At 41.2% G+C, this 60438-nt stretch overlaps 4 protein-coding genes and 1 long non-coding RNA gene across 17 annotated transcripts; 3 read left to right on the top strand and 2 right to left on the bottom strand.

Moving 5' to 3' along the window:
• Nucleotides 1–1209: 1209 nt before the first annotated feature.
• LOC140592271 (uncharacterized) lies at nt 1210–6720 on the top strand. Of its 2 annotated transcripts, none has more exons than XR_011992598.1 (3): nt 1210–1421; nt 4042–5432; nt 5969–6720. It is a non-coding gene; the product is annotated as an uncharacterized lncRNA (long non-coding RNA). The 2 variants fall into 2 exon arrangements; XR_011992599.1 differs by having other exon boundaries at nt 1210–1617.
• Nucleotides 6721–7671: 951 nt separating this feature from the next.
• Nucleotides 7672–16500, top strand: rad21l1 (RAD21 cohesin complex component like 1). 6 transcript variants are annotated; one of them, XM_072715282.1, is made up of 15 exons: nt 7672–8364; nt 8668–8723; nt 9017–9214; nt 9371–9500; nt 10005–10104; nt 10672–10778; nt 10968–11075; nt 11305–11412; nt 12031–12147; nt 12389–12618; nt 13334–13421; nt 13814–13962; nt 14074–14163; nt 14281–14370; nt 16126–16500. In XM_072715282.1, exons 3-15 carry the CDS (start codon nt 9071–9073, stop codon nt 16306–16308), a joined length of 1644 nt encoding a protein of 547 aa, XP_072571383.1. In that variant the 5' UTR covers nt 7672–8364; nt 8668–8723; nt 9017–9070; the 3' UTR covers nt 16309–16500. The 6 variants fall into 6 exon arrangements, with proteins under 6 accessions (XP_072571383.1, XP_072571382.1, XP_072571386.1 ...); XM_072715285.1 differs by lacking the exon at nt 7672–8364 and adding an exon at nt 15248–15302 and having other exon boundaries at nt 8378–8723; nt 16126–16272; XM_072715281.1 differs by lacking the exon at nt 8668–8723.
• A 795-nt stretch (nt 16501–17295) lies between these two features.
• On the top strand, nt 17296–25456 carry LOC111839887 (syntaphilin-like). Of its 6 annotated transcripts, none has more exons than XM_023804205.2 (5): nt 17296–17451; nt 20200–20298; nt 20614–20736; nt 21402–21554; nt 23214–25456. In XM_023804205.2, the coding sequence occupies exons 2-5, from the start codon at nt 20225–20227 to the stop codon at nt 24217–24219; spliced, it is 1356 nt and encodes a 451-aa protein (XP_023659973.2). In that variant the 5' UTR covers nt 17296–17451; nt 20200–20224; the 3' UTR covers nt 24220–25456. The 6 variants fall into 6 exon arrangements, with proteins under 6 accessions (XP_023659973.2, XP_023659970.2, XP_023659972.2 ...); XM_023804202.2 differs by having other exon boundaries at nt 17300–17507; XM_023804204.2 differs by having other exon boundaries at nt 17305–17451; nt 20185–20298.
• A 6355-nt stretch (nt 25457–31811) lies between these two features.
• On the bottom strand, nt 31812–35695 carry LOC111839873 (peptidyl-prolyl cis-trans isomerase FKBP1A-like). 2 transcript variants are annotated; one of them, XR_002837205.2, is made up of 5 exons: nt 35541–35695; nt 35401–35448; nt 33546–33658; nt 32839–33023; nt 31812–32738 (listed from the first exon to the last, which is right to left on the bottom strand). XR_002837205.2 is itself a non-coding variant. In XM_023804168.2 (5 exons), exons 1-4 carry the CDS (start codon nt 35575–35577, stop codon nt 32895–32897), a joined length of 327 nt encoding a protein of 108 aa, XP_023659936.1. In that variant the 5' UTR covers nt 35578–35694; the 3' UTR covers nt 31812–32738; nt 32851–32894. The 2 variants fall into 2 exon arrangements, 1 of the variants encoding a protein (XP_023659936.1); XM_023804168.2 differs by having other exon boundaries at nt 32851–33023; nt 35541–35694.
• A 9706-nt stretch (nt 35696–45401) lies between these two features.
• On the bottom strand, nt 45402–57714 carry LOC111839893 (NSFL1 cofactor p47-like). Its single transcript, XM_023804221.2, has 9 exons — nt 57553–57714; nt 56801–56892; nt 54951–55022; nt 50593–50758; nt 50203–50298; nt 50018–50127; nt 49552–49689; nt 49075–49242; nt 45402–46239 (listed from the first exon to the last, which is right to left on the bottom strand). Exons 1-9 carry the CDS (start codon nt 57652–57654, stop codon nt 46077–46079), a joined length of 1107 nt encoding a protein of 368 aa, XP_023659989.1. The 5' UTR covers nt 57655–57714; the 3' UTR covers nt 45402–46076.
• Between the last annotated feature and the right edge of the window lie 2724 nt (nt 57715–60438).

Raw genomic sequence — 60438 nt, 5'->3', positions numbered from 1 at the left:
TGACATGCTGAAGCATTAAGAGTTACCTTCACTGGAACTAAGGGACTTAGCCCAACCCTTGAAAAGAACCCCATATTATTATCCCTCCTCCACCAAACTTTACATTTGGCACAATGCAGTCAGGCAGGTAAAGTTTTCCTGGCATTCACCAAACCCAGACTAGTCCATCAGACTGTCACACAGAGAAGCGTGATTTGTCACTCCACAGGACACGTTTCCACTGCTCCTCTGGCCAGTGTCGGCGTGCTTTATACCATCTGACACTTGGCATTGCGTTTAGTGTTGCAAGGTTTGCATGCAGTTGCTCAGCCATGGATGCCCATTCCATGAAGCTCTTGGCACACAGTATCTGTTCTGGGGTAAATGCCAGAGGAAGTTTGGAACTCTGCAGTTAATGAGTCAACAAAGCATTGGCAACTTTTACACACTATGCACCTCAGCACTCAGTGACCCTGCTCTTATTTTATGTGGTCTGCCACTTCATAGTTGCGTTTCTACTTTCCAATAATACTACTTACTGTTGACCATGGAATACCCAGCAGGGAAGAAATTGCACAAACTGACTTATTGGAAAGGTAGCATTCCATGATTATACTACGCTTGAATTCACTGAGGTCTTCAAAACAACCAATTCTTTCAGAAATGTTTCTAAACTTGACTGCAGGGCTAGGTGCTTGACTTTATACACCTGTTACAATGGGTCTGAATGAAACACCTTAATTCAATGATTGAGAGGTGTGTCTCAACACCTTTGACCATATAGTTTTGATTTTAAAGGCTGAAGTTAACATTATAAATACTAAGAAATACTGAAATAAATGTATGATCTTTATAGGTTTTGAGGCTGTTACTGTATTTGTACAACACATATTTTATTTCAAATGTTCTGATCAACCATTTGGGATAGTTGTGTATCATTTTTCAAATAAAGGTTTAGCAGTAAAAGCAGTAAAACAGGTTTCAAAATTATTGGCACCCCTAGATAGTTTCAAATAAAGCCATACGTGTCTGTTGCAAATTTCTGTTCTTTATAGTTGGTCTCTAGTAACTGTATTGCTGCCTTTCCCCATTTCCTGTGTCTTTGGGTATCAAATATGAGATTCAAAGCATGCAAAACCCATTTGTCATCCAATGGGTCCTGGAGAGCTACTGTCCAGTAGTGTTGTAGTACTCGAGATCGGTCTCGTTCTCGAGACCGGTCTCGAGACCGGTTTTTGAAGATCTCGGTCTCGTCTCAGACTCGGCCGCATTTGTACTCGGTCTCGTCATGGACTCGGACAAAGAGGACTCGGGATTTTATTTCGAGACCAGCCGAGACCACGGATTGGATAACTTCTTACTTCAAGTGCAACCAATGATGTTAGTGCCGACAGCGGTTACCCGACCCGCCCCCTTCACACACTCACTGGCCAGGTATACAGGTGAGGTCGTGGATATTTGCAAGATGTCAGCAAAATCATTTGTAATAAAATTTGGATACCAATCCCACAAAGAATTCATATCAACGGGGAAAAGAAAACACACCGCAGTGTGTAAATTCTGCAGTATGACAATAACAGAGACGACAGGGACAACGTCAAACTTTTACCGCCACTTAGAAAGGAAGCACAAAGAAAGGTAAAATAGGTTTATGTTGTGCTAGCTAGTGTTATTAGTCTTTCTTTGTGAAATCTCTTTACAATATATCATATCAAAATATACAGTATATATATATGACTCCTTGTTTTGACGCTAGTTTCATTTGGTGTTGCCAGCTATTTCACTAGCACCTAAATTAGGCGCGCAAACTAGCTAAATTGGCTAATATGTAGTTTAGCTAATTCAATGTTAATTTGCGATAGGTTGAAGGTCATTAATCACCTTACAATAAGTCAGTGATAACAGTATGTGGAAAACAATATCATACCATATCCATCATCTTTGTGTAACTATTTTAAAAATATTTCATTTACGCCCTTGCTGTCTACTATGTAGTGTCGATCCACACATTTGTGTGAGAAAAAATTATAGAACATACCATATTAATATATATGTTCCTAAGCCTAGAAAGCCAATTATTTGATTAGCTACATATATAGATTATAAAATGGAATGGAAACAAATCAGAATGTGGATAAAAATAGATTTGACATATATTCCACATTAATTTTTAGTTTAGGACATATCTATAATGTACGGAAGCGTAATGCCTTCACTTGAGAAAAAATAATTCTGCTGAATTAACGAGATACAGTTTTCATGTAAAAAAACGCTCCTTTTTTTAAATTGGTCTTCGTTAGTCGACGTCACACTCGCTATAGCCGCAGTGTATTGTGGGTCGAATCGCCATTTTGGATGTATACAACGCAAGAGTGAGCATTTGCGTTCAGCATTATTTTTTGTAAGATGGGACACTATCTGAAAGGCTGTCACACTAATTCACATGGTAGAAATGGCAAAAAGGTGGACTACAACATGAGATTTTTTCGGTTTCCCACTTGGAAAAGAGGATATGGACACCAGTTAGAGGAGGTAACAAAGAGGCGTTGGGTGGCCTGGGTCGCAGCAATGAGACGGAAGGAGATCACTTTCAACACGATATCTCCCTTCATGCGTGTTTGCTCTCGGTATTTTCACAAAGGCAACTAAGATGTTTTTTTTTGAGTAATATTATTGAATATGCATTTTTTTTGTCTTCTAAAGTTGGTATTTTCACATTGGTTAATCTACACAAGCAAGCTAGCCTCACTACGGAGGGCAGCAGAAATAGATTAATATGCTTGTGTTAAAGTGGTGTTACAGAGTGAATGCTTTTTAAAGATAAGTAAACAGGAAAACTGTAATGACACGTGTATCAGTGCATGTATATGTATATTCGCGTGCATGGATTATAAGCTGCAATGCTGGATAAGGTTGTCACTGTGTGCTGTGCCCTGTAAAACCAATGCTCAACTATGGTTTATGTACAGAAACATTTGCAAGTACGGTTTCTAACGTTTTACATGATGTCTGGAAGGATCTGTATAAACTCGTTGTATACCGAGCCTGTGTCCTGCTTGCCGCTTATATTTTATTTTAAACATTACCAATAAAGTTATGTCCAATGACATTACTGTGGTGTTCTTGACTCTTTTTCCATTCTTAATCACCTAAATGGCTGGTGTGTTTTGGTAATGAAAATTTTGGTAATGAAAATCAGTAACTTATTACTGATAAAGTTCCATAAAACGTTACATTTTTGTAGAGAAAAAAAACACTGAAAATGAAACATTAAGTTAACCAAATGTGTTTACATTCGCGACACACTCAAAATGGCGAATGGGGGCGTGTCAGACGGTGCAGACACAGATACAGTTTTCATTACATGGTCTGATTGTCTCTTGAGTCACCACATGACCAGCCTGAATGCATTTCAGATGCATCATCTTGTATCCGTGAAGCATGCCATACTGGTCCAACTGACCCTGGAGAAACACTGCAATGTTCTGCAGATCAGAATGAACTTTCCCTCTGAACAACCGCAAAACCTGCGCAAAGTCGACAAACTAATAACAATGCCATCTATGTTACTTAAAGCTGCCAGTATTTCCCAGTGTTTCTAACCCAGACCAAAATAAAACTAGATTAATCTAAGCTGTGATATTGTTGCAGTGAAATTGAGCTCCAAAGTAGGCGAAATTCGAGTTCTAGTGAGTTCGAGAACCGAGGTACCACTGCATATATATATTACATGAAAACAGTATCTCAATTCAGAAAAACATCGTATTTTTTTTTACATGAAAACCGTATCTCGTTAATTCAGAAAAACAGAGTTTTTATTTTACATGAAAACTTTATCTCAGAAATTCCGAGATAATTATGTCATTAATTCAGAAAAACAGCAGAATTATTTTTTCTCAAGTGAACGCATTACGCTTCCGTAATAGTGTAATATGTAAGATTTTCTAATACAGTCTCGGTACCTTTGCTTCTCTTTAACTTGCAACATTAATTTTAAATACTTTTTTTATATAAATAAAATTAATTTCATCAGATATCTGTGTTATCCTTCCTCAATTTTAGGTTCTTGGAGTACAAGGCTGGCCAAAAGAAAGATGACACACAGCCAACTATAGCTTCCTTTACCCAGAAAGGGCAGGTCTACAGCGAACATTCTCAGAGACAACAAGCCATCAGTGAAGCTATTGTCCAAGATTTAGTAATTGGGTGTTGTCTGCCTCTGTCAATTGTGGAAAATTTACATTTTAAACACTTTCTTGAGATTTTAGACAGTAAGTACACACCAATCTCCAGAAGAACAATTTCTGAGAAACAGATCCCAGCATTAGTGAGGAAGGTCAAGGAGAAAGTTTTAGAGAAGCTGGCGACACAGACATATGTCTCACTAACGACTGATATCTGGTCTGATCGCAGACTACGCTCTTTCCTTGGAGTGACTGCCCATATGTGCTGCAAATCAAAGGCTGCCTATGCACTTGAATCCTACTTGCTGGACTGCAGGCATTTTACAGGTAGACATACTGGTGAGAAAATTGCTTCTGCCTTTGAGGAGATCACAGAGGAATATGGAATCCGTCACAAGATAAACTATATCATTACAGACAATGCTTCAAATATGAAATGTGCTTTTAAAGTTCACATGCCACAACAGCAGTCTGATGACAGTGCGAGTGAGGAAGAGAGTCTAGATGATGAGAACTTGTGGGAGGACATGAATTCAGTGGAAGACAAAGAATTAACTTGGTCATCAGGTGAACGTCTTTCCTGCTTTGCTCATTCTCTACAGTTAGTTGTAAATGATGGCTTGAAGGAGGTTAAGGTCATCTCACGCGCCATTGCCAAAACATCACGGTTTACAACTCTGTTACATAGCAGTTCACAATTAAGAGACAAGTTTGAGGCTGCATTTGGCACTACTAAGACTATTCCAGCAGCAAGCAACACCCGCTGGAACAGCACTTTCAAACAAGTACAGGCACTCACAGCTCTGGATCACAGAGCCCTAAATGAAATGTGCAGCAAGGACTATGAGAATGTAGTCTTTAGTGCTCGTGAGTGGAACCAGCTAAAAGAACTGACTTCAATTCTTGCACCATTCTCAGAGGCAACAGACCTTACAGAAGCAGAGAAATCAGTTACCATAAGCATGGTGGTTCCGACTGTCCTGGACTTAAATACACACCTCCTTAAGATGGAGGGGACCCAAATGCAGTGCCGACCATTAGTCAAGGCCCTCCATCAGTCCCTGGTGAAAAGATTTTCTGGAATCTTCACAAAAACAAACATGACCAAAGATAGTGGAAAAGAGGAACCGTTTAACCACAATGTGTACTTTTTGGCTACCATTCTGGATCCACAGTTTGGATTAAGTTGGGTAGATCTGGATGTTACCAGTGGGGGAAATGCAGCATCTGTGAAGAAGTTCAGAGATGATCTGAAGAAGACACTGATAGGTATCTTTAAATTCTTTTAAAAGATCATTTGTGAACTACCAATCTTCTTTTTTTAAAAAAAAAATAGTGTATGTTAATAACAGGGTAAATGTTTAATTCATAGGATTTTTTATATCACCTGTTTATTTTGCCACAAATATGTTATGCTCTTGGTATAATGTACCTGCGACTGTTTTAATATTTAACTTGCAAATGTACGTATTATAGACAAACAGTTGTTTTACAATAACACCTCAGCCCTAAATAACATAATAGATCATAGAACATCATCTTATTAAAGCTTCCATGTACATAACCTATATTTCTTCCTACAGGGTTTCCGCGCGGTAGTAAAAGGTAGTAAATTCAACTGCATAAACCCTGTCCTAAAACTGTACTGGACCAAATATTCAGTAACATCAGTGTTCATTATTCTTCCAATTTGCCTTATAAAGGTCCTAAAATAATAAATAACAAAAATAAAGTAATTTTCTGGCACATTCAAGCAATCTATCCATTTCATTCTAACTCAGTTTCTGCATTTGTGTATTTTTCAGACACTTTGATCTCAGAGGTGGAGAACATGATGGAGAGTGAGGGAAATGCAACTAATTCAGGGTCTATTGTGAATCCTCATGGTGATTCACCACCAGTTAAATGGCCTCGTCTTCTGTCTCGCTACAAGGCCTACAAGATGTGCAGCTCAGATCATGATACAAGTATTATGACAGAGATCAACAAATACTTTGATGCCGTCCATGACTGGGATGCTGGCGATGCACTTGACTTCTGGGCCAAAAACCATGTTAGATTTCCACAGCTTCACAATTTGGCAATGAAGGTGCTGTCAGTCCCTGCCTCCTCAGCACCAGTGGAGAGGGTTTTTAGTAGAGGGGGCATTATAATGAGACCCCATCGCGCACGTTTAGGTCCAAGAATGTTACAATCCCTCATGTTTCTGAAATGCAACCACACTCTACTGTGATTTTTCATTTATGTGGTGTTTCAGGCCATGTTGTGTGGTGTTTAGCAGTTACCCCCTCATCTTTGGGGTCAGTTTGGTCTTAAAGAGTGTTCTGCCACAGTGGTTTGTTGAGGATTAATAAATGATGTTATAATTTTAGGTAACTGCTTCCAGTGAAGCAATTTTGTAATTTTATGAATGAAACTCCTGCATTTGTTGCTTTAAAAACAAAATTGTATGGTCTTTAGAAGTTTTTTTCACTTTCACATTCTTTGTTCTGTTTTCTGATTATTGAAATGTAAGAGAATAGTCGAGAGAAGTAATGTATAAACATATTTAATGTTGCATAGTGTATGTTGTTTGCTTCGTTCAGCTCTTTTTGAGGGGTGCTTAGGCTTTGCATGTTCCACTTATTTGTCATGTGGTGTAAAACATGCATTGGTCCGGTCTCGACTCGGTCTCGCCCAGCCCTGGTCTCGGTCTCGACTCGGTCTCGCCCAGCCCTGGTCTCGGTCTCGACTCGGTCTCGGCCAGCCCTGGTCTCGGTCTCGACTCGGTCTCGGCCCTTCAGAGTCTTGGTCTTGTCTCGGTCTCGACACCCTCTGGTCTTGGTCAGGTCTTGGTCTCGGATAAGGTGGTCTTGACTACAACACTACTGTCCAGTAGGTTTTCTATCATACCCGGCTTCTGATGAGCCTCACCTGTTCTCAGGTAAATACCAGGAATAGCTGTGGCTCATCAGAAGCCAAGTGGGACAGAAAGCCTACTGGATAGTAGCTCTCCAGGACCGGAGTTGGAGACCCCTGCTCTACATTCAGCCCTGCAATGAGGTCCTCCAACTTACAAGGAAAGTTTGGGGATTGGTGGTAGGATTGGCGCTCCAACCATCGTCCAAATAATAGTCTAACCAGATAGTCCAAATGAAATTGCCGATGCTGAAACAGCACAATCCTACATGACCTGACTCATCTGAGTCATAGACTCTTCTCCAAACTGAGGTCTGGCTGAAGATATCGGGACTGCAACCAACCAGTTTATAAATAGTTTCTAACCCTCTGAAAATTGGTCAACCTCATAAATGCACAGTACACTTATCAAATCACAGTATATTGTCAGACTAATACTTTTCACAGTACAATTTACTCAGCTATACTACCTTTTCAGCCTACCTTTTAAGGCAAATAATCTTTGGTCCCGTTTAAAACAGGTGTTGTGCCGAATTCTGCACCACTGCCGTAAAATGCACCCCCTGTCGGGAGCGCGCACCGCTCTTTACTTCGATTTGTAGGGGGGAAAGACGTAGTTCCTTCAATGCAAACGTGCAACAGAAATATTAAATTGCGTTTGCATATTTAGTAGACGTTTATCACTGTTTCACTTCACGAAGGCTTCATTTAACCCATATAAAACTGATAAACTGTGACATGTAGCTAGACGACGAGCCCTTAAGGAGAACATAGGTCATTTATTTGTCTCGTCAATAGTTTTCTAGACTATAGTTTCTGATTTAAGAACACGCACCGCAGTGCTCCGTAGTAGGTTAGGAGGAATTTGTCTTGTCCTTCATGCTTACATTTCCTCACCTCGATGCTTTCTGTCTCACTGATAGGACAAGCGATTATGCGATTCAGAATAGCTCCGTTAACGCATTCAAAAGTCAATGAGCTGTTATACGCTGCAAACGCTTGTTGCTGACCACCGCGGCAAAGTCAAGTCCGCCCGCCTGCCAGACACTCGTCGGCGCGAGTGTACGCAAGGGCATAACTTCGGATTTGGCATTTGAAGTCTTCACTCATTTAAGGGGGTCCATGGAGTTGTATTGGCTAGTTTAGATTATTGGTGGGTTACACCCATGAGTGTACGGCAGATATGAGAAATAACAGTCTGCTCGAGACGCAGCACAGCTCTGTCAGCGGGACATGGTGTCTCGAGGATGAGCGGGCGATTCCTAGCTGCTCTCGCGCCTTCACTTTTTTTCTCCTCAGAGGGGTACGTGAGTGTGCTTCTAATATATATGTATATAATTATTGAGCAGTTATACATAAATATATAGATAAAGGTGTCAAAAGCGCTGAATGCTGTATTAGTACATGATTTCGACTAGCTAATTATACAGGCTTGGGAGCGAAAGCATAAATTGATGAATTCACGTATAACGATAATCAGGTCATCTCGGAGACTGGTAAAGTTATCGTTTTAAACCAGCGACCTGGCAGCTAGAAAACTACACTTCTGATTGCTGCTTATCAGGAGATTATCTGTCAGGCTGTCAGTGACTAATCCCTATTACAGAAAACACGAACAAAAAGGCTGAGACGGAATAGTGACAAATGAGAAAGCAGTAGCAAGTAAGGTTAACTACTTACAATAAGACACGCCTCCTTGACTTGATAGTAAAGATCGAACCGAAATGTGGTTAAACATGTTACTGGTTAAATTAATACCTGCCTTTTTCTTAACCCACAAATTCATCATTTCTGAACAAATGTAACGTTACTGGCAGCATGTTGAATAATGATTAAGGGAAAAGTTCGTTTCTATTCTGAGATCCTTTTCGGTTGGTACCTGGATTGTGGTGCCATCTGCCGTTGCTGTATGTTGCAGCCGCTGCTCAATCTTCTCCGTCTCTTCCTGCTTGCAGGAGTGGAGAAGTAGAGCAGGTTAGGCAGAGGCCTCTTCCAGAAGTACTTGGGAAATGTTTTACACGCAGCTTTTCACTTTGAAACGTGGGCCTCTGGCCAGGATTTGGCTGGCAGCACACTGGGAGAAGAAGATCACGAAAATGCACGTCTTTGAGTGCAACCTGGAGGCGACCGTCAAAGACATCATTTCCCCTGAGGTTGCTGTTGGCAATAAATAACCAATTAACTAGAGAAAAGATATGTTATAACACCATAACATTCTTTATTTCTTTATTTGTGTAATTGGTAATAACAGTTGGGTATTAGCTATAATTTCTTTAATCTTTTTGTGATATTTTGCATTATTTTGACAGGTTATAATTGGCCTCAGGATATCTAGTCACCTACTTCTGGGTGTGGTACGGATATACTTTCGGAAGGCAAAGTACCTCCTATCTGACTGCACAGATGCTGTCGTGAAAATCAAAGTGGCCTTTCGTCCAGGTTTTATATCTTATCTGGTGGAAGTGAACTTAATAAATGCATTACTTGTAGCAAAATATAAAACTTTTTGATATAACAATGTGGTTAAAAATGTCTAATTACATTTGGTTGTTAGATGTTTTCTCTGGGATTGTTCAAATCATGTTTCAAACGGCTATATATTTCAATTAAGCAGTTTTGGTTAATTACTGTGTTTAAAGATATGGCCTTTTCCTTTATGTGAGGTGTACATGAAAACATCTCTTCCAAACTGGAAATGGCACATGTAGGTTGGAAAGTACTTTCAAAACCTATGGAGTCCATGTATTATAAAGGCGCAGCTACTGTGCTTGAAATATATTTCTTTTCTGAGCTTACATTTTGGAGGGGGGTATTTTTTTTATTTGTGTACTTTATATTGACACATTGAAATATAATCAAAGCTGAAGAGCTCGCAGCCATTAGAAACCCCTCAGAATCATTGAATGTCATTTTACATGGATGATGTTTCCATCCACATCACAGGGCAGACAGATTTACCCAGTGAGAGTCTGGAAGCTTCATTTAAAGCCATAACCTTGCCAGAGGATTTCACCGATTTTGAGTTACAGCTGCCCAATATCAGGTGCTCACTCTTCACATATTCTGCATACTTCACACACCTTATGATCTTGTTTAATACATTCCATACATTTCACCTTAATACTTTAAGACACTCCTGTGGGAATCAGCTAAATTATTAGTTATTGTTCAGTTGCTCTGTAGATCTGTCCATCTTCCAAGCTTTTATCCAGTACAGGGTTCTCTGGGGAGTTTGGAGTCATAGTCCAAGAGGCATCGGGCATGAGGATGCATAGAATGCCTATCTATTAAAAGGCACATTCATTCACACAAACTATGGGTGAATTCAGAAACATCAGTTCACCTACCTGGATCCATTTGGGATGGAAGAAAGCCAGTATATCCAGAGTAAAGCTGGCCAACACTGAGAATGTTTCTATCTAAAATGGCTTGATTTTTAATTTTAAGTTTCAACCAGTATCTATGTCACGTGGTCTCCTGGGCCTTTCTGGTACATATTATTTCAGCTGTAACTGGATTCTAAGCTTGAATAACATGGAGGGATCGCTTGTGGTGTTTGCTTTTGTCCTCTTAGAAAGCGAGAGCAGCTTATTTGTCCCACTTCTATCAGTGATATAGACTTTGCAGATCATTTCACACTCAACCAGTGCAAGACAGAGGACATTACCCTGAAAGAGGACTATGGAAGTAGCTTCCATGTACTGCAGTCTGATTTTGGTAAGAAACAGGATTGTTAAGTAAGAGCTATTTAATTTGGTATGCTTTTTACTTTTAGTTTTAATAATAGTGTTTTCCCATGATTTCAAATGTTTGAATTAGATGATATTGATGGATCTTTTATTGCTTGACCCACCTATTCTTTCTCACTTAGAATCTGTGTTTGTTTTGTACTTAACTGCTGGGCAGGGGATGAGGTTAATTTTCATGAAGGCAGCATACTTGATGGAAGTTTCCACAGCTTGGCTCCCAGATGCGATGGCTTTGGGGATGAGGACACTGACTTCACCCTTCTGGGTAGCTGTCATTCTAATGAGAAATGTTTTCTGTACATTTATCGTCTGTATGTGAAGGAAAGCTTCCCTACAGTCCTAAATTCCTAATTACCTAAGCGATCACTCTTTAGTGGTAGTGGTCTCTTGTGTTTTTTTTTTAATTTGGGGGTCCCTAGTTTAAGGAAGGTTGAAAACTGTGATTTTGTTTTAGAAAGATCCTGACCTGTTTTGGGTTGTTGTTATTCCTGTAGATTTGATGGAGAATTCAAATGAGGATGACATGCCCATGGACGTTTTCCCAGTTGGCTTGAACAATGAAGTTCCAGCAGCTCCACCTCCGACTGCTGAGCCGAAAGAAGGTTAAATTTATACACAGACAAAAAAAAAATGTATATATTTTTGCGAGGGAATTTCAAGCGAGTTGTACAGATAAGGTGCATTGTTAAAGGATACAGCTGAATGGGAGATGTGACAGCATCCCGGAAGCTGTTTTTCCTTTTACATTCTTCTCAACTCCTGGCCTTTGCTGCCCTGTGCGCTTCTTGCATAACACACACACACTGTCCTGCACTCACTGCACAAAGCCTGCTTTAAAAAGCTCCTAAGATTCTCCTTTTAGCCTTGGGTGGCCTCTGCTGAAGGTAAAACTCGCACACGTTACCTTTTATTAGTTGGCAGGTACAAGAACCCAGCTGGCTCTGGAATAAGTGAGCCAGAGGAAAACAGGAAAAGACATCCAATGTCTGTGGACTATTCTTTATTTAGAATAGAGCCCATTTAAACCTGTGAAATGTAAAACAAGACATTTATGCTAAAGACTTTATTATGGGACTGTGTCTTTTAGCACAATGGTTTTAATGCTGAAACATACAGTCTAATGCAATTTACAATAAAGCAATTAAGAAAGAGAAATATTCATGTCACTCTAGCTTCAATTCCACTGTGTCTTACGGAAACGGTTGTTTGTGAAATGTTAGCAGCAGAGCACCAGGAGACAGGATCTGAGGCTGCCGAAGAACATGCTGCTGTCAGTGAGACCATTCTGCTGGAGAACGAGGAGGAGGCGTTTGCACTTGAGCCAGTGTCGGTCCTCTGTGAGTGTGTCTCCGCAGGCAGAAAAGTCAGGATATCATCCCAGGTTTCCTGCTCACTCCCTTTATTATTAATGAAAGCTATTATTCGGTCAAAAAAAAAGGCTAAGTATAGCAGCGAGTCCATCTGTGGTGGCTTGTGGTTAAACTGACATACAGCCTAGCACCTGTCTTTGAGCTGGCTGGCTTGTGCCCCTGGCTTTAGCGATCGCACCATTTAATATCTGGCCTGCTCTGCCTATAGCCTCAACAGAGAGGAAAACGGGGAAAGCCAAAAGACGGCTGCTGGTGGATTCTGTGAAGGAGCTCTCCAACGAGGCGATTCGCAGCCAGATCGGAGACTGTTCCGACCTCCTGCTGCCATTGAGCATAGCTCCACCCACACGTCAGCTCATGGAGTGGAAGATGACTGGAGGGGTGCACAGACTGTTCCGCCATCTCTGTGTGCCTGTTATACACCCACAGCTCCAACAGGTAACAGTCAGCTGCCATCAAGATGTTTACTTAAGACGATAACCCGGAAATGAATTACTTTATCTATTCACACCTGTGACCAGAACCTTTCTCCAATCAACAGAAAATAAATACTCCTTTATACATTTGCAAAGGATTTTGTTCACCTGTTTACCCTAAATAAATACATGCTCTATGTGTTATGCACATTTTTACACACAGTAGCCACTTTATTAGGTACCTCTTATGCACCCAAACAACCAATTCTTCCAAATAGCAAATCATATGGCTGCAATGAATACATACGCCACACAGGACAATTGATATGATTACCCATCTGATGTGATGGTTTTAGCATCTCAGAAATAGCTACCCTTCTGGGATTTTCATGTACTGCAGTGTTTACAGTTTAAATAAAACTGTGCGGTAAACAAAAAAACATCCAGTCAGCAGCAGGTAAGTGGGTGAATAAATCTTGTTAATGAGAGCGGTCAGAGGATAATGGTCAGCTAACAGGAAGACCACAGGTGCAAAAACAACAGCTCAGTAAAACAGTGGTGCACAAAAAGGCATCTTGAGTGCATCTGCCAGCCCTTGAAGTGGTTCTGTACTGTTTAGGCATGCCTAATAAAGTGTCCACCGAGTGTACATATTAAATGAGTTATTTTTGTTTAATAAAAAGTAGTCTGTAGTGGTGCAGTGTGTCTTGGTAGAGCAGCCTTGCCTGTTTTGACAGCTATTTCCCAGAAATATGATGTCAACAAAATGGTGGAAAAACCAGAGAGACAGGGAGCAAGACTGGGAGGAGATGAGGGACCAGTCAGGTGAGGCATATTTATTGTTTTTTTTCTTACGATCCATTCAATGATAATACTATAAAATAGACAGCGTACCATAAAACTGCATTCCTATGCATTTGCATTAAAATGCATTGTGTACTATATAAATTAACTGATTTATATCTGTGGTGTCCAACCTTTTTTTTGCACTGAGAGCGACTTTTCCAAAAAAAATAACCAGGGAAGCTGCTGAGTCACTATGGTATATTTTGCCAACCGGGGAGGAGTCCCCTTTGATAGTTAGGTTAATTTTTGGCCAATCTGGGGGGTTGGAAGTCATGATGGACTGGAAATGTGTCGCCGATCAACCTGTCTTACTGACTTGAATGATTACTTGATTCATAATCCCCCTTTCCTCATCCTTGTGTTTTCCTCAGGAGTTAATGAAAGCATGCTGGCTGCTGAAAACACCGGCCTCCTATCAGGGATTTTGGATCTGGACTCCACCAAACACAGCCTTGGTTATCTGCCTCTGATCGCCTCTGAAGAGCACAACTCATCTCCATCACACTGCAACAGCATGGATGTAATTGGAAAAAATAACATCATCACTGTATTTTTCTATTTGTCTTTCAACTCGCATATCCACACATTACTTTCTCTTGTCTTTTTACTTGATTTTGTCTTTCTGTCACAGGAAGAAAGTAGGACAGTATTCACATTCCCAGAAATGCTACCTGAGGACTCCCTACTACTTCCAAATATGCCAGACTCAATTCATACCCAGGTACTGTGCCACATTCCTGTCTGCATCACTCAAGGATTCAACTACTGACACACACAAGAGCTGCGTGAATGTTTCTTTACACATAAGCCCTGAATGTTTTTGTTTTCCTTTGTTTAGGATTGGCCAGAGCAGTCCACAGTGAACAGTCAAGATTTTGAGGAGAAGTTGATGAACCACAGGACACATCGTCTACTACACTTCCTCAGAGTAAGGGTGTGAAACATTATAATCTAGCACTCGTGTAGTTCTTCGGCACATTCCTTTGGTTAGATGAGGGAGCCTTTTAGGGTTTTGGAATCCAGTTGTTTGACCTTCTCAGAAAAGTGAATGATTAGTGATGACTCTAGAAAGGGGTCCCTGCCGTATTTAAAGGATGGAAGTACATATTCACTTTAGCAGTAGTTATAATATAGACTGTATAATATACAGTATATAGACTATATAATATATAATATATATAATGTAGACTGTGTAGACATGAAGTAAATTAGTCAGAAGTATCCTTTGTTCTGCAGGATATGCCATGAGACTTTGTTAGAAAAACTGATCTCTACATAAAACAATCATGATTTACTTTTAACAATACTAGTCTATTGTAGTTTGAAGCAGTCTGTATATCTGCCAGTTTTACTAAACTACATATTCTGCTGTGAGTTCAGGAACTTTGGAGGAAAAACACAAATAATGAAGTTAATTACCGAGAATTACTAGCTACAGAGAAAAAAGTTCACACTACTCCATTAACTTGTTTTAAAATAGAGGGTTCAGATCTGCATTTAAATTTAGATATTTGATTTAAGTATTACAATTGTGGCAAGCTGATAAGTCACACCTGTCACAATCCTTGCCTTCTTGACACTAAATAAGCTAAGTAAAGCTTGCAGTTCTAAAAGGCATGGTGCATCAGCAGGATTTATGTTGCTTCTGGAGGTACTTCTCAACAAAAGTGCAAGCAGTACACAGTTGACTTTTGGTCAAGAAATTATTATATTTAAGAAGAATGGTCTATTGTAGTTAAACTATTTTCAAAAATAGATCCCATGCCATCTGTTTTCTCTGACAATTTTCTTCTTGTTTCAAGAAGAACTTCAGTGAGATGCAGCCCTGTTATATGCTTAATAGCTGCAAGGCATCTCAAGGTACCTTTGTACCAATACATACCAATATATATTCTGTTGTTATCAGCCAGTGTTTAAATAAAAAGGAAGAAGGACAACTGGTTCTTAGCCTTTCAGAAAATAACCCAGAAATCTTGTGGGATAGAGATGTAAACAGAAATTGTGAGTTGGAAATTTAAAGGTAAGGGGTAAGTTAGATTAGACAGTAGAAAGGCCAATATAATGTCTGTCCAACTGCTTCCTCCCAATGACTCTATGCCTTAAAGATAAGATATAGCTTTATTATTCCCCAAGGGGGCGTTTTTCTTGCTCAGCAGCATGACAAAAATAACTACCAGCAAAATAGTTCCCTCCAGAGAAATAATACATGAATTTAAAAAGTGTATAGAATATTGCAGGTGGTAGAAGTGAGGCATAACAAATATGGTTTTTCAGTTGGCTGCTTGATAGATTTGAACATTATGTATTTCATATGACTTTGCCACAGTACTGACATTACATGTGCACCTACTGTTACTTAACCTTATATCTAATGTATGCTAGTTCATTTACCAAGCTAATGCACTTAATGTAATTAGCATAAATAAAACTTCCAGCTTTATAAACGAGCAGAAATAGTAAGATGCTGTGTCGGTTATGCAAATAGTCTGTTGCACTTATATATGGGGGGAAAACTGGGAAAACATGCATTAAAACTGTTAACAATTACATTGCAAATAAAGTTTGTGGATCATTTGCACGAGTAACATAAATCTCACTGATACGCTATTCAGATCCAAGTCAGATCAGTCCAGTCATGTCCTCCTGGGTCTCGTGTGCAAAGGTGTCCTTTTGTCGTCGTCAGCAGAATCAGCAGAGTAGTGGCAGTACTGTGTTCGGCCTGCATGAGCTGTGCAAGGGGTATAACCGCACAATGGCTGCCACCACCTTCTTCTGCCTGCTGGTGCTGAAGAAGCGGGGAATGCTGGAGCTGCACCAGGATACCCCCTATGCTGATGTCGTTGGCACACTCAGGCCTGCAGAGTAGAAGGCCAGACGCATCGTTCTGATTGCACTTAAACTGTACTTCCACTCTGTGTATGTGTTCTTTTTTGTCACAGTATGCACTGTTGTATTGTTCTAAGAACTTTTTTAAACACATATGACTTCAGGTTTTTTTAATCACCAAAGGCTAGAAAGTTCCTCTACAGATGTTTTATTAAAATAAAATGAATCCTGAGATTTGACTGAAATTGCACTTCTTCTGCAAAAATATCATGTTGATAGTTACTGTTGAGCACGTAGAGATAATTCTTATATATGCTCTTATGCAGTGTCAGGGCATGGTTGACTCCTGGTGACATAGTTTACCTCCAGCCCTGTAATTTTCAGGCTTTGGACTTCCAATCATCATGTTAATTGTTGTGATAACTGAGTCCATCCACCTTAGTGATGGTTGTTATCTTCCTCTTCATGGTCATTTCCCACATGTGATGTGCCAGTCTGAAACTGAACTGAGAATTTAATACAATATTGACATTTTCTATACTCTGGACAAAAGAGTACAGCTTATTAAACAAAAAAATCACATTATTCCCATATTATTGCAAGTATACAACAAAACCAAAACAAAAGAAAACATTTTTACACTGAGAGCAAAACTGGAACCATAGTACTTTGTCAGGAACTTTTTCTTACAAATTTGAATATGTTACAAATTGATCTATAATTTGTATTCTGTCAGCACTAATGAGAATTAAGTACTTATTCTGTCAGCTATACAGTAATGATGACAAAGATGCAAGATCTGGATTGGGAAAATTTGGTGTGATGATGTAGCTAGAATTATAGTTTATAATCTATAACGTTAAATATAATAAACCTGCTGTTACATGACTTACAGTCAGAATTACAGATTACAAATTAGTTGCAAAATTAACATCATTGATGTGCTGTGTATTTGACGCATAGCATCTTTACAATTCCTTAGACAAAACGGAATAGATGTCACTGTCTCTTTAAGAAACGTAATGTTAGGGACGCATCTGTTTAGTGACACTGTGCAGTCACATGTAGGTTTCGAGCTGCATTTCTGTGTCTGAAGCCACCTGTGACGGCGCTTACACAGCTGTCTTCATTGGGCAGAGTCTGCCATATGAGTGGTGTATTCGTTGAACCGTGGAGAAAACAGGTAAAGGTTACTAGGATTTTGTCGGCGCTTTGTGGGTGGCTCATTGGGAAATCGGTGTATGTATACATAAATATCTTCACCTAGCAACTACATACAACACGCGAAGAACTGGGTGGGTAATACAACTCACTGGTACATGCTGTAGCATCGTGGGGTATAGTGCAATGTATTGACAGATTAAATAAATTAGGGTGCCGAGAATGGGCTGCATACAACCGTTTATGGGGAGTGTCTTTTAGTTTGGTACGCTGGAACATATTAGGGAAAATTCCCATCAGGTTTTATTGTTTTGTTGCTGTTTTTGCATATATGTATGCTATATGGTATCTTCTTTGTTTTGAAGCGAAAACCGCAAAAAGCACCAGCACACATATAGGTTTTAACGCCCGATGTTTCGTGCTGTTCTTGAGAAGTACCTTCCTATACTCCATCATATTTGTCTGATCTGAAGATACGTTATTTTCACGCGTCTGGGAAACCGGAACTGATTGAATTATTTGTGGTATTGGTTGCTGGTCCAGGATTAGGGTTGAGTACCCCCGCGTTAAATGAATCGAATAAGCCGAATTGGATCTTAACGAATCTGGCTGGCGAATTGCGTTGGTTTTTTTCCGTTATGGCCTGTGCTTTCTTGTGTTCCACTTGCATTATAAACTGGCGTTGAGCCTATTTTCAGGCTTAATCTCCTTCTCACATCACAGCAACGCAAATACATCCCATATGATGTAAGTATACCTATTCCAGGTGCTTCAACAGTATTTTGCGGAGATATAGCGATTTCTCCTTTGTCCTCATTTTCAGCCTGTTGTTCCCTGCCACAGTTGTGTCTCCACTAAAGCTTGTTGAAGAATCAGACAAGCATTAGATTGCACACTGCTGTTGCTATGAATTATAAAGAAGGCAGTATTTTCTTGGTGTAGTGACTGAAGAAGGAAGGCTTCACTGTAGGTGAGGTTACTGATTACTTTGGTCAGTCCCATTATTCCACTCACCCCATGTGTATCTAAGCCTGTCGTCTCCTGTCACTGGTTGCTCATGTCAGGATAACAAGACTACTATAAGCTGCTTGGATATTTTTACACTTTTCCTTTTACAGTAGTTGGCCATTTTTCACTCCTTAGTCACATGTTTAGGAAGACTTTATGATATTACCTGGGCTGTGTGGCTGTCAACAGCCTTTGTTCAGAAGACCTGGGTCAGTAACAAAACCTTCAATCCAATTCACTCCTCATTTCACTTCAGTGGGTTTCTCCTATGTCTGGAAATCACCAAAGCGGCTCATTTCTGCCAAGGAGGATGTGGATTTGTGGATGTGGAATCAAAAAACCATTTGCTGCCCTTAGATACAGCATAGGGGCAATCAATACAGATTAACAGATGAATGGGAAGCTAAGTACAAAAAAGGATTGAATACCTTTTCCATTCTCATCCATTACTGTGGAGACCTACTCCAAAGTGCTATGTCACATGATGTCAGTCATTTTAAATCTGGATCAGTAGCTTAAATGAGGCATGATTGAAAGCAGATTGATTGGATCTTAGCAGAAGTCCCATGGGCTAATTTGACTTCCAGCACTCCTCCCCCACCCTTTGCCCTTTAAGGCTTTGATGGAGGGAGCAGGAAGACTACCTGGCATGATCCATCCCACTGGGCATAGCTTGGCTATCAAATAGAGAGGCAGCTGCTCTACCCTCCAGGTTTCCCAGCGTGGCAACATGAAAATTAGCGAAACTCCAGGGTCATGTCTAGGAGAAAAGAGGAAGGCTGCAGATCTTTCCTTGGATTTTGAGAAAACACACTGATGCATCTCTCAAATGCACTTGGAGAGACCTAGCTTTGGCCCGTGAGCTTCTCTTCTTTCGTTGGCATTTGGTTGAGGGAAGCTCTTGCTACTCACACATTGCCATAATGGGGTTATTAAATGGTGTATGAATCAGCTTATTAACACTCAATTAAACATCCCTAACAACATTGGAACAAGTACGTGGTAGTAGGATAGGCTGGATAATTCCACTCCTTTTCTGATTAGTGTTCTGTGTGATGACAGAATTGTCTTTAATTTATTCCATAGCTTTCCAGCAGCCTTCTGAAAATCTTTGGCGCTGTGTCAGACAGTGGTCTGTTTTCGTATGGCATTCATCTTGATTTTTTTAGATATTTCTCACCTATGATTCACTGAACTCTAGGGGGAAAGCTCCAGGAACAAATCCAATAGTTCCTTCACGATTCCCACTTTTATATAACATCCCTTGTGTACCCATTTTAATAAATATTCAGTTTACTTTAGTTTATGTAGCCCCCTTCAAGATGGTACGTTGGTGCAATGCCTTGCACTGTTGCCGCACAGCTCTGGAGAGCAGGGTCCCCACCCCGAGTTTGCATGTTCTCCCTGTGTTGTCTTGGGGTTTCCTCTGGGTTCCCCGGTTTCCCCCCACAGTCCTAAATCATGCTAAGGTGAATAGGAGTTACCAAATCGCCCACAGGTATGAATGGAGTGTGTGCCCTGCGATGGGCTGGCACCCCATTACGGGATATTTTCTGCCTTGCACCTGTAGCTTCCAGGATAGACTCTGGACTCTTGAAAACCTCCAAAGGACAAGCGAGTATGGCCAATGGATGGATAATGCCTTTCACAACACTGTTGCCCCAAGACACTTGACAAGAGTGTGTGGCAATACATTTGTACAAAACATTATGTCCTTAGGTTCTGATTCCTCTTCTTGTCTTATAAGTTTTGACTGTTTCAGGTTGGTAGAGTTGGCCTTCTCTCCCATGGAAGGCTATATGATTTCAATGCGCCCAAATCGTGGGTCGCTGTCTCCTCAGCCACCGGAGCACCACTACCGGTTAGCGTCTCTCTGTTTCAGCCGCGTGCACCCTGCTCACACCTTCCATTGTCCTCACACCTCTTCACACCAACATCCACCATCCTCATCTTTAGTCTTCCATGTCTGTTCTTCTGAGTCATTGCCATCACCTACACCTTCCAGCTTGCCTATGTTCCTTAGGCACTGTGTAATACCCTACTTCAGACTTTTACTTTTGTAGATATGACTGTTTAATTTTGTTGGGGGGTGGGATAGAGGGGGAAGTTATCTTCAGTTTTGTGGGTGCCGCTTGTCTTGCCACGTGTCATGAGTCTGTTGATGTCTTTGCACTAGACGGTCAACTGGAACAGTCAACACAAGAGACACCTATGCAAACTCCACACTCAGCAGTAGCAGCAATTCCTGCAAGGGCAGTGATGCCAGCCCTACATCTGGCCCATACCCAAGCACACCCAGGTAAGGTATATGTAATTATGAGGCCATAACATAGCACTGAGCATTCTAAAAAGAGCCTTAGATACAGGTCACACACACATAGATAAAGGTAGCAAAAATCCCACACTCATGATGGAAATGTCACACTCTCTGATTCTTGTGAATTGCAGTAGCATGCAGATATTAGAGGAAGAAAAAAACTCTACTGGCTGGTATAAGAAGACGACTAGCTTAGCTTATACATATAGGTTATCAGTATAGAGGACATTGTCAGCATTCTCACCCAGTAGCTACACATCCCTGTTAAAATGCCAGGTTTTTATGATGCAAAAAAAAAAACAAGACCACGATAAATCTGACTAGTTTTCATCTTGTCTTTTCATCAATTTTGAAGGGACTTCCAGTAACGTCACTGTTGTACTCTGTGTTCTCGACTCTTCTTGCTGACTGTCTTCACTGTGTTCCATGGTATATCTAATGCTGTAGAATTTTTTTGGAACCTTCCCCTGACTGATAACTTTAAACAGTGAGATCCCCTTATTAACGTTTTGAATGATTTATCAATGCTCTCATTTTTTACATTAGAAAAACCTGGCATTTTAACAGAGGTGTGTATACCTTTTATAGCCACTGAATTTACATAGCGAATGTTTTACCCTAACCCTCACTCCCTATCTAACTCCAAGGCGTCACGTGAAGTACAACTCATCCTGTAGTGACAACCACGGCATCCACCCACCCGCCCCAGAGCAGTACCTCACTCCCCTGCAGCAAAAGGAAGTCTGCATCCGACACCTGCGGGCGCGGCTCCGGGAGAACGTGGAAAAGCTCCAGGACAGGTGACACTTAACAGGACTTGTCCAGTTATGTGTGCTTTAAGCATTAAACTATGGCGGACAATGCAAACCATGTAACTTTCATATGTGTTTTTGTACATATTTATTTTTAATTGCACTGTGTCTATTCACCGCCAGGAACTGTCAACCAGACAGCTGAGCTATTGAGCGTGAAGTGCAGACACAAACATTGAAATATTAAAATTAAAGAAATCTGAAAAACCAAGGGGTGTTGCTTTTGTTGAAAGATATTACAGCCGGAAAACTGAATATAAAGCTCCCCGCGGTGTGAGTTATGGTTTAAACCCGAACTCACTCACGGGTATACCTCTCTGGGATATGCAGGTCTGTACCGAAATATTCCAGATTGCGGATTAGAGTTTAAACCTTAACTCCAAAACGGCAGTAAAGTTGGCTTTATATGCAGTTTTCTGACTGTAATATTTTCCTTTGTTTATAATATAGTCCAGTGTTTGTGCGTGCACTTCACGTTCAATAGCCCAACTGTGTTGCTTAAAGTCACTGCCAGTGAATGGACACAGTGTAATTATTAATAAATCTGTATTAAAACACAATATTAAAGTTACATGGTGTCCCCCATATTTTAATGCTTAAAGCTCATCTATCCATGCTTTCACGTTGCAGCAAATAGCAAGTGGGCAAGTGCAGTGGGATCACAAAAGTATTTCAAAAAATATTTCCCCACCCTGACCTTTAAGGGGTTCCATAGATGGCAGACAACACAATTACAATAAATGGTCGAATGCACTTACAGGTTGCAGTGACACTTTAAAATTCGAATGGGCTAATTTATAGTTTGTACATGAATCTTTCACATCATGCTCGAAAAAATGTTCCAATATCGGCTGAAAACTGCCAGCCCTATAAGCCGCAGTCTCAAGATCACCCTGTAAGCTGATAGACATTGTTCCCAGTTAAGTAGTTAATTTAGACTGAATGCTATTTCTTTTGATACTTTTAAATACATTTCAAAATTACAGTATGTGCCCCTGGATGATTGCATCTCATCCAGGCGTGTTCCCCTAACTCTTGCTTCCTGGGATCAGCTCCAAGCTCACTGTGATAAGCGGTCTTGAAGAAAGGATGGATGGATTAATTTATTTACCATTTTCATAGTATTCAGCTAAGGCAGAGCCTCCCACTCATCCAGAGCATAATTATGTTTCCATGGTTATATTGCCATGGTTACAGTCCTGTTTAACAATAATTCAGATTTCATAACTTTCAATTCATAATATTAATTATGGCAACTGGCTTAAAGAAAACGAAAATGCACTAAAGCAATTTTGTAGGAAAAGTGGAATTCTTTGTAACATGCCAAACCTGAAAACCCTGAATTATTTAAACAGAGATTTGGCTGTAAATTATGCATGCCATCATCTGCTGCTCACAGCTTAGTCTAACCAAGGCTACTGCAGCACCGTGAATTACCATTAAATTAACGAGTGATGATGATTAGCTAACCACATGAGTAAACAAATTACTGATAATGACTCTGTATATTGGATTCATCTGAATCTTGCCCAACAGCTGGATGTTCTATTCGGAAATTTCCTGGTGTTTCCCGGCATCTGGAATCATAACCTTTCAGTCTCGTCTGGCCCCTAAACCACTGCGCCCCCTATTGTCTCTCCCTAATAGAGATGCCGAAGTGGAGGAGCTCCGGGTACAGTTGTGGCGGATGCAGGAGGACTGGGTGGAGGAGGAGTGCCACCGCGTGGAGGTGCAGCTGGCGCTGAAGGAGGCGCGCAGGGAGATCCAACAGCTGCAGCGGGTTGTGGAGGCGGTGCGCTCCCAGCTGGGCGTGCCGGCGGGTGCAGACGAGGGTGTGGCCATGGGGGAGGGCACGGGAACAGCCGTGCATCGCGGCTTCCGAGACATCAGCGCCCAGAACCGCAAGCTGGAGTCACTGCTGCTCGGCATGGAGCTGAGCCAAGAGGCACGTTCCCACGCCAGCTCACCGGCCCGCTCACTCACCCGCAGCTCCACCTACACCAAGCTGAGCTGCGAGGCACTGCCAGACCGAGATGGCCTGTCGGGCGAGGAGACCCTGGATAGCGGCTTCGTGGGCGAGGGCAGCCGGGCGGACTTGGAAACCCTCCTGGCTGAGGCAGACCCCGAATCGCCTCTGCAGCCGCTGCCTCCGATCCCGCTGTGTGAGCAGGCCGTGCAGACGGATACCATGCTGCAGACCCCCAGCCCCGTCAGCGAGGGTGACCACATGGCTGACATCGCCGGCTCGCCGGCACCCGCCGCCATCTCCTGCACCATGCAGCTTCCATCCCCTGAGAGCGCCATCAAGCTGCAGCTGGAAACACAGCAGCGCGAAAGTGAGCCACGTCCGCAGGAGGTCACGACTGTGAAGGTAGTGGAGGATGAAGAGGAGGAGGATGAGGAGGAAGCCATGGGGGCGGCAAGACGTCCCCCGAATAGCTACTGGGGCCGGCACTTCTTGGTGGACCTGTTGGCGGTGGGCATTCCCATAGTGCCAGCTGTGGCTTGGCTGTGCCGCGGCCCCCGCAGAGTGGGACATCCCGTCTGCAACATTGGCTCGCTGCTGCGGGGCTGCTGCGCCCTGGCCATGCACTCACTGCGCCGGGTGGGGGGGGCTGGGGGCGGAGCTCGGGGCAGGGTAACACAGATTTAAAGGGAAAGCAGCCCCCGTACAGTTTTCTGTGCAAATTTGTGCCTCATAAGAGTAAGACATTAAATGAAAGAATCTGTTTGGTATATGTTTGGTATAACCTATATGTGAGGTATATTTTTAGGGTTTATTTGAGTTTATCTGAAGCTGCCCCATGAACTCTTGACCCATTAAACATTAAATGTTTTCTCATCTCACCATGACTGGTAGTTTTTAACCATCCCTCATTTCCAGTTGAACAGTAATTATGTAATTAGCACACTGGTAACCCATGTCCCTAGACTCTGAATAGTCTATCCTGTAGACAAAAGGCACAGTGCAGTCTGCAGCTGCATTTGCATAATTGGGTGGGATGATAACGGACTCATTGCATCTCTGTCGCCCAGCAGCGCATCACTGCATGGTTCAACAACACCTTTTAGCACAAGCGCCACGGCGTGTCACGAATTGCCATTTGTGGTGTTTAAGGGCATTGTCTAATAAAAGAAAGTGTTGCTTTTCAGTGCCTATTAATGACAGATATTTTGTGAGTAAAAGAAACACACCTAATGAGGCGGATGACAATAGTAGTAAGCCAGTTATTATTTCTGTCTGTTTATTTTTGCTTTTGTCTAGCACTTTGGTTCGATAGCGCAGGACTAATGTGTTTCTGTGGCTGGTCGCGGACTTTTGTTATTGGCCCTGATGTATAAATATCCTGAATAATATTGGCCAAAACATTTTTTTTCCATCTGTATATAAAACCAAACTGCAACAGAGTTGAAAAGACCAAATATTGTATAATACGCAGGAATGTAAAAATGTTAATGTTATTCTTTGATTGCACTATATCATAGTTCTGCTTAAGGTGAAGTTGTAACATCGCAAAACCTCCAAAGAGCAACTATTTTTATCCCCTGTGTTCCGTGAAAACTAGCTATATAAAATATTGAATGTAATGCAAATACGGAAATACAATGACGCGTAATAAATGGGTGTAAATACCAGCAAGCTGAAATCCTGCACATCCCACCCTCCTGTGAGTGACGGCGTTCGTTTGAATACGTGCCGAGGTTAGGCCTCCTCTGCTGCTTCACGCAGATACTCCATGCTGACGTGTGTTGTGTTGGCACAGGTTGTCGTGTTTGTACTGTGCGCTTTGTCATCCAAAAACTGTTTCTGCATGGCAAAAAGATGGCAGCAAGGATGTAAATATCTGAATGAATGAATAAATAAAGCATTTCAAATGCTGTTTCTCTTCCTTGTGTGTCTGATTATTATACTTTTCTATTTCACAGAAACTTTCATCCAAAGCAGTGTAATATGGTTTGCACTGCTTACCTTGGTAAAATCTAAGTTTGGGCTGAAATTTTCATTCATCTTCCCATGAATATGACCTGTATCCTGCATAGCTATGCCTTTGTGTATGCTGTCATGTCATCCTCACAATAGCTAACTGTTAAATCCTTGTCAAGGCATGTAAGTGAGGTAAAGACAAACTGTCTGTTTTGGAAAACATCACATTGGTACACGAAGGACAATAAGACTGCTTACAGACTGTGGCACATATCAAAATGCATTATACAGACCATGTTGTTAAAGAGAGGAGAGGCGTTGAACATTAAAACCTATGGGTAGCAACGTAGAAGGCCACTACGGGTAGGTTTATTGTCCAAAGATAGATCTGTGAAATCTAATATACAAATACTCTACTAATAATGTCCTTCTCCTAATGATGCATCTATCATTCAGAGATACAAGGGCCAGCTGGCCTTAACCCACTTTGCATCACGACCCTCAAAATATCTGTGCATATATACATATATTAGGCATCAACCCAAAATTGCTGACTGTAATACGCATAATTGTTTAAAAATAATTTTAGTGACATCCTACTGTGAATATTAAGTCACGATTTTTAATATTTTTCCCACATATGACTGAGAAGATAAAATCCTTCTACTTCGATACGTTAAATGATAGATACGTGTTTTTGTGATTTTAATCATTTTGTGAGGTGTGGAGGCAGGGGCACTGCTAGAAATATTGGGCCTCCAGGTCATGGGGGGGGGGGCCTGGAGCTGGTGCCTCAGTGTCTGGTGCCACACTGTCTCACACCTCCAGCACTGGGAGGTCCCACCCCTGCTCTGTGTGTGAAATTTGCATGTTCTTCCTGTGCTGCAGCAGTTTCTTCCTGCAGACCAAAGACATGCAGTTAGGCTAGCGGGGGTCTCTAACATGTGACTTTTTTCCCTTCCCCTTTTATCTCTTCTCAATTCCTGGTCCCTCACCTTCCTATTTGATGTTTGAGGGTATGGTAATGGTAGGGGTGGGTGGGGGGAGCGACAGATTTAAGGATTTGGAGAACTGAATAGATTTGGGCATGGTTAGCAGTTAGCATCTGGAGCTAATGCTGTTACATTGTACTTCTTCGTCTACTATATGAATGTGCCAGTGTAAAACCCCAATGAAGAGATTTTTTTTAAAAAAGAATAGATATGGCACAGTGCAGCTGCCCTCAAAAATATAACCGGCCCCTAATGGCCATCCAAATCAAAATTTTCTGATGATGCCATGAAAACCTTGCTTTTCAATAAAGGGCAAAAAAGGAGAATGATAATTCACACAAAAAATGCTAATGGATCATACATACTGATGCATATGATAAAGCAAGGAAAACAGGGTTGATCAAATTTGAAAGAGCAACCATAACAAAAAAAGATTCTGGGATAATAATTCAGGTATAATCATTATTAATTCATCAGGACCTTTCAAGACTGACACACCTCAGGATTGGTTGTTGCGGCTGTTTATAGATACTATTAAACCACAAGGTGGCAGACAAGACACAAGAACTGTAAAAAAATTACCAGGTCATATATTTATATGTATAAATTGAATGATATAAGTTATGATTTGCTCTGAAATGTTAAACAATATGGTATAATTTAAATGATGTAAGAAACGGGCATACTGCTTTAAAAAATAACGTAAATATACAAGAATAACTGGAATTTTTAATAATAAGAACTATTTAATTGTGGGATATATGTTGATGACCATGTAGGAACTTTGTGTACGAGAAAAGGTTTGCTGGCATTGTATAACACAGAAATGGCTTTTACATTCATAATTAGTAGTTTAAAAAAAAAGTAACCCAAGACATAACCACAATAGTAAAGCTACCCAGCATCCCAATGAAAAGCCTTACAGTGAACAAAAGTCTAAACATAAAGGTAACCTAACCCTAACTAGGAACCCAAACCCCAACCTTAGCCCTAACCCTTAAGGCAAGCCGAACCATGACCCTAGGTCTCCCCCTAACAGCAACCCTGAATCTTTTCAGACTTTGGATTTGGATTTCAGATCTGTGCAATTTAAATTTAAAAGAATGTTATTTTTACCAGAAAGAATTAAGAATTAAGAAAGAATTAAGTTTTGATGAGCAAAGGCTGGTTCATACTTCTCCACACAGGCGCGACACTCGCGTATCCACTCTGCGGAAACGTTCATACTTCTACGGTCAAGCCGCGTACTTTGCACATGCGCACAACGTTTTTAATTTATATTTTTCTTAATGATAATAATAGAAATTATTCTTCTGATATTCCCTGCACACATACCACAGCAGTGAGGTTTGTGTCCGTTTCTCTGTGTTTTACAAATTAAGAGAGCCAGGTCACAACGTTGCCAACATTGGTCAGCTAGCTGGGGTGAGATTTTCAATGCGGGACAAGTCTACACACAGATACACATGCATTTACATGTACGTAACAGTTTTATTCCCTTGTAAATAGCCTGTAGGGTTTGCAAATTACCCCAACGCTCGTTAAAACATGATGGTATTTAAAGTGGACGCTAGCGAATCGATCTTGCGCAGCGCGGACACAAATTTGGAGTACAGCAAGCGTTCGTCCGCTGAGCGCATAATGACGTCAAACGCGTCAAAAACGTTCGAGCGGACACGTCCGGTAGCCTTAAGCCTTATATTAATAAAAGACTATTTGACTTGTCACAATCTTGTTTTATGTTATCTTAATCTATCCCTAGTTCTGGCCATAACACCAACCCAAACCCTGATTCTACCCTTTATAGCAATCGTAGCCATAACCCTAGTTCTAACCCTAATTCCGTGTTCCATGTGGGAGTATTTAAGGTAGGGAAGCCAGCTTAGTTTAGTTACATATCTGCGGCTCAGATGGCCAGCATTGCCAGTAACCTGGAACCAAAATGGTCTAGCACCTCCCAAAATAACTAATGGTCCAAGGTCTTGGGGGTGGAAACTCGTAGACCTGCAGGAAACTAGCTAGTGGTAGGCAGGGGTGGGCAATAATACATTACGCTTACTCCACTACACTTACTTGAGTAACTTTTCTGGGGGAAAAAAGTTCTTCAACTAGTTGTTTGTAAAGTGAATTCTTTACACTCTAACTCAAGTGAACCTGTAAAAATAAATGCGTCGTTTAACCCCATTACATTTGGCTACAGTCATCTCGCTACTTTCTCCCGCATCTCTCACATTTTGATGTTACTAACTTTGAATTTAGATTTTATTTGGGCACTGGCCGACCGCTATCTATCCCCTGAGTGCCGTGGTTTTCCTATGTATGACACCGCTTCTCATCAGGGAAGTGATAACAAAGTAAGACGAAAACTATCAATTCAAAAATATTTTCGTAAACTAAATAATATAATCTTGAGTAAATGAAAAACTGAAAATAAACAAAACTAACAGTAGAGATTGAAAAACTACCTAATAAATGTAAATAATTAATTTTAAGTTTCGTATTCAACAAAATTGGGGGGAAAAAACAGCACAGCTTTGCATGTCATCAGCCAATCAGATTGCAGTTTGCAGATTTTACAACCTGCCCAAACTCTTGTTCCACAAGTCGCAATAGAATATTAAATAAGTTGGCATTAGGGATGAGCAATACCACTGAGCTTCGTCTCGTTCCAGTATTCACTGCCTCATGCTGCCCAAAAATCGGGGTGATCTGATGATAACTGATAATATGCAGGCAGACTGATCTTTCTGTTTTCCTAGTGTTTGGGCCCCTTCGCCTCTCTCCCCCATTATGGTCAGCCCTGTCCAATAGTATGTCCTGTTCCCTATAATAATATAAACATTTAACTTACCAGGTAATATTTAAAATTTGAATGTTAGAATTGATTCTCAAAATGAAAACATTTAGATAAAAAGAATCACTAGCTCAGTATCCCTAGTCAGTATTGCTGTTAAGAAATGCCAGATTCCTGTGTGAGCTCATTTCGAATTTGCAGCTGACAAAAGCAATTTTATGTATGGGAAGCATTCATAAACATAGTTCATTTAAAATGTCTTTCTTTTTGTTTGTTTGCATTCTGTCGTAACAATTTGAATTCATCCGAGTTCATTTGAAGTGCGTACACATTATAAAGCATGCTTTGGAATTTGGTTGCATACACGTCTCAGTGAAGAAGATAAAAACAGAAAATGGAAATGTGCCAATGAAATAACTAAACTGAAATGTGACAAAGGTGTTGTAGTAACTAATTAAAACTGAAGTGAAATGTGAGATAAATTTGAAAGTAGTACAAAAATAAAAGAATCTCAACACAAATACTATAATAACCCTGCTTCCCTTTGCACATTGTATTTATCAAAGACGTGTAAGGTTTTTTATTCACGTTTCATTGACTGGTAGGGCGTATTTTAATTTTAGATGCTGTTCTTTGATTGGCCGTGCCGTTGATTGGGCAGCCCTGTAATTGTACTGTTTGCTAATTACAAATTCAGATTTTGTATTTGAGTAGCCTTTTTTCTAGATACTCTTAGTCTTACTCCAGTAGTGACACTGTTGAGTTATTTTACTCCTACTAGAGTTGCTGCTATATTTAAGCAACAGTACTTTACTTGAATACAGATGTTGGCTACTCTACCCACCTCTGGTGGTACGTGCCCTACAATGGCATACACCTCCTCCTGGTGTGGGGTGGGTATTGTTTCAAAATAAGCAGAGATTTTAAAATTGTAGTAGTTTAATTTGGCCAGGAAGCTAATTAAGCTTGCCAAAAACAATATGGCAACACACTATCTAACCCTAACTTGAACCCTAACGGTAAAAACAAAACAAAAAACATGTCTAACCTAATAGTACCCTTAACCTCAACCCAAGATCTAACTCCAATAGGATCCCTAACCTTAATAGGAACCATAACCCAAACCATAGCTCTTACCCTAATAGCAATGCTAATCCTGAAAGCCACCCCAACACTAGCTGTAGCCCAAAATGCAGCCCTAACCCTGGCTGCAACCCTAACAGAAATCCTCTCTCTAACCCATAAAATTTACACCAAAAGCAAATAAATCTCAATACACATTGTGTATTATACATGTATCAATTGATTTTTATAAGGCGTTTTCTTGCCAAGATATAATTAACACACATAGCGAGTCAACAACTTGCATTGTCTTTCATGTTTCCTGTGGGGAAATAACAGCTAACAGCTGCCAAGCTGGCCAACCTCCTGGTTATGGACACCAGGGTCTTTCAGCAAGGAAATATCTTGTACTGCAAAAGGAAAAACTATGAACCTATATAAGGAGGCATGATACAGGTTATGGCTCAAAGCAAAACCTAGATCCTTGTCGAAAATGTAACAATCCCAGGAACAAAAATAGAAGAACTGAGAGACTGGAAGCAGAAATATGAGCTATAAAGTGTGGCAAAGAATATGACAGGAGCAGGAGATGAAGAAAAAAGGAAGTTCACATTCCTGAGGAAAGAACAATGTGACTTGTGGATTGGAAAACTTATGTTACGTTGGGAATCCCACAGAGAAGAAAAGCCCTAAATTATTCCGACCTCACACATACTTTCCTGTTTAAACAAAACCCTCAACAGATACCAAAACAATGGAAATCGTTTTTTTTTTCCTGCTTCCTGGCTCTGATTATGTAATGAGGGGCCATGGAGAAGCACGAAACACAGAAACCTGAAATGACACCCTGAGGAGAGATGCAAGACTGTCAAAATGGCTGAAACACAAATGCCTGGTGAAGATTTTACCACCCATGAGGGCACAAATCTATTAGGTTTGAAATGGTAGCTGCACCAGACCCAAAGCTGTATGGTACACTTCAATTTGACCATATTAAGCCCCGTATTCGATTCCACATGGAAGTGACTAAAGCGCCGCAATCCCTGATGTAACGATGAATGTTTCCCCAATACGCTGCCACAGAGCGCAGTGCAGTGCCAAAAACAAAAAAAAAAGGGGTGCCGGAAGTGCTTTATTGTAGGAACCTGTATTTTCCAGCTTTTTAATTCAACACACTCACCCACACAGCTGCAGCAAAAAGGCCACATGCTGCATTTTTATTCATCTATAAAGATGCCAAAACCCTCCACAGACAGGCAGAGAACTACAGATCTTGAGCATCGATTACATTTCAGATAAGTATTCTGCGGTTGAAGGGACAACCCCCGCCCTAGAAGGGCCTAACGGCACAGAACTCTCCTTAAGCAGTTTATTATTCTCTCTGCACCTAATTTTCAGGTTTCAGACTCAACCCAGACCATAATACTCCATGAGCACTGTAGTCCGACTAATTCAGCAACACAGAATGCATGTACAACTTAATTTGGTATTTATTTAAAGTTGGCATCAGAAAACAATTTCTCATGGCAACTGCAGGACTAGGATGGTGGAGATAAGGTTGCAGCTAAGATTCTATTTGGGTTGTATTCCTTCCTCCCATAAGCACCAGTCCAAAGACCAAACCCAACCCCATTTGTTTAAATGTATTTATGGTTATGTATATGCATCTCTACACAGGGACGACCCCGCCGTGGATCCCCCCCAATAAAATGGCTTTGCAGTTACAGTAATGCATTTCTCCAGTCAGGCACTAGGGATCCCAGCACCACATTCAGATGGTGCGACACTCGCGTGCAGTTGCCTGCAGAGGGCAGTCATGTTCGGTGAGGTGGCATTAAAAGTGGATCATTACATGAGAAGCAAATCTAAAAGGCTCAGAGTTGCCCTGTACAGGTAAGGCAGTTGGTAATGATTGTATTACTACATCTTGATCTCACTTTCTCTGCCAAGCCCTATATTAGCCTGACACCTTTCAAGCCAAACAGGTCAATTTTCTCAGAACTTGGACATGGTGAAACACTCAAGACCATATCTGTGCTTTTCTTTTTTAATTTTGTTTAAGATTGCTCCCCCCAACTGTGTCTTTGAATGCATTTAGGGCAAACAAGCAAATCTATACACATCTTGACATGCCACTGCTGTAAAATGTGTCAATGGTATGCTTGATCATGCACAAATTTTACACAAAAAAGCAAAACAAAAGCACAATTCAAGATTAAGAACTTTTGAGGTTTGTAAGGTTATGGCCCATAGATTTCTTATTTGTAGGAGAAAGAAACAATGCAGATTATTCTATATGGATAAGATGACCAAAACAGAAGGAAATAGATTGAAGACCTTTATAGAAACAAGTGCATAACACTCCTAGCTTTATCCCCATATTCAAGATAGGAGTCAACCTGCAACGGAAAAAAAAATACAATGAGCACAATCAAGACAGCAACTATAGAGCAACCAAATCATATTTAAAACCACGTCATCCAGCAAATTGAGACTGACATAAGGACTTGCCCAAAAGTGGAAAGAGACAGGATGGGTGTAGAAGGAACAGGGATTCACTCAAGGCTCAGTAGCTCCACATCAAAGATCAGGGTGGCATTGGGGGGAATGATCCCTGGGTGGCCTTTGCTGCCGTAGGCAAAGTCAGGAGTGCAGGTCAGCCTGGCCCTTTGGCCAACACTCATCTGCAGCTCAAAAGAAACGCAAAGAGTCAGGGAAGTGCGCTTCTGATACAGGTCAGCACTGATGCTACCATGTCCTAGTCCCCCCCTACCCCCAACTCACAATTTTATTGTACTGTATATGAAGGAGGAATCATTTACAGAGCTGGAAATATTAGTGAAGGCATGAAAGACAAAATTTACTCTGTGCAAAAGCAATGGCCCACCCAGACCTTACAGGTGTGCCTGCATGGTGACTCATATACAGCTTGCATTACATATCGCTTTAACTGAAAAGCGCCACTACACTTTGAAAGGCCCGAATTAAAATGCCTCTCAATGTGACCATCAACAGAAGACACATGCAGGAAAACTTCACTATGAATGCAACAAATGACACTATTCTTGAAAGACAGCTGGTATGCATTAGCGCTCTCTTGGAAATTTACATTTAATGTTGGCATTAAAAAAACAGTGTATTATCAGATGAGCTTTACTAAAACTAGACATTGTTGCATCTTGTCCTAAAGATGGTCCCCCCCTCACCTGCGCAACACCTTCCTCCCAGCCACGGATCACTTCCTGTTTGCCTATCTTAAACTTGAAGGGCTTGTCTCTGTCACGTGAAGAGTCAAACTTTCTTCCATCTGTCAGGGACCCTGTTGTGAGGGGAAGGGAGAGTTAAGCTGAAAGCCACATGATAAAAAGACTTTGACCCCCCCCCCCTCTCTGTTGGAGTGGAGGGGAGACTTTGTTGTCCAGCAGTATTACAAAAATAACTGACAGCACAATACCCCCCTCCTCCATAGAATTAAGTGTATATATAAGAAAGATTACCTATTAGATTATAAGCAAGAAAGGAGAGAGACTACCAGCACATTAATGCTGCCATGCCTTAGGGTCACACAACAGCACTCTCTGATGTTTCCATCAGAAGTCTCTACAAGAGGCTCAAATGGCAACAGCAGCTGCTTCCCACGAATCTGAGGGATGGGCAGACACAGCTGCGGGGAGGGGGCGGCACTAAGGAGGATGCTGACTTGAACCATTGAGCATTCAATGAATATCCAAAGGGCCTTTTAGTGGCTCAGTCCGTAAAAGCACCGTCAAAAGCTCAGACTGAGCCCTCTTGCTCAGGCTACGTCATTGGCTCATGTCGAGAAATACCACTTAAGTGAGCATAATCAGTATCACTCCATCATATGGGATGGATGGAGTTCGTTACCAGCACGGGCTGTGAACCTCATACAGACTCATTAGATTGTATCTGCAATCATACACTCTCGGTAACTCTAGTACCATGTGAAAAAATGTGTAAAAATGAAAGGGAAAAAACACACACGAGGAAACACACTGGTGTTTAAGAGGAGTTGGAAGCAATATCTGAAATTATTAATTCCGGGGAGGCGATAAAATTGACCACGGGAAAAAAATGGCGTGTTAATATAGCAAAAGTCTTTTCGCCTCGGAATTCAATACTCCCCAAAAGACCCCCGCCCCGTCGGTCAAAGCAGCCCCCGGCTCGACGAAGTAACAGATAACAGGAACGGATAACTACTATTAAGGCGCTGGCTTTAAAAGACAAAAATCGCATAACTGGCCGAGTTACGCGTTTGGAAAGACCATACATAATTTGCCCCGCCTGTAGAAACTGTCACAAACCAGGCTGCCGTTTTGGACCAGGCCATGTGCGACGCGTATCGTCGGAAACGTGCAATCGCCAGCTATCTGCTAACGATTTTATTCAAGAAATCATTTCGCTAACCCCCACAAACCCCGACCTGACACGGCTGGGCGCCTTCCCGAAGCATAGAAGATATTGCATAGAAGAAATTAGCCGAGGACAAGTAACCGGGCTTTACGGTAACGGCGTAGCGTCGAAATAATGGCAATTAGTGGCCAAAGAACATCTCGTACCTGCAAAACCAAGCCGTAACATGCAATCTCAGCTCCCCACCCAGTCGCTTCACACCCCAACCCCCACTTGCATCCTATCCCCAACAAAGGAACCGACAGTCCGTTCCGTCCGCCCTGCCAATATGAATACATGTCCGGGCCCGAGGTGAATCGATGATGCCCATCTTAATCAACATTTTAGGGCCAAATCAAACATATAAAATATAAGGGGACAGCTTATCGATCGTCCGCATCTACGTTAGCCGATTAGCCGCACTCCCTCGCTTCCGAAGACCGCCAAAGTCGACGACAAACCTGCTAAGCCGAAAGCAGCTAACCCGCAGACTAGCTATAACTGGACGGATCAGCACCAACAGCTTCTGATCGTTACGGTTTTTTGCATTCATTTCGTACACGGCGGATAAGCGGGGCCTAGCCCCCGATGAGGGAGGGGGGGGGAGCAGGTATCGCGTTCGTTGGTTAGGCGTGTAGCTGTCGGACTCACCCACATAATGCACCACGCAGGTCTGTCCTTTCTTGGGGAAAGTCCTCCCTGCAAAAAAGCACAGGAAAATAAAACGGCCAGAAAAACGTCAGTGACGCCGATCAACTCCCCAGACAGGTCAGACGGGCCAGTTAGCTTACCGTCACCCGGAGTTATTGTCTCGATCTCGACTCCCATTTCGCTTGGTAGCGGTGCAACTAGCTAGACAGCTCCACCACCCTTTCCGAGCAGCAGTCGGCTTCTACAGCGACTGGAAGCGCCGTGCGTAGGAAGAGCGGAAGCCGCGGTCACGTCACTTACGTAAGTGGCGCATTTCGAATTAACCCATTCGCTCGTGATTTCTGGTAGAAAACGGCCGATAAAAAACAATTTGACACATAATTCAAATGGTATGTTATAGTTAAGTTTTTTTTGGTGAACAGAAATACCCTTTGCGGTACATAATCAACTATATATATATAGTTGATTAACTGATTATCAAGCTGGAACAGAAGAAGATATAAAATATATTAAATGTTATGCTGTCGCAAAGCATATCATTAATACGGACGTAAAATCAATGTATAGGAGAAACTGACTAAGTAACCGTTCTCGGAATTGTTAAATATCAAATGGATAAATTTTTTTATAGTCTCTCCCTCCCCCATTTACAATAAGTGTGTTCTATTTTTATTTTGGCCGGTTATTAAATGGGTCACATATCTGTGTTAATTGGGCCTCGGGATATGGAATATTGAAACAAGATTCATATATAAAATGGATACTTTGTCATTTTGAACAGCTGGTAAACACTCAATAAGCTAGCTATGCCGCCCAGTTTTGCGAACACATGTATTCTATTGTGTTTTTGCAACGCAAGGTGCAAAACTACATTTTGTCATCTTTATAACACAATCCAGTATATTGCTGGTATGTCCGTTATTTTTATTATTATTATTGTCAATATGTGCTGTCGATATCATGTTGACCACTGGAGACCATACTGTATGAACCAGATCGAATCCCTCTGCCTGAGTGGCCTGATGCATTTTCATTGAGATGATTGAATCCAGTGCCATAGGAGAGAGTTTGATATTGGTGGGGGGGACACAACTTAATAATATAAAGGCAAAGGTTTATTTATAGGTTGGGGCGAAAGATGGCAAATTAAATTTGGAGGGCAGTAGCAGAGGAGGAAGGGAATAGTAGGGGGGCCACTGCAAAATTTACCAAGGGGGACACCCATGGTTGGCAAATCTTCATTGCAGGTCTTCCAAATGACAACCGGTGACACATTTCTTGACCCCTGTTTTGAGCAGGCCATTACAGAAGTCAGATGGACATCTTTAATTACAGCTGTACTAGGTTAAGTGTAACATGTTCATGAGCCTTTGAAACATTACTCTATTGTTGCATTGGATAACAGCATCAGCCAGAGAGAGTAACAGTTAAAGTAAGATTTGGATCTGGGACCTCTCTGCTGAAATCTTTGCTCATAAAAAGTATAAACTCTGTAAGTAACTTTAGAGGACTTTGGAGGAGGATAAAATGGGTCAGAGTTGGTCAGCCAGCCACTACATCAGCGCCTGACTGGGAGGCATCCAGGTTGACAGCTTCCAGCTGTCACACTCTCCAGAAATCAGATCAGACTCTCCAAGTGTCACCATAACACCAGCACTGAGGGATGGCAGCTGCAGTAGGACAGACACCCACAGGGGTGTGTGTCGGAAGGGCGCACACTCTTACGGCCTCCACACTTGGTGAAGCATGCCGAGAGGTGCGTTGGGTAGCAAAACACCAAGGGTAACAAAAGAAAAATTTACTCGGCTCAAGACAGCAGAATGCAGAGGAGGCCGAAGTGACAGGAAGACCAATGTGCCATCTTCTTCCTGACTCGCACCAACATGGCATGCCAGGGTGGGAAATCATTGCTGCTGTCAGTTGATCCAGGGCAAGGTCAGAGGTTACCAGGTTGTGTTTCACCAGAGAGGGGAACTAAGTACAGCAACAGACAATAAGCATGTTGTAAGCATCCTGGCTAGCTGATGACAAGCTTATTCTCTCACATCTCATACTGCACTCATCATCTATCTAAATTCAGCTTGTTGGCGTGCTTTAGGCATTGCTCAGACATCATCAATGCTGGCATGTATGAAGGCCTTATGTTTTCTAGAGCAGATCCTTTGTGAGAATGTCACAATGCTGCTTGTGAGTACAAATCGGGCTGGTGAACAGGCGAAGCAGATGGGCTCTCAATCACCAACAGGGACAGTCGCTGGACCTGGAAGTAGCTCTGCAGGCTAGACACATGGGTGCGGAGTAGGGCAAAGTTCCTCAAGGTTTGCCACACAAATACATCAAACAGATACAGAAAAAAGTACCAGTTTATTGGGTAATCTGCTGAATACAACATAACACTGAGTACACAGAATGGAGAAATAACTTCATTAATTCAATGGCTGTCAAACTCAGTCTATCTTGGGACGCTTAACCATTCTCTTGGAGGATAACGCTGTACACAAGTTTTACAGATCTCTTTAAACCCTTAGAAACCCCTATAGGGCAGGGTCTACTGAGTGGATTAACATTTGAAGAATAGATTAAATCAAAATTGACATTAGTTCACATTAATTCAAATTGATTGATATTACTTGAGGAAGCAAACACGCATATAAAAGTATCAGGCTTCTATATGTACATCAGTTACAGCTATCATGATAATCACCTTGTCTTACATTCCTTAGAATGTATACTAAGCTCTGCCCCCTGTAATCACATTGTTGCACCCTGTAGCAGATCCTGCTGTAGGACACCAGGTGGTGCAGTTATATAATATGGAACTCAGCTGTGTTACGCTTCAGGAAGAAATTAATTGCATCATTTAACATCTAGAGACTATGTGCACAAATGTAACATCATCCTGCTGGAAAATCAGTGACCCAAATTTGGGTTGTGAAAGCAAGAAATGTAGTTGAGGCTGTAGTGTGATTTTTTTTTTTGCCCATGGGACTGGCCTACCTGATTTTCTGCCGGTCCACCCACACTATGATTTCTGACTCCTCCCTTGCATATTTCATCACACACCCTTGCTAAGCAACGGCCAAAATAACCGCCTCTTAATTGTTCCAGTGTACCTGATTGCTCCTTCATTTTACAGTTACATTTGCATTTATTTTATCTGGTAGAAGTTTTTGTCTAAAGCGTATAAGTGAGGCAAATTGTACATTACAAACATACAGCTGCCAAGAAGTTGATTAGGCATAAGTGTAGCTAAGCTGGCTTCCATTGAATGCCCAGGTACAAGCATAACTTGAATAGGAGCAAGAGCCACACAGCATCTTCCAACAAAGCAAGAACCTAATAAGATAATTCAATGATGAGAAGTGCAACATTAATAATATGCAGAGGGTACAGAGAGAGATCAGGTTAATGGAGGAATTCCCAGCACAGACGGGCATTTCTTGAAGGCATTTAAGGCATTTCTTGAAGGTGGAGAGGTAATCTGATGACTGGATGTGGTTCTGCAGCTCATTCAACCATTGGGGAACCACACGAGAGAACCATCTGGAATGATACTTCTCACATGCTGAAAGAATTTCCAAGTGGCGCTGGTTTGCTGGTAAAAAAAGCCCGATGGGACATAGGTCCTTAAGGAGGTGGGTGGCTGTTCATTAATGGACCTGAAGGCCAGTACCAAGAACCTGAACTTTATGTGAGTTCATATTGGGAGCCAATGAAGTCAGACAAGGAGGGGTGTAACATAAGAGCATTTTGGCTGGTCAAGTACCAGACATGCTGCCACAATTTGAATCGTCTGCAGTGGTCTGACAGCACAAGCTGGTAAAGTAGAGAGTTGCAGTAGTCTAGTGCTGAGGTTAAAAGTGCTTGGCCTAGAAGTTGAACTGCATACTCAGACAGAAAAGGCCTGATCTTCCATCACCTTCACACAGAGGAACATCACCAGGCAGCAGAGGAGGGATGTGTCTGGCAAGGCCAGGGCGGACAGCCGGTAGACTTTCCTGGGACACAAATACACAAATGAAACACATACAAAAGCAAACAATAAAAAAAAAACACTATGCATATGCAGAAAACTGTAAAACAACACATGGAATTTACAGAATGAGTAAATATTGATCCATAGAACACACAAAAACATGTGCTAGAATTAAGGCAGACAAAAGCAGAAGCATTTTACACTCACACTTAGACAGTCATAGGCATGAACGAACTCATATACTTACACATGAAAGGGTGACTTTTCCCTATATACCAAACAAAGGGCTGCAGAATTACACCTGAATCTCAACTCTCAAAGTATCACCGAATACTTTTTTTTTTTTTAATACAGATTAATGATAGGGTGGTTGGGGCTACTGTGCAATACTGTGTCCTGCAGGGTGTCAGAATAAGGTATGGATTGCGGTCTGGACCCAACTACCCACACGCAAGTTCCCTGTCTGCATTGTACTCACCCACAACCCATTGATGAAGAGTTATGTAATTTTTTTCTCAACACTGTTCTTGGGGACCCCCAGACAGTCCACATTTTTGCTTCCTCTCAGCTCCTGGCACCCCTTAACAAATCATTAAAGTGACCAAGGACCCCAGATACCTGGTGTGTTGGGAGCTGGAAGGATGCAAAAATGTGGACTGTCTGGGGTTCCCCAAGCACTGGGTTGAGAAACACTGTTCTAGCTTGACTCCCTGTGATTGATTTTGACAGACTCATTCATGCTTTTATTTTCTCTTGGCTGGACTATTGTAACTCATACTCTGGATTTAACCAATTTTCTCTTACTCATCTCCTAGTAGTATTTTTATAATTTGTACAGCACTTTGGTCAACTGCAGTTGTGGTAAATGTGCTTTATAAATAAAATTTGATTAGTTTTGATTTGAAGAAATACTGAACAATGTCTATATGACATTGTAAATCACTTAAAATGCTGCTGAATATAATATTGTGTGAAAACAATTATTTATCGTGCTCATGCATCAAGACTCTATTTAATGACTTTAATGTGCATTTCGTCACATCACCAGTGAGGTATCAAGCTGAAGGAGGCAGGTAGGCTGAACAGTCCACTAACCCAACTGTCTTTGGCTCATAACTCTACTGTTTAACCTGCACTACGTCACAAGTACTATGCACCTTGTTCAGTAATTATTATTTTTTTAATATTATTTCTTTGCACTGGGGGGTAGTATTGTTCTGGGAGCTATTTAGTTTTGTAATGTTGCGGGACAACAAAAATGTCCCCTGTGAGGATTATCTTGAGGAAATACCCTAAAAAGCAAAGCCATGTTTTAAACACAGGACAAAAAAAAAGCAGAACTGAATTTTAATAACAATGTTATCACTAGTTTCAGACCGTAAGCCGAGTCTCCTTTTCTCTGCTGCCCACCCCTTCAGGGTAGGAAACACGGTATTACTGTGGAAGGAAGGTCAGGGCATATTTTAAGCATGGAATTTACCACTAACCACTAATTATGGTCACAGCAAGATGGGAAAGCTAAAGAGATAATTCTTCATAGTGCATAGTAGAACTGGAACTGGAGAAGATGGGATCATGGTAACTGTGGCAACAGCGCAAAGAATAGGAGTATAGGGTGTATAGCAGGGGTCTCATACTCCAGTCCTGGGGGGCCAGAGCCCTGTGTAGCTTACTTCTTTCCCCCTTCCACCACAAATGATTCAGCTCAAGAGCTGTGTGGTAATTAGCATAAGGAGTTGAATCAGGCGTGTTAAATGAGGGTGAACCAAAAACTGTGTAGGGCTCCGGCCCCCTCAGACTGGAGTTTGAGACAACTGGTGTATAGCTAGAAACACTCATGAAGGCCTCAAAGAGGCAGCACATGCATGGAAGCAAATCTGTCTCATCACAATTTGAATTTTATATGCCACATCAATTCTAACATTGAATATTTATGCATTGGAAATATGCATCAGATTTTTTTTTGCCTCTGACTTAGAGTCTTCAAATTTTCTATAATGCAGTTTCACTGCTATTTTTCCATGTTCACAAATTCACAATAAAACAAATTCAGGGTTTAAAGATACAAATAACAAAAAACTCAAGTTTCAAAAATTCAAAGAGAACTTTTCAAAATTGCTCCAATTCGATGGTCCGAATTCACATGCAAAAATAGAAGGTTAAAAATACAAGTTATAGATCCGGGATACCAAGGCTAAGTAATCGAATCTGTGGGTGCGTTCGACTTCATGCAGCCGCTTACAGCGCTGGCTTAAAGAAAAAATTCAAATTGTGATGAGACAGATTTGCTTTCATACACATGGTGAGGTGTGAGGCAAAGCTTCAGGTCGATGAGGCAGAGCCCAGGGAGGTTAAGCACGACATCATGTGGATGTAAACCCCAAGAGGCATGGAGATAAAGGTCCTTCAGACAACAATCATGCTGCTACCAGAGCAATTACAATACCTTCCCCACAGGGTCGGAAGTATTTGCTACACCCTCTACAGCTGCTGCACAAAATGAAACATCTAAATGAGTAAAACAATGCAGCAAAAACTCATACAGTTGCTGCATTACAGGATTTCCATGCCACAGTACCTGCAACAACTATGATTGCAACCAATGTCACAATGATACAAATTCAGCACAGACATGACCACAGGAATAACAGCTGCAGTAACTAAAACAGGAGATGAGTTTAGGGTATTTTGAGAAGACCATGGGCATCCTTGTCCAACATTATATATTATATGGCTATGGACTAAGGACTAATGATTGAATAATAAAGCCATGGACTTCAAGCTAAACTTAAAGATAGTTTAATGGGGTTAGAGAATCACACTTCCTGACTAAATGTAACGGCAAAGATAACACCAGCATATATCACAACAGAACATTGAAAAAACCTGAAAATAACCTGAAAAAATTCACAGCCAAAGTAGACTGCCAAAGGAGGGCTAACAGACATTTATCTGTATTTATATTCATATATATCATCCTTACACAAAAGAACATGGTTCCTAGGCAACAGGAAATGCTTCTTGTTGAAGCTAGCTGACAAGAGGTGTACTGCTGAAGGTCTGCTCCAGTAGTAGTGTGGCAACATAACTTTGAATATTTAACATTTTCATTAATTGTGCAATAACGAACACGTCATTCTGATGGACTGTCAGTCAGTGGCAATACTTGGGCAGCGATCTTTCCAGCGTGCTGTAAATGAGAGTCATTCCAGGCTTTCCTCCAGTTCTTTATTGACCTGGTGATCCTCCAGCTCTGAAACTTATATTGCAGCATTGAAGGAGCAGCTTGTCATTTTCCATAGACGTTGAATTTAGAATTAAACAGTGCCAGTAGAATTTTAAAGCATTCCAAAATGGGTTTCTAAAGCCCCGTAGTTAATGAACTGTAATCTACTATACAGAAATGATCTGCCGCTGCCAGAACTAACAAGACTGGTGGATCTTTTTTTAAGCGGCTCACAGACATGATAACGCCTTCAGCACAGCCAGCAATCCTTTCATTTTGCAATGACATTATTTGAGCCAAGTGTGGAATTCTGTGACACTGCGAATTTGTCAGCTGTATTAAATAGATTTCTGTTGTTGTCATTACCATTTAAAGATAGTGTTCTTCTGCCATACTGAATGAAGGTTTAAAATTAATTTCATTGTATAAGTACCGCACACCCCCACTGCCAGTCTTCGTCACTGTATGTAATCAATCGAATATATGTAAACAACTGGTTAACCATTATAATGATGTAAGCATTTCTTAAAGCTGGGGGTGTGTTGGCGTTAAAGAGAATGCTATGGAAGATGGGAAGTTTTCTTCCAAACATAAATGAGAAGCATCCTTCTTGTAGGGTTACCCCTGATGATTTTTAGTTCACACACACCTGGAAGGTTCAGCTGTCCAATGAGTAAATAAAACCTCCCCATTATATACATATTACATACTTATATAACCACTACTTACACATCACCACACTTGAGAGAGGAGAAATGTTTCACTGCATATCACAGCATGAGAAGTAGAAGGTCTGCAGTGCAGTGGTCAGATGTTCACCTGGACCACGTCAAGTAGGAGGATCTGCAGAGAGAAGTCTATGGTCCCTACAGCACAGCACAGCTTCCTGCTCAGAGGTATACTCGCTTCCCACTAGAGACGGACCGAGTGACAGAATGAAGGGTACTCCAGTTTCCAGCAGCATTGATTGAATCTTATCTGACCTCATTACCTACTAACTTGGCCAACTATATCAGAAAAAGAACAAGGAGAGACATATCCCAGAGAGCAGAGCAAAGCAGGGAACTCCAACAGTTAGGAATAAAGCATGAGTGGATGTACATTAGTGACCACAGTGCTGAACGTCAGGCCCTTACTGGAGTGTTGTCCTGCCAGTGGTCCTCCGGGGTGACGATTCAGGCTGGTAGGCATCTCTCCAGGGAGGGGGAAGGGGTGGAGCTTTTTCTTCTCACGCAACTTCACTGATTCATAGACAAAGCAACCCAATGAAGGAGCCCAAGATGCTGACAGCCAAAGTCACGCAACACAGGAGTAAAAACCAGCCTTGACAGCCCACGACTTCCCACACAAGAGGATAACCTTGAAAACTAAAACCCTAACAGGTGGAAATGTTGCCTTTGACAAAATCGGAGACCATTATTGCACCCGGTGCCCATGATTGCAGTTGATTTGAGTAGCTCATTCCAGAACCCCTCAATGCCAAACAGACTGTAATCCCCCCCCCTCCCCCACTGTGAACTTCCTTTACAATTCACTGGATACAGATGCCTTGAGGAATGCAGCCCCACCCATCAACAATCAAGCACAAGTACAGACTCTGGCCTCAGAAAATAAAATGGCAAAATTGTAGAATCCTTCCCCACATCTACTGCTACACGGTCAGAAAAAAAGTGTCCAATTTGTACCTTTGCTGTCACTGATGCTGTACTCTCAAGGGTACATGTACCTTTTAAGGTACAGAAATGGACTATGAGGAACAGTGTTTGTACCTTGGGGATGTCCCTTAGAGTCCATTTCCGTACCTTAAAAGGTACATCTACCTACAGCTAGGGTAAAACTGTTCAGTCCCAATGACAAGCTGTACCCTTTTTCCCCTGAGAGTATAGATTCCTGCAGCCCCAAATAAGACCAGCCATCATAACTTAGACTCCAGGATATTTGACACCAGACATGTTAAACTTCATTCTTTACATTCTGCCAGTTTAAATGTCTTATTGCCAACCTTAGCTTTCAGCAATTATTACAGAGCTGTGGGCTTCAGCCAAGTCCCAGCCTTCAGGACCACGACAGAAGCTGGTCTCTGATACACCTGGGACTACAGTCAACTGAGAATTAGAGTAATTTCTGACTCATTTAAAATAACAAAGATCCTGTTACAGTTTGGGTTGCAATAATCATTTTCAAGTATTTATGTAAATAATAAATGCATCTTTATATATAGTTATATATGTATGTATATGTAATAATGTAAACCATTTATACAGTATGTATAACGTTTTGAAGTAAAGAACATACTTTACCCATCATCCCCCATTATCACCCTATTCTGGAATGACCATTTGATCCAATCACAGCACATGATGCCCCCAGCAGCCCAGGAGGGGTGTAGACCAGCACACACCTACTTGTTTCCTTGTGCTTTTCTCCATCGTGTAACATCAGTCAGCTGCATAGTAATAAACTGGGATGGATAAGTAGCACCATGAAACTGAGAGGAATCTTGTGAAACTGATTCCATCTGTATTCTAGTTATGCCATCAGAGTGCATCTCCAAACACAAATGTCTCACATCCTGCATCTATTAGCCTAACAATGTTGTCAGCATACTCAGTTATTAAATACATGGGCCTGCCACATCTCTATGCACAACTTCAGTTAAGAAAAACAACAAGGACATCATCAAGTCACAAGTGGTTGAAAGAAATTAAATCAGTATCAATGCCACATTGGAAAAAAATTACAGTGAGCTGCACGATCAGCTTGCGCAACTATGAAAAAGAATGGACAGCAGACTTCACAGATGGATTAATATTTTAGTAAGTTGAAAATTCATGCTCAGGAAATCTGCCTAAAAACTCCTTAAACACTGCCCTCTGCTGTGAAATCAATGTCACTGCAACACCATACATAAATATAAACCCTATGAAAAACAGAGTACAGAAAAATATATCATTACAATTATTAAAAATGCTAATTCATATCATGTATATTATTCTTGCCCAAAACAATTCCTTGGTGTAAATAAAGATGTAAAGAAAAACTTCTGATTAGTTTGTCTTGTGAAGGAAAGACTGACTGATATAAATAATAGAAATCAAGGCTTTTGGGATATAGATACAACTTGGACAACAGGGAGTGTTTTGAATTCCAATTAATTAAGAAACCAAGCCTTGAGGTAAGACATTTGATGTTTTTTTTTATTGTTTTATTGTGTTTCTTTCCTACTAACTTTAAACAATACTTTGTTGAGGAATCCTTCCAATCTCGTCTGAATCTTGCCTCCCATTTCAGTCAATGTGCACAAGCCATTGCTGACAGTCCCATGGTGTTGAGAGGCAAGGCATTCTCCAAGGAACTGAACTTCAAAAACACATCACACCAATCTGCAGGTCCAGAACTCTGTGTTTCCCAACCGGGAGTCAAAGTTGTACTACCTCCCTCCCCCTCACATGGTCCAGTGAATGGGGGGGATTATTACTTCAGCCTTTGCACGATGACAGCATTGAGCAGACCAGCTTGTGACAGGGTCAGGCTCTCGTCCCTAAGCTCCTTGTTAGGGAATGTTGTCATCAGCAGAAACTCCACTGCTGCCATAGCTGGTCGGGATCCCACGATGAAGCGACGCACATCTGATACCCTGGACAGGGAAGGATCGAGACCCAGAGAGATTTTACTTAGATCTACGTGTTGCATGACACTGCAGTGTTAGTCAGTCAGTGGCTGAAAGAAATCAGGTGGCTTTTGCCTTCATGTTTATACAGTGCTGCCCCATGGATGCTTTTAGCAGAAATTTAACCTAAACATATAGCTCTGGAAAACCACTAGAAGACCAGCTCTGGAAGACCAGCTCTGGAAGACCAGCTCTGGAAGACCACTCTATATAATTTTTTTAAATCTGCATTATGAAATCCTGGTTTAATCGTAGTTCTGCTGGGAGAAGGCTACACTGAGTAGCAAGTTGCTTCTAGGTTCAAAATTTCTAAGACAGCAGTACACAAGAATAAGGTAAAGTGGGAGACACTGGGAATGACCAGAAACCAGTCAGGTAAAGGGCTAAAGCAACTTTCTAATGCCAGACCATTAACTTATCCGACAGTTTCTCATGAGTCGGAGGATGTCATCAGGTGACCTTCAGAAGGAATGGGAAACATTAAGTGCAGGTGTGAAGTGCACTGCTAGGACAGTTCGAATCAGGCTCCTAGATGCAGGACTGAAGTCCCATAAAGCAAGGAAGAAGCCCTTCATCAATGAGAAACAGAGAAGAACCAGGCTGCAGTTTACAAAAAAAAAAAAAAAAATATATATATATATATACAGTCAAACCTCGGATTGCGAGTAACTTGGTTTGCGAGTGTTTTACAAGACGAGCAAAATTTTTTAATAGACTAACTTGATAAATCTTACAATACGAGTATTACGTATATGCTTTGTCTGCCGAGCGTCACGTGATCACAAATGAGCCGATGGTTCTTTTCTCTCTCTCTCGCTGCGGGATTGTGGGTAATCCATCTCCCATGCTCGGTCTCAGTCAGCGTCCCTCACTCGTATAGTCAAATTTTAGTAGAAAAGCACCACCCGAATAAGGGTGTAGCAGTGCAAGCGATTAACCCTCAATGGGTCCTTGTCAGAAAGTTACGTTCCAGGTCCTTGGGGTTCAAGTTGCACCCCTATCCATTGGCATATATAATTCAATGGTACCAAGCTCAAATTCAATTAACTAAAGTTAAGATACATTTATTAGTTAACTGCATGATGCTTGCACAGCTTACGCAGTGAGATAGTGCAGTTAAAGGGGTTGCGGCAGTGGGGGGGGGGGGGGGGGGGAGGCAGCAGAGGGGACTGGTCATATAATGCACATTCCGACTGTATCCTCTTGCAGAATGTGTCGAAGAGCTTCAGCTGTGGAATACCTAGCCATGGTGTTATATCTTTTCTAACAGTTGAAATGTAAACAAAACAAGATGGCTGACTTTTTTTAATATCCGAAAATGTTCTAGAATATAATAACATAAAAAATTATAGTAGCAATTATCACTAATTAACTGAATTTGTCGATCATATCAATGTCATAAATTAACCCTAAAAAGGGTTATGTAATAGCAACTGGACTTTGTTTTTCATAGAAGACGTTTTGCACTCCATCCAGAGTGCTTTCTCAATTCTGACTGACTGGCATAGCAGGTTGATGAACCCTCTGGAATCCTCAAGTTGTTAGCACATGATGGTCACCTGTGGGTTTTTGTCGTTCCTCCTGGCTTTCATGTGTTTCACTGATACCACCTGAGGCCGAGCGTGAACGACTTTGGAAGCGTCTTGGCAAAGTTGAAAGAACTGCATTGTAGGTGGACCGGGAGGACAACTGCTTCAAATGAACGACCGTCGTTGAACAGAGGAGGTGGCCTAAGACGTCTATCACCTACCTACAATGCAGTTCTTTCAACTTTGCCCAGACGCTTCCACAGTCGTTCACGCTCAGCCTCAGGTGGTATCAGTGAAACACATGAAAGCCAGGGGGAACAACAACAACCCACAGGTGACCATCTAGTGCTAACAACTTGAGGATTCTACAGGGTTCATCAACCTGCTATGCCAACCAGTCAGTCAGAATTGAGAAAGCACTCTGGATGGAGTGCAACACTTCTTCTATGAAAAACAAAGTCCAGTTGCTATTGCATAACCCTTTTTTAGGATAACCATGACCTGGATAACTGAGAATCTCCACAGACATCTGTCATAAATTAAGTTTTTTTTGGGGTGCATTTTGCACCCCCGAAGAAAGTATGCCAGCGATAATTGACGTCAACACTTTTTCTATCATTTTCTGCATGACCGTATGTAAAACTGGTGCACTTACAATGTCCTAGAGGATAACTGCTGTAATTTTAATAACAACATGGTAGTAGCCATAGAAATGGGCAGGGGGTGCAGAACGCACCCCAAGGAACCATTGAGGGTTAATCTGTTAAAACGCAATGCAATGTCACATTTCCACGAAATCGAAAAGGAGGCAACAGTGGCTGTCACTGGATAGGTTCCTTGTTAAAGTCACACAAAAAGAAAAAGATTCCAGTGAGCCAACAGATAGCAGAGATTCCGTTAGTTGTAGTGAAAGTCGTCCTACAAAATAACCCTCCTCTTCTCCCTCACAACATCCATGAATCTTTTCAAAAGGTAAAGTGCAGGTTAACTTGTTTTATGTATTTTTACTTTATTTTGTATTAATCTTTTTTTTTTTTTTTGGGTTGTGGAACGAATCATCTGACTTTCCATTATTTCTAATGGGAAAATTCGCTTTGATATATGAGTGCTTTGGATTACGAACACGTTTCCGGAACGAATTATGCTAGCAATCCGAGGTCAATCAAGTGTCATTTAAATTACTTGAGATCCATTAATTTCCTCATGGATCCTCATTTCTGCTGCAAAGCGGTGGGGGCACAGCAGGGCATATCAGCATGACTTAGCACCGCACCTGTGGGTGTGATTGAACTTCTGCACCAGACGGCTGCCATCGGCCAGCCGCACCTGGATATTGGTGATGGGCTGCATGTCGTCCAGGACAATGGCGGTGCTTGCTTCAGCTTCTTGATTCGGAGTGGCCCTTGACATCCCAGCATATGAGACCACTTGTGGGGTCGCGCTATAGAGGAGACAGGGACTCTTGTCCAAGCATGCTGCTAGTATATTCACACATGAATACATCACAATCTGTGTTTGATTGCAGATCAATGGCTTCCACATCCAAATAATGCATCTAATGTGGATCGAAGCTTTAACATTTTGCAGCAACAGTAAGCTAAAATTCCCCTTGTGCAACCTGAGGCCGATTAATTATGTTGCTCTTGGCTGCAACAGTGGAGCTTCCAATATTACCCCTCTGCATGTCCATTGTTGTTTGTATAGGTCATGCACTGCAGAGAGAACCCTACTTCCTCTACTTTCCATTCACCTGCCCAGCTTCTGGCCCTCGCCACCAAAAGCCTTGAAGGCAAGCTTGGGCTTGGAGTACTCTTCGTCCCGGTGGTCCTCCATATCCACGTTGACCTGCCCACCTCGAGATAACTGCCTCAGCTCCATGGGGATCTCACTGTATAGACAGAAGGAAACAAAGACCAGGCAAGAGATCATTCCCACAGACCATCACCACCTCAGCTTCCACGCAGCCCAGTACCCAAATGTCCACCCCAGGCATTATTACATCATTTTATTTCTTGGCACGACTCCATGTGAAAAATTACTTGAGTAGTAGATAACAATTTTACTTTTTATATCTGGAATATTTTGCCTAGACAAGTCAGGTGTAGAACGTGCAATTCCAGATCTGGAATCAATATGGCAAAAGCAACGTACTGTATTGTCAATACTGTCTGGGTTCATAGTCATCTCTGGCCTTCACTAAAGAGTGGTTGCCTCACCCTCTGCGTATTGACTCCAGGAACTGGGCATTTCCAGGATCAGAGTAGGTCCTAAGTTCGCCATCATTGAGGCTGAAGCCATCCTTCCACAGCTTCAGCACCACGTGTACCTGTCGCCATGAGAAAACGTTAGCATGCATTCAACATGACTGGAGGTGAGGTGAGGATGAAGAGGCAATGCTCACTTCCTGTTTAGAATCTGAAGACCGCCTCTCCCCAGCCACATAGGTGGACTGCTCCTCGGTTGTTGCACCCAGCCTGTAACCCCCACCTAAGAAAGGCTGAAGAGAGCAAGAGTGGAGATAAAAAGATGCTACTTACAGTAACAAAACAGCCTAAATGTTTCAGAGATTGAGACAGACCCTCTAAAACTCACTACTAACTGCAAACTAGGAGTCAAGACTACACATTGTCACATGCCAAGTGATGAACCACCTTTTAGCACAACCTATATTAAGAATTTTTTACTTGGCTTCACCCACATAATAGGACACAAATTATATTCAGAGACAAAGAGCATCAGAGACGTCTTCATCACCTTAGGCCTGCAGCACGATGAAAACTTAGTGACATACCCGAGCCTTGCTAGATTCTCCAGGACTCTTGCCAGCCTTGTCCACTGGGACAGCTCCATGCTCCTTAGCGCCCTTAAAAAGATCCTCCACCACCTCATGAGAGCTCTTCTTTTTGGGGGGGCCCAAAATCTGTTGTCCACTTCGCTCAGATCCCCCAGCATAGAACCTGAGGGAGACAACAGGAATGGAGGAGCAGAAAGGACTGAATTCAAAGACTCATAATAAACTTACCTCTACGGTCACCAATACTTACCACTTCATACATAACGCACCTTACAGAGGTAAATGCAGCTGTAGTAGTGAAATAGTTGTTATTTATAATTACTTGCAGTTTTTCCCACAAACCACTATCCATATATTACATACTGTGTATGGGTGTACATAGGCACTACTGCTGTATTTAGTGTTTTATCTTATTTTTTATTATAAATTTTTTTCTTGTATTCTTATTCTGTATTACTCTTGTGCTCTTTCAGGCTATCTGTCTAGAGCTGTGGTAACGCAGAAATTTCCCCACTGTGGGATCAATAAAGTCCTACCTACCTACCTACCTACCTACCTATCTACCTATCTTTCTATCTATCTATCTATCTATCTATCGAATAAGCAAATCATAACCACAGGCTCCAAACAGCAAAGTTCCCATGACCTCCAGTAATCCCACTCCCAGATGTTCCAGTAACACTGATGATGAGATTTTATGATTGGGCGTTATTGTGCCAAGCCCCATTGAAATCAAAGCAAAGCAAAATTCAAATCATCTCATGAAAGCTGGCAGACAGGACAAAGCAAGGAGAGCATGAATTGTAGGAGAGGCCACTGTTGGTGTAGCCTTAAGGAAGGGGCTTAACCTGAAAAGCTTAGAGATGGGTGTGGTGTTGAACCATAAGCATTATGAGTCACCCAGGATACAGACAGGAGCTAAGAAAAATACATAAAACTTTCCGTGCTCCTGATTGGTGCACTGTCAATAAGCTGTTACCACGGCAACAGCCATTCAAAATGTTGCACACCAATGGACCTGCCCTATGGCTGGGAAACTACTGAACCTGTTTTTGTACATTAAAGTACCATCTGAATTTAACCTAGATACCTTTCTTATAAGTAAACATTTTCTGCATGTATTACTGCTACAGTTATCTGGAAATGTCCTTCAATATGCCATTCGTAGATACTTGTTTAGCGTGCATTATTTAACTGTTAAAAATAGAAGATGCCTTCAGCAAGGATCCAGCTATGACATCAAAAGAGCAAATAACCTTAGAATATTTGCCCGTAAAAGGTGCAGTCATACCCTGGAAATCTTGTTTGTGAAGAGTTGCAGGTAAAAAAATCCAGTAATACGCTGGAAAGCCTGTTTAGGGATCAGTCGGACAATTATCTGATCTATGGAAAGACTGTTTAAGATGGCCATATACCTCAAACGAAATTAACGGAATCGACATTGTTTTAAAAAGATGACACTGCATGAGCTGCAAGCACCGCAGCAAACACTGTATCAGCGCACCACTTGTGTAAAGTCCCCGAAAACAAACATGTTCGCTTGTTCTGATCGCAACCACTGTCCAGAATTAGCGGTTTGCCACAGAGTTATTCAGCAGGAGTAACTATACAGTTACTGGAATGCTTTTCACCGCACTGCATACATCTGTAAACAGTGTAAATAAATAATGCAAATTTGTGTACTGCAAATAGTGAATGTTGTAGCTGTGTAACGCTTGCCATGGAAGGCATTGGTTTCCTTAGCGTGTAACTACAAGTGTCGTGCAAATTGTTAACTTCCCCATCTGGCACTGCCAGTATTAAACCAATAGTGGCTGTTAATATAAAGAGTAACTTTCATTTTAAAAGAGCTGTCATCTCCTTTATTAAAATGACTCACGTACTTGCCACAAAGGAAGCTGTTTTGCAATTTCATTACACATGGTATAATGACAATAAAAAGCTTATATTTCTACAACCCCAAATCAGAAAAAGTTGGGATGGTATGTTAAATTAAAATCAAATTGAAAACAGTACTTTGTTAAATTATGTTTGCCCTGTATTACATTGAAAATAATACAACAGCACATTTCTTAATGTGTTCCTCATGAATTTTACTGTTTTTCTCAAAATAAACATGCATTCCAATTTTGGTTCTTGCAACACATTTCAAAAAAACTTGGGACAGTAAAGCATTTACCATTTTGTAATGTTGCCATTCCTTTTCACAACACTTAAAAGATGTTTAGGGACTGAAGACACCAAGTGATGAAGTGTTCCAGATGTAATTTTGTCCCATTCTTCCTGCAAACAAGTCTTAAGGTGGGCAACAGTACGGGGTCTTCGTTGTCGCATTTTGCGCTTCAAAATGCGTCACACATTCTCTGTTGGAGGCAGGTCGGGACTGCAGGCAGGCCAGTCAAGTACCCGAACCCTCTTCCTCCACAGCCAGGACTTTGTAATGTGTGCAGAATGTGGTTTTGCATTGTCTTGTTGAAATATGCATGGGCGTCCCTGGAAAAGATGTCTTCTTGAAGGCAGCATATTGTGCCTCAAAATCTCTATGTACTTTTCAGCAGTGCCAACACAGAAGTGCAAGTTACCTTTGCCAAGGGCACTGACACAACCCCATACCATGACAGACCCTGGCTTTCGGACTTGCTGCTGGTAACAGTCTGGATGATCCTTTTCTTCTTTGGTCCGGAGCATACGGCGTCCATTTCTCCCAAAAAATACCTGAAATACCGATTCATCTGACCACAGTACAGGTTTCCACTGTGTGATGGTCCATCCCAGATACCTCCGAGCCCAGAGAAGTCGACGGCGCTTCTGGACACTTAACATAGGGCTTCCTTTTGGCACAGTACAGTTTTAACTGGCATTTGTGGATGTAACTACGTATTGTGGTACTTGACAAAGGTTTGCCAAAGTAGTCCTGAGCCCATGTGGTCATATCGCTTATAGATGAATGACGATTCTTGATGCAGTGCAGCCTGAGGGATCGGAGATCACGCTTGTTCAGCTTAGGCTTGAGCCCTTGTCCTTTACGCAATGAAATTCCTCCAGATTCCTTGAATCTTTTAATTATGTTATGCACTATTGAAGGTGAAATATCCAAATCTCTTCCTATCTTTCTTTGAGGAACATTGTTTTTAAACATTTCAATATCTTTTTCACGTTTGTTGGCAAACTGGTGATCCTCGGCCCATCTTTGCTCCTAAAGGACTAGACCTTTCTTGGATGCTGCTTTTGTACCAAATCATAATTACAATCACCTGTTGACATCACCTGTTTCAAATCACATCATTATTTAACAAATTTACCTCATTACTAAGCCCTGAATTGCTCCTGTCCCAACTTTTTTAGAAATTTGTTGCAAGAACCAATATTGGAATACGTGTGAATTTTGAGAAAAACAATAAAATTCACGAGGAACATATTAAATAATGTGCTGTTGTATTGTTTTCAATGTAATACAGGTCAAAGATAATTTAACAAAGTACAGTTCTGAGTATGAATTTAATTTAACATACCGTCCCAACTTTTCCTGATTTGGGGTTGTAATTCTTCTAATATGTTTATTTGTGTTCTGCATGAAGGTCTGCTGCATCCGCCCCTCAAGAATTTATGGCAGGACAGTGAACAAGGTGGCGACATCATTTTAACTATGCAACAAATTGTTCGTGCCAATGTGCTTGATTTTGTTTTGCCCAGAAGTCATTTAAAAGTATATGGTCACCTTAAAGCCTTACAGTAATGTGCAGAAGTGTTAGGCAGTCAAAGAAAATGATGTTTAAATGATCTTTATGTTGGTGTAAAACTATGCTATTATGCCTGCCAAAGTGTGTTAGCTTAGCCATTTCAAAACCTCTGCTAAAATCACCCTATTATTTCCAGCAACAGTCCATGCACCCATGTATTTTTTGACTGGACCATTAGCACACCTTGTATAGCTAATCAATATCTCATTGACTTTAACTTAATTGATTAAGTGAGCTGCTGGTGAAATTTAACAAATACATGGAATGGCTGAAGTGCCTCTGAAGTGAGCTTTGGGAACTGAAGCTGTGTCCATCTAGCCATCCAACTAAATCTCAGGGACCTTTTGGAGAATATAAGAAATTTTTGCAAGTTTTTATGATGTTATTCTTAATTTTCATATGTTAAATTGTGTTTTTTTTGTTCTGAGCAAATGTGCACTTACTACTCAGATAAAAAGCTTTAAACATTTCTTTTGACTGGCTAAGACTTTTGCACAGTACCATATGTAAATGTTAGTGAAGTATCAGTTCTTCAAGTAATGCTATCTGAGAACAAATAAGCATCTGTATTTCATCCTACTAACAGACTTTCACATTTGACTGGTCAACTCTTACCTCTGTCCCTCCTCATCACCTTGATCCTGGTCTTCATGCACAAGGTCTCTGAAGGATGTGACTCTGGGCTGACTGACACAAAAATAAAACAAAAAAACTGAACAACACAACACAAGTCTGCACAACCTGGTGGAGAAAGACATTTCATGACAAGACCAAAGCACACAGACTGACATGTGTGTTGTCTGCATTTTTAGCATTTCATTTTTCTTTCCCTCTGGATTTGTGTCAGCATCAGAAGAAATCTGAAGATGGCAGGTGGGGTTGGGTCTCTGTATTGCTCTTACAAAAAAAAGTCTTCAAGACTTCAAGATCAAACCAGATCATAAAAACCTCAGTGCACTACACATTATTGCAGGCCAGCAGAATGCAAAAGACAAGTCACCTGTGCTTGCACAGTGTGTCAATTATCCAGCACCGCAGGGACATTAACATGTTTTGTACAGGAGAGTTTGATGTTCAAATTTCTCCCGAGAACTCCCTGATCTGTGGCAGCATAATGCCAATAGAATAACACTTTATTTATTTATCTATTTATAGACTCACCTTTAAAACAGAGAATCTGGAGACTCACTTGGGACCTCAGAATGTCAATATTCACCTTTAACTAACATTAGCTTCATAATTGATTTCGATGTGCAATACACAGGTTATTGGGTTACATCCGATTATTCCATTTAAATGTGCATTCATTTATTTTGGAATAATTTTTTTCTTTTGGTGTTTTTTTTTTGCGGGGGGGGGGGGGGGGGGGCACGGGCAGTCATTTGGGAATAGGGTTGCAAAGGGCTGGAAAATTTCTGGAAATTTTCCTGAAACTTTACGTTCCATGGGAAGTTTGGAAATATTCCACATTAGAAACTTTCCATGGGAATTAACGGGAAAGTATGGGAATTAACAAGAATATTCCTAGAATTTTGCAACCCTATTTGGGAAGGCTAGGTGCCCCCCCAGCACCTCGTGATGCCAACACTGTTTTACAGTCCTACGACATAAGCAGCTGAACCAATTTTTGAATAAATTTCATTATATCAATTTCTGAATGACCATTAATAACCCCCCACCCAGAAAAATCTGATCATCATCATTGGCAGCATTATATGGGGGAAAAAACGTCTGGTGCCTCAATACTTCCCCAACATGATGGAACACTGCAGCAGATCATGAACTACTGCTGAAAAAGGAACAAGGCCATCTGACTTCCAGGAATCACCAGCAAGGTATATGCACTGCTTTTCAGAAAAAGGATTGATCGAAATGAAAGAGAAATCAAAGTAAATGACAGGAGGCACATGGGAAATCACAAAGAAAAGTGATGTCAAAACCAGGAAAGACATGAATGTACAACAAAAACTTCAGGAAGCTACCAGGAAAGATGTCCAATAAATGGAGAAATATGGGTCAGAAGATCTATGAGATTTCAAGACATCAAAGGGCAAATAACTGAAGAAACAAGTATCAGTCAAAGACAGAATGAATACACAGATGACTTCTAACAGATTAGAGCCCTACACAGAAAAGCCCTACACTTCAATATAGATTCAAAACACATTTCAGCTTTATTATGGAAAGGTGGCGTTAACGTTGGGGTTGTATAACATCTATTGCAGTGGTCTCCAACCCTTTTTACAGTGAGACCTACTTTTCAAAGAAAATAATCTGGGCAGCTACCGATTCACAATGGTAGATCAACCTGTTGAACGCTAAAAACAGTTTTCCTCCATCGAGGGCAATCTAGGCAAGTGTTAAAAAATAAAATCTTGCTTTCCAAAAGAAGATCTGATGAGACAATGGCAAGCACATACAAATCCTCACGGGATGCAAGCAAAAGTGCAGCTATGGATGAGCACCTGGATATTTCTTGAACCGGAGGTCTCTCTGGCTGAGGCAGTATCCCAGCTTCATCTTCTGCACCGTCCTCGTAGAAACTGGCCAGAGCCAGCTTGGTTGAGGGTAGAAACCATGCGTTATCATTTATGACATAATGGCATAAATTCACTGATTATTACATTGCATAGTTAAAATGTTAAGGCACTAAACAAAGATGTACTGTTACTCATAGCTCCATTCAGAGCAGCAACACAGTCTTCTATGCAACTTTTAACAGCACTTTCACTTCGTTTTAAGTAAACTCCAAGCAATACGGGCAGGAGCTTTCGAAATCAATAGTAACAACACACTGAGATCGTTACTTTAGGAAATTTCCTTAGACAAAAGTACACAACACTTCATGAATTTGAAATGTGTTTTCTAGACTCTTTTGAGGTATTACTACTATAAAGCAGACATTTTACATAATATCAGAAAAAGGAATTCCAAAGTGTTTGAAACACGCAAGGCTGGAATGCATTGACTAACATTTCGACATAGTACAGGAATAGTACATTATCTTAAAACTTACTGCTCAAAAAGCAGCCGAAGTCTTTAACACGCCAAGAGAAAGTATAAATTGCAAATTCGTGTGAGATTGATTAATGTTACAAAATGACCCGAATCAAGAAACTTCTTGTCAGCACGCCGGTCTGCTACTTTGACAGCGGCGGGTCATTGGATCATTGTGTTACCGATGTCTGCTTCTCTGAGGACTATCATTACCACATACCTGCAAATCCCAGCCGGCCGATTCCAGGAAAAAAAGGGCCCTTTCCTCGTCTACATCAGTCACAGTAACAAACTCCCTCACAGCCTCTGCACGATCCGCCATCTCGAAATGACGCTGCAAATGCGCTCCGTCCGCTCCTCCGTCTGCTGCTACCAGAGTAGTCAAACTTTAGTTCCGCACTTTTGTCGAAATTGTATTTAAGTTCAGAGATTTCTAAAAGGAAAAAAACAATGTTAATGTAACAAGTATCAAATAATATTTATCGATGGATTTCTTACATTTCGTTTCTTCATCACAAATTTCCCCAAACTGTTCATTTGCTCTTTTATTGACAATAGCGCAGTTTCACTTTAGATATGAGATCCGCAGTATGTTTTTGGCGCATGCAAATGAAAAAGATATCATGAACTGTAAAACTAATTTTGTAAACATTTCCTAAATGAATACGTATATCAGTTAAATATATTGTTTGAAACAACAGACCAGAGGTAATAAATAGTCAAATGTAGTAATTTAAGGTTTCTTGAAACACTGCCTTTTTAGTCAATTAAAGATAGATTATTTGGAAGAAGAGTCTAAATTTGTTAATTTCAAAATAAATCCCTCTTATTGTTATTTTAATAGGGGCAGCATGGAGTTGCAGTGGTTAGCACTGTTGCTTCATACCTCTGTGTCGTCGTGGGGTTTCCTCCGGGTGCTCCAGTTTCCCCCCACAGTCCAAAAACATCCTGAGGCTAACTGGAGTTACCAAATTTCCCATAGTGTGCACGTGTGGGTGACTGGTGTGTGAGTGTGCCCTGCAATGGGTTGGCACCCCATCCTGGGTTGATCCCCACTATGCACCCTAACCCCCCAGAACAGGCTCCAGATCCCCCACGACCCTGTATAACAACCAGTTTCAGAAAATGGATGGATGTTATTTTACTATAACATTACCTAGTAAGGTGGAATATTTTGCACTTTTTGTGTCTGCCACAAAATCATTCTCATTTTTAAATTTAAGTTCTTTATTTCTAAATTTAAGTTTTTTTACTTCAGTGGTTTCTTTCTTATTCAGTCCCATGATGAACGACCTACACCCTACGAGCCAATGAGCTGCATATCTTCAAATATAGGCCTGCAAGAGAATAGATGGCAAGCACAGAAGACACAGAGAAATTACATCAGCACCTGGCAATATGGTAATGTCTTCAGTCCTGTACTTAGTTAGAAATTACATATTAAAGAACTAATGATTTAGTTTAAGGGGAGGTGATTCAACTGAAAATCATTTCCCCATTGATAAACGCATTGTATTTGTGCGTGTATACATGCGTGAATAGTTCCTACCCAGAGGTATTTTTTAAAATGAAGTTTTCAATCTAGCCTTGGAAATCAATTTAAACTGAAATGTTAGATGGATTGACTAATAAACTTTCTGAATATCAAGACTTCAACACATTTACTTGACGTCACAAGTAAAGTCGGAATCCTACTGCAGGCTAGGTAAGTGAAAAAACATTTCCGCTTTCTAAGCACATACTGAAAGCTGATCTGTACACATAGTTCTTAGTCAAACCTTCTTAGGCAGAATGATTCATTTCAGGCAATATTTTTAAATGAGTTGGTTTGTTAAAATCCACCTTTGATAACAGATTACAAGCAGAGCTGGATTGGAAATAAAAATTGGCCCTGGACTTTTGGGTCCCCCACAGCCCCACAGTAAATTTTACCAAGTGGGGGGGGGGGGGTGATAAATGATAGCTTTTGCTGAGAGATACATTTTGCAGAACTGGGGGGGAGGGTCTGCATGATAAATTTTATCGGCCCGCGTGCCGATTGACCCACCAGGAAAATTGCTGGCGTGCCAGATGGCTGGTCCAGCCCTGGTTACAGGGCAGAGGATATACCAATGTTATTTGATCTAAGGACGTAACTGATGAATAATTGTGAAAGCTTATCAGAGTCACAAATTGTATTAAAACATAAAATGAATGTTAAAGGGTAGCATTTTTGTTTTAAGACAAAGTGCTCAACACTCCACAGTTTCAACCTCGATTATCTAACAATGCAAGTGTTCATAAGTTGTTGCAGTTGCACATTGATCATTAGCAAAGTAAATGTCAAAAATCTGAATCGAGCGAAGACCGATGAATAATTCATAGCCAACAGAATACCAACATTACTTTTTAAGTAATTAAATTATAAAAATATAAATTAAAACCTTCAATAGGCCAGGATTTAAACTACTGTCTTCTTATCTAAAAACAGTATTCATGTAGATTTTATATAACAGAGGCACAGTTGCTCAGGGATAGCAAACAAGAATCTACTGTCCAAACATCCTGGAAAATGGAAATTGTTTTTTTCCCTAATTGAGGTATAGAAATACACAGTTTCTCATTGGGATTGTTGACAGCTGTTCTGTTAGAATTGTGTTAAAATTATTATCTATGCTGTAACAGTGTACTGGTGCTGGGTGATACAGCCCAATTAATATCAGCTGAGATGACTGATTAGGTGTCTTGCATTCTTTCGGAATTTTCCTCATGGAAACCCCAGAATGCCCTGGTAGAGATTTTATCAGGTAATGGCTAAAAATACACTGTTTTTCCAGTTTTTTGTTTAAGACTGTTTAGGTAGCTATTGCTTTCTTTTTATTCACAGTTTTTCACTTTAGACTGAGGGTTATTGTTTTTTTTTCCACAGCTTCATGTTAGACTGGGTCAGATGAATCAGGTGGTTTGGTAAAGCCCACCCCAGCACTCTGTATGCACACCCACCACCAACGCTCTCTATGACGTCAGTGAGTCACATGAGTAATGGGTAACTTGGATCAAGCCTGTACCTGAGGGCGTAGATGACATTAACCTGTCATGTGAGTATAATCCCAGAGAGGAAAACACG

Source organism: Paramormyrops kingsleyae, chromosome 8 (genome assembly GCF_048594095.1).
Source record: "Paramormyrops kingsleyae isolate MSU_618 chromosome 8, PKINGS_0.4, whole genome shotgun sequence".
NCBI classification, from domain to species: Eukaryota; Metazoa; Chordata; class Actinopteri; order Osteoglossiformes; family Mormyridae; genus Paramormyrops; species Paramormyrops kingsleyae.
The sequence above is the reverse complement of the archived record's forward strand: the minus strand, read 5'-3'. Positions and strand labels throughout refer to the sequence as shown.

Excerpts from the sequence above, each read along its gene's own strand:
- LOC111839873 (XM_023804168.2), bottom strand. The coding sequence starts at position 35,577 with ATGGGAGTCGAGATCGAGACAATAACTCCGGGTGACG. Across the intron at positions 33,659-35,400 it reads CTGCGTGGTGCATTATGTGG|GGTCCCTGACAGATGGAAGA; the intron begins GTGAGTCCGACA and ends CCCTCACAACAG. Across the intron at positions 33,024-33,545 it reads GGGAGGAAGGTGTTGCGCAG|ATGAGTGTTGGCCAAAGGGC; the intron begins GTGAGGGGGGGA and ends TTTGAGCTGCAG.
- rad21l1 (XM_072715281.1), top strand. The coding sequence starts at position 9,071 with ATGTTTTACACGCAGCTTTTCACTTTGAAACGTGGGCCTCTGGCCAGG. Across the intron at positions 12,619-13,333 it reads TACACCCACAGCTCCAACAG|CTATTTCCCAGAAATATGAT; the intron begins GTAACAGTCAGC and ends CTGTTTTGACAG. Across the intron at positions 13,963-14,073 it reads CACACTGCAACAGCATGGAT|GAAGAAAGTAGGACAGTATT; the intron begins GTAATTGGAAAA and ends TTTCTGTCACAG.
- LOC111839887 (XM_072715279.1), top strand. The coding sequence starts at position 19,760 with ATGGTACGTTGGTGCAATGCCTTGCACTGTTGCCGCACAGCTCTGGAG. Across the intron at positions 20,299-20,613 it reads CCACCGGAGCACCACTACCG|ACGGTCAACTGGAACAGTCA; the intron begins GTTAGCGTCTCT and ends TCTTTGCACTAG. Across the intron at positions 21,555-23,213 it reads GTGGAAAAGCTCCAGGACAG|AGATGCCGAAGTGGAGGAGC; the intron begins GTGACACTTAAC and ends TCTCCCTAATAG.
- LOC111839893 (XM_023804221.2), bottom strand. The coding sequence starts at position 57,654 with ATGGCGGATCGTGCAGAGGCTGTGAGGGAGTTTGTTACTGTGACTGAT. Across the intron at positions 50,759-54,950 it reads GGTGATGAGGAGGGACAGAG|GTTCTATGCTGGGGGATCTG; the intron begins GTAAGAGTTGAC and ends TGTCTCCCTCAG. Across the intron at positions 49,690-50,017 it reads CTGGAGTCAATACGCAGAGG|TGAGATCCCCATGGAGCTGA; the intron begins GTGAGGCAACCA and ends CTGTCTATACAG.